General features: G+C 50.6%; 3 protein-coding genes across 7 annotated transcripts; 2 read left to right on the top strand and 1 right to left on the bottom strand.

Annotated features, from left to right (window-relative positions):
• Positions 1-6,057: 6,057 nt before the first annotated feature.
• On the bottom strand, positions 6,058-16,173 carry MPST (mercaptopyruvate sulfurtransferase). Of its 4 annotated transcripts, none has more exons than XM_054469741.2 (4): positions 15,940-16,040; positions 11,911-12,086; positions 11,028-11,646; positions 6,058-6,657 (listed from the first exon to the last, which is right to left on the bottom strand). In XM_054469741.2, the coding sequence occupies exons 3-4, from the start codon at positions 11,620-11,622 to the stop codon at positions 6,359-6,361; spliced, it is 894 nt and encodes a 297-aa protein (XP_054325716.2). In that variant the 5' UTR covers positions 11,623-11,646; positions 11,911-12,086; positions 15,940-16,040; the 3' UTR covers positions 6,058-6,358. The 4 variants fall into 4 exon arrangements, with proteins under 4 accessions (XP_054325716.2, XP_054325715.2, XP_054325714.2 ...); XM_054469744.2 differs by lacking the exons at positions 6,058-6,657; positions 11,911-12,086 and adding exons at positions 8,793-8,860; positions 9,674-9,679 and having other exon boundaries at positions 15,940-16,042; XM_054469740.2 differs by lacking the exon at positions 11,911-12,086 and having other exon boundaries at positions 16,038-16,173.
• A 33-nt stretch (positions 16,174-16,206) lies between these two features.
• On the top strand, positions 16,207-24,980 carry TST (thiosulfate sulfurtransferase). The gene is made up of 3 exons (XM_054469745.2): positions 16,207-16,414; positions 17,061-17,676; positions 24,519-24,980. The coding sequence occupies exons 2-3, from the start codon at positions 17,082-17,084 to the stop codon at positions 24,815-24,817; spliced, it is 894 nt and encodes a 297-aa protein (XP_054325720.1). The 5' UTR covers positions 16,207-16,414; positions 17,061-17,081; the 3' UTR covers positions 24,818-24,980.
• A 2,978-nt stretch (positions 24,981-27,958) lies between these two features.
• CIMIP4 (ciliary microtubule inner protein 4) lies at positions 27,959-46,669 on the top strand. 2 transcript variants are annotated; one of them, XM_054469737.1, is made up of 7 exons: positions 27,959-28,113; positions 28,270-28,370; positions 31,856-31,915; positions 35,545-35,975; positions 37,811-37,955; positions 46,197-46,307; positions 46,513-46,669. In XM_054469737.1, exons 3-7 carry the CDS (start codon positions 31,894-31,896, stop codon positions 46,608-46,610), a joined length of 807 nt encoding a protein of 268 aa, XP_054325712.1. In that variant the 5' UTR covers positions 27,959-28,113; positions 28,270-28,370; positions 31,856-31,893; the 3' UTR covers positions 46,611-46,669. The 2 variants fall into 2 exon arrangements, with proteins under 2 accessions (XP_054325712.1, XP_054325713.1); XM_054469738.2 differs by lacking the exons at positions 27,959-28,113; positions 28,270-28,370 and adding an exon at positions 33,869-33,948 and having other exon boundaries at positions 31,893-31,915; positions 46,513-46,661.
• The last annotated feature ends 16,481 nt before the right edge of the window (positions 46,670-63,150 follow it).

The raw sequence follows: 63,150 nt of genomic DNA, 5'->3' as shown, positions 1-63,150 counted from the left end.
AGCTGGGATTACAGGCACCCACCACCACGTCCAGCTAATGTTTTGTATTTTTAGTAAAGACGGGGTTTCACCATGTTGGCCAGGCTGTCACAAACTCCTGACCTCAATCACCTGACTTATGGAGGATAATAACACTTGTTTCTCCGAATGGTTAGAGTAAATGGAGGCAAAGCACTTAGCATCCTCTCTGGCACATGGAAACAGTAAACAGGAGGGGTTATTAACGTGTCTCTCAGCCCTGACAGTGTACTTGTGTAATGTTAAACATTCATTGGCCCCTGCAGAGACAAAGGGAAAGCTTCCCTTTCTCCTCGTGAAGGCTCGGTGAAAATCAACAGACAAAAGGAAGATTAATTGGAGAAAAGGCAAAATTTATTTCAACATGCAGAGCATGAGGGAATCACAGAAGTTACCCGATAACCCAGTGGGGTACAGGTGCATGCGCCCTTCTTCACGGGGGAAGGAGAGATGGGGGACACGTGGCAATTTGAAGGACAGTCAATGGTTTTTAGGGGGGAAATGAATGAGTCCAGTGTCCAGATGATAATTAATAATTTCTTTGGACATTGAAAGGGAAAGAGAGCAGATAATGGTTTGGGATGAAGTTTATCTGGGCTGTAGGTGTGGTGTTTAATGTTCAGTCTCATATCCTCTGGGATATGAGTTTTAACCTCTAGCTAATGATATTCCAGGGAAGGTAATTGTGTTCTCCTTTGGCAGGTCCTGTTTCTAGGTAGATAAAGAAACTTCAGAGAACAGCGTCATCCTGCACTTTGAGAGAGACAGAGGATTCAGACAAGGAGGCAGGGAGGTCAGATAGACCTTGTGGCTGCTTCATGTCAGAACGCCGTATTTTAGGGCAACGCTTTTTGAGCCCCAAAACCCCCGTTCATGTCAGTTGCCGTGCTGGTACCAGGACAAGAAACATGAACAAGATACGTTACCCCTCAAGGGTTTACAGCCCAGCCAAGGGAGGCAGGCGGGGCAGGTGCAGGACAGGAGAGCAGTAACTGTAACAATACAACATGGTGGTCAGGCACAGTGGCTCAGGCCTGTAATCCCAGCACTTTGAGAGGCCAAGGCAGGCAGATCACTTGAGGTCAGGAGTTCGAGACCAGCCTGACCAACATGGTGAAACCCCGTCTCTACTAAAAATACAAAAATCAGCCAGGTGTGGTGGTGCGCACATAATCCCAGCTACTCCAAAGGCTGAGGCACAAGAATCGCTTGAAACTGGGAGGTGGAGGTTGCAGTGAGCCGAGATCTTGTCGTCGCACTTCAGCCTGGGTGACAGAGTGAGACTCCATCTTAAAACAAACAACAAACAAACAAACAAGCCCGTAGATTTGGTGCTTATGAGGTCAGCTTCTGCTGTCAGTGCTATGTATGAATCAAATCACTTCATCCTCATAGCAATCCTATAAAGTGGATTATTGCCATGTCACAGATGAGGAAATCCAGGCCCCTCTGCCCACACTCACGGCCAGGGAGTTGGAGGTCAGGGTGCTCTGGAGGCTGCTCTTTGCACCGTCCCCTGCTGCAGCTCTCCCTGGAGCAAGAGGGCACAGTCCAGGGAATTCATAAAAGGGACTATGCGCGGGTGCGGAGGTGCCTCTCAGACCCAGAACCAGCACCCCAACCCATGGCGGTTCTCTGTGTTTCCACTTCTCAGATACTCCTCGCCACACTGTTGCCAGGATCCATGTCTGTCCCTCCCCATGGGGCGAATGCCCCTTCTCAGGGCTGGTCTTTATCCTCCATGCCCCCAGATCCTGCCACAGGGCTTGTCCCTAGGAAGTACCCTGGAATGAATGGAGGAGACGGGCTGAGTGTTGGGTGTGGGCTGAGTGGGGGACCTGGACAAAGGCAATGGGAGTAGAGGTGGAGGTCTGACCGGCTGTGGGTAAGTGGGACAGAGTCTCAGATCACTTGCTGCCAGGTCTGGGCCTGGGTGACCCACAGGTGGTGACCGTGCACGCTGAGACAGGGGACACAGGTGGAGGAGCAGGGTTGGGGCCTGGGAGGCCACGACTCAGGGATCTGAGTTCAGGAGGAATCGAGTTGCGGGAGGCCCTGACTCCAGAGTCACTGGCTCAGCACAGTCGTTGAAACCATCCAAATGGTGGCATTATCTAGAGAGTGGGCCCACCTCGAAGCAGGCCGAGGGAGACTCCAGAGAACACAGACAGGAAACCAGAAGGGCAGTCAGCTAGGATTCGGTATCGAGGACCTGAAGACCTCAACATCCTGACAGTTGAGGGGCAAGGAGCGCCTGCAGGTATCGCTGTGCAATCAAGGGATCAAACAAAGCCCCCGGAAGTGCAGGCAAGATCAGCCTACCACGTTCCACCCCTACTAGGTTAATAGGTAAAAAATTTAGGTGCTTAAAATAACACTTTCCGTTAACCTGAATATTTCAACATTTCATCTTCCCCCAAATGATTCATCCTCTATGAGTTAAGGATAATAAAGCTCCACTGTGCTTATATAGCTGAGGTTATTCCAGTAGGTGTGACATCTGACTTCATTTTGAGCCTTACCTGATGTGACATCACACCCACACTGGGCATGGCAGAACTGATTTTGCTCCCGTTTTTCAGATGAGAAGACTGAGGCCCCAACAGGAAGGCTCTGGAACGCAGACCTTCCGGGGCCTGGTGCAAAGCTGATTCCACAGCACCAGGACCAGATCACTGCATGGACCCATACTCAGCCCACTGTGTGGATGGGGGCTTTGATCTCTGGAGGCGATGACCCAGGAAGTGGAAAACATTCCAGGGCAGCTGGTTAGGCAAGGTTGGGAAACGCATTTCCAACTGTTCCTGACACAGAGGGGGCGCTGAGCAAATATTTGCCAAGTGGATAAAAATTTCATCATTCTTGTTGCTCAGTGTTGCAAGTTCCTGCCTCGAACACACAGGGTGGGTGCGGCGGGCCCTGGCAGAGGCCAGGATCCTGCAGTGAGTGGTTAATTATTCTAAGAGTTCAGGCTTGCAGGAGGCAGGACGGAGCTGGGGGGAGGGTGTGTGTCTAGTTCATTCCTAACAAACTCCTGCAAAGTTAAACTGAAGCTCTGTAGTCCTAGAAAGGTGCAGCCAGATCGCCCACCTCTAGGCAGGTCACTTCCGAGCCTGTCCAGACCCAAGGAGGACCTTCCCAGGAGAAAAAAGCCCGGGCTGGGATCAGCCTTGGTTTCCTTGCTGCAGGTTGGACTAGGGTAGCGGAAGGGTGCCTAACCCAAACCCATTGATTAAATTCCACTGCTCAAGGTTTCCCTGTGGAGCTGAGAAACACGTGGCCATCTTCCCTGAGCTTCTCACGCGTTTCTGTTCTCACCTTGATCCTGGAATCTGGAAAACCGTGGCAGGCAAGATCCGCTGGAGAAACTCCTCCCCTGGAGAATTCTAACTCCAGTTAGGTTCCTCCAGCAAACTAGCTGTGTGCCCTGAGGCAAATCACTGAACCTCTCTGAGTTTGTTTTCCCACCTGTAAAATTAGTCTGTTGTGAAATAGATCATTTCATAGCACCCCCTTCTCTCTAGAAATGTACTCTAAAAGACTAGCTTCTCCCTAGTTTGGAAGCTTTGAGAGGGCTGGGACACAATTCTATTTGTCACTCTCTCTCCTCCAATGCCAGAAGCACAGAAGGCACTTAACATGCTGAATAAGTAAAACTCCTTTAAAACTAATGGGAGGAAACACTTGGTGTTTACTCTGCACCAAGCAAAACAGTTTCTATGGATTATCTCATGTAATCCTCATACTGCTCAGGAAGGTACTCTTTTTTTTTTTTCTTTTGAGATACGATCTTGCTCTGTCTCCCAGCCTGGAGTGCAGTGGTGTAATCACAGCTCATTGCAGCCTTGACCTCCTGGGCTCAAGCGATCTTCCCACCTCAGCCTCCCAAGTAGCTGTGACTACAGGCACATGCCACTCTGCCCAGCTCATCTTTTTTCTTATTTTTGCATACAGATGAGGTCTCACTATGTTGTCCAGGCTGGTCTTGAACTCCTGAGTTCAAGTGATCCTCCCACCTATGCCTCCCAAAGTGTTGAGGTTACAGGCGTGAGCCACCGTGCCGGCCAGGAAGGTACTATTGTGCCCATTTTAAAGGTGAAGAAACGGGTCTGGGCTCTGCGGCTCATGCCTGTAATTCCGACACTTAGGGAGGCCGAGGCGGGCGGATCACGAGGTCAGGAGTGAGACCAGCCTGGGCAACATGATGAAACCCTGTCTCTACCAAAGACACAAAAATTAGCCAGGCGTGGTGGTGAGTGCCTGTAATCCCAGCTACTCGGGAGGCTGAGGTAGGAGAATCGCTTGAACCAGGGAGGTAGAGGTTTCAGGGAGCTGAGATCGTGCCATTGCACTCCAGCCTGGGCAACAGAGCAAACTCTATCTTGGGGTGGGGGTAAAAAAAAAAAAGAAACGGAAGCCCGCAGCGGCTGGGCAGCATGTCCAAGGTCAGGCAGCCTTGTGTGGAGTGGCTGGGACTGGAAGCTGGATCAGAACCTCACAAGTTTGCAGACAAACTTGTCTCCTCAAAGGGGCAGACCCATTCCAGGAAGGCAAAATAAAGCTTGTCTGAGACTGGTCAGAAAGGGGGGAGTGTCTAAACTGCTTCACTTCCACTTCTGGGAGAAGGTGCTTATGACGGGGAGTCGGGGAGCCCCTCCATGTTGGGGTTCCCTGTCTACACTGTTCCTGACTGCAGTGGTCAATTGTGTTATTTGCCCCTAGAGCAGTGGTTATTAACTGGGGGTGATTTTTGCCCCCCAGGGGACATCTGGCCACATCTGGAGACTTTCGGTTGTCATAACTGGGCAGTGTTACTGGCATCTAGTGGGCAAAGGCCAGAAACGCGGCCAAGCATCCCCCAACACACAGGACGGCCCCCATGACAAGGAATCATTCAGTGTAAATGTCAGCAGCGCTGAGGCTGAGAACCCCAAGTGCGGAAAACGGGGAGTCTGCAGTGAACTCTTGGAAAGGCTCTCATCTGAGTTCTCTTCTTCAGAAGTACACGATTCCCATGTTGTAAGGGAGGAAACTGAGGCTCTGAGAGGTTGGGAGTTACTTTAGAGCTCTTACTTGGAAAACCAAGATTCTACGCTGTGTCGATTTCTCCCATCCCTGCGGACTTGGGAAATGACTCAGCATCAGGGGGAAGTTGAGGGGATACAGTCAGGTGAAAAGAGGAGTAAACTGAGTCAAGGAATCTGGATTTGGCCCTGGCTCTTCATAAATTCACAGTGTGACCTTGATAAGTCACTGCCCCTCTCTGGTCTTGTTTCCAAAGGAAGGGTCAATAAGATAACTTCCAGCTCTCCCCAGTACCGCCTGGCGGGACACTGCCCCTGCGCTGCTGAGATGGTGCCTGGGGGTTGGAAAGATGGGGAGGGGTGATCCAGGTCGTGATGGGCAGGGGGGAGTTTGGGGCCTTCTCAGACACCTACGTCCACCTCTGCACAAAGGATAAATCCTGGGCAAGGAGGATGGAGCCCCTATCCTTGGGAAATGGGAGAGATGTTCTCCTTGAGCAGAAAGAATCAAACTCCCTGGGTCCACCCACTCCGGGAATTCCAGAGACCAGCCCCCAAGTGTGAGCTTCCAGAGTTTACAGCCAGGTTCTCCTCCAATTCAGCCCAGCTCAGCCCTTCCCTAGAACATCCCAGCTGGGCTGGGACATTCCTCCTTGGCATGGCATAGGCTCCTGTTAAGCTCTGGACCCATCTTCTGGAAAAGAGATGCACTATTTACCTGCTAGAAGGGCAGGTGGTGGGAGAGTAGCTTTGGGTGGGACCACAGACATGTCACAGGAAAATTCACCTTAAATAGCCCAGATGCCAGAAGGGAGAACACGCAGGATTATGGGATGAGGGACAGCTTGCTAGGGGCTAGCCCGGTCACAGAAGTGGGGAGCTCTGGGGCCCCAGCACTGCTTGGAAGGCAGAGACAGGATCTCCAAGACCCTCAGGCTCCCCAGAGTGACCTTTGCTGGGCATGACAGAACCCCTGGCTCCTTAGAAAACCGAGGCAGCCCCAGAGCTACAAAGATTTAGCACTTGGTTATTTTATTTCCTCAAAAATAAAACAGAAAGGAGGTGGGGTCCCAGCTCAGCACCAGGTGGGCAGCTCGGAGTTGTGGCCTCCCTCCTCCAGGGCCCGCCTCCGCCTTTCCTCCCGCCCCTACTGGCAGCCAACAAGTCAATGGAGTTCCTGGCCTTTGAGATGTCACCCCAAATGCCACCTGAGTTGAGCGAAGAAACACTCTCTTGGTGAAAGCAGAGACGGAGCTACCAGGCCAGGCATTACTGGTGGCCGGCATCACCCGAGCTCGCCTGTGTCCTGCCCAGCCTCAGTAGGTCTTCCCCCGGCCCTCTGAGATGACATCCTCTGGCCGGGCGCGCATGTACCACTCCACCCAGGAGCCATCGTAGATGGGCACGTCGGGCTTGCCGCAGAGGTAGGCCCCTAGTGCCACGTGGCAGGCCGTGACGCCAGAGCCACATGTGGCCACCAGTGGCTTAGACAGGTCCACTTTCTTCTCCTGGAACAGATGGCGGATCTCCTCAGGGCTCTTCTCCAGCCCCTCCTGGGTCAGGAAGTCTGTGAAGGGGATGTTCACGGTACCCGGGATGTGGCCAGGTTCAATGCCTACAGCAGGGGAGCAGGGAGGAGGGGACAAATAGAAGGATGCTATGAATGGTACCTCGTATTTGTGGCACTCGAGATATTGAGAGCATCCCATGCAAGCATGGTGCTAAATCCTTTATATCCACCATCTCATTTAATTCTCACAACCATAAAACTTGAGCACTGTTTAGAGGAGCCCCCATTTTATACACGGTGATGCCGAGGTTAAGTACCACCTAAGGCTAATGCATCTAGCAAATTGCTGACTGAACTTTGAACCTAAGAACTGGGCCCCAAGGTCTCCTGACTATGCACCCTAGGGACAGCAAAGCAATAAACAAGACCCCTGCTTAGCTAGAACGTGCAGTACCTGCAGGCAAGGAGTTTTAATCTGGCAGGGCAGACAGGCAACTGAATAATTACAAGCATAATGGGTGTTCCAAAAATGCCCTACTGGGTGGCCTGGGGCATGTAAAAAAAAAAAATAATGCCAGTAATAGCAATAGCTGATATTATTATTACTGAGACAGGGTCTCATTTTGTTGCCCAGGCTGAAGTGCAGTGGCATGATCATGGCTCATTGAAGCCTCAACCTCCTGGGCTCAAGCAATCCTCCTGCCTCAGCTTCCCCCCGAGGGGCTGGGACTACTAGAGGCACATGCCACCATGCACAGCTAATTTTCTTTTTTTTTTTTTTTTGAGATGGAGTTTTGCTCTTGTCATCCAGGCTGGAGTGCAGTGGCATGATCTTGGCTCACTGCAACCTCCACCTCCTGGGTTCAAGTGATTCTCCTGCCTCAGCCTCCCGAGTAGCTGGGATTACAGGCACCCACCACACCTGGCTAATTTATGTATTTTTAGTAGAGACGGGGTTTCACCATGTTGGCCAGGGTGGTCTCGAACTCCTGACCTCAGGTGATCCATCTGCCTTGGCCTCTCAAAGTGCTGGGATTACAGGCATGAACCGCTGAGCCTGGCCTAATTTGGTTTTTATAGACATGGGGTCTCACTATGTGGCTCAGGATGGTCTTGAGTTCCTGGCCTCAAGCAATCCTTCTGCCTCGGCCTCCCAAAGTGCTGGGAATATAGGAGTAGGCCACCTTGCCTGGCCAATAGCTGATGTTACTGAATGCTTACTTTGTGCCAGGCACTGTTTAGAGATGGTCAGCTATAGTTTCTCCTTTAATCCATCCCAAAATTCTCTGGGAAAGAAATGATTATCTTCTCTTTTGTACAGATGAAGAGAATGAAGTACAAAGACTAGCTTGTGCAAGCTAGCAGAGGACAGGGAGGAGTAAACCCAGGCAAGTGTATGCTTCCCACCATCACGCCACACTGGCTGGGGGCTCAGTGGGTGGAGGAAGTTTCTCTGAGAATGCCCGGAAGGATGAGTAGGATTCAGTCACATAAAGGGGTCTAGGTGGATGGAGGCCTAGAGCATCCCTGGCAGAGGGAATCTGAGAGGCGAGGGAACCATCTGTTGCTTGGAGGGGTTAAAGGTCATTGTCTCAAAGCCCAGACAGTGAGGAGCCAGAGGCCCAAAGGGGAAGCCGAAGGGGATGGGAACGCCTTAGCAGGCCTGGAGTAAGACTTGGGGGCTTTGACCTGACTGCAGGGGGAACTCAGGCTTCTGTGTTTACTTTTTTACTGTTACTTTTTTTTTTTTTATTGAGAAGGGGCTTGCCATCACATCCAGGATGGTCTTGAACTCCTGGGCTCAAGGGATCCTCCCACCTCAGCCTTCCAAAGTGTGAGGATTATAGGTAGGAGTTAACCTGTCCAACCTAGATTTCCATTTTTAAAAGATCATTTTGATTGTAGCAGAAAGAATGGGATGGGAAAGGCCCACACCTCTGCAGACTCCCAGGGTGTTTTTTGTTTTCACTGCCCCACCTCGAGGCAGGGGTTACTAACATTCCCATTTTCATGCAGGACTGGGATTTGCAACAAAATAAACCTTCACAACTAATGCTTGGGCCAGACACGGTGGCTCATGCCTGTAATCCCAGTACTTTGGGAGGCTGAGGGGGGGCAGATTACCTGAGGTTGGGAGTTCGAGACCAGCCTGACCAACATGGAGAAATCCCATCTCTACTAATAATACAAACATTAGCCAGGCATGGTGGCACATGCCTGTAATCCCAGCTACTCCGGAGGCTAAGGCAGGAGAATCACTTGAACCCAGGAGGTGGAGGTTGTGGTGAGCTGAGATCGCACCACTGCACTGCAGCCTGGGCAACAAGAGCGAAACTCCGTCTCAAAACAACAATAACAACAACAAAAACAAACAAAACTCCCCCTCAAAACCTAATGATTCAAATCTGAGCCATTCAGACTCTTGTCTAGCTTCTGCCTTGGTTTCCCTCCACAGTGGAGTGACACTCCCACGGGAGCTGCTGACCCATGTATCGGTATCTAGTATCAGACCCTGGCATAGAGATAGCACTCCCGAGTCTGTGGAGAGGCTGGAATGGGTCATGCATCCCACTTAACAGACACAGAAACCGGGCTTGGTCAGATATCACATAGAGACCAGCCCAGAGCAAGGAAGAAGAACAAACTCTCAACCCAGGGTGGTGACTGTAAAGGGAGGGCCATCCCTACACCTTGAACCCCACCAAGCAAGGCATGTTTCCCCTGCCTGCTGGACTGGTGTGGCACATCACAGGAGCACTTGACCAGGCCTCAGGCTGTGGAGTGGGAATGATGACAACAGTGATATTCATCACTGATCCAGCTGCACTGAGCTTAGTTTGTTTTGACAACAAGCCTGCTAGGCGTGTATCACCTCCCATTCTATAGATGAGCTAGTGCAACTGAAATAAGTGTCAGGCACAAGTGTGCGGCACACTTGTGCATGAAAACCCGGAGCTGAGTGCTTTACACACTTGCTCTCCTTGCCCCTACCATGCCTTTATGCTCTGTGTTACTGCTCCCATTCTACACAGGCAGAAGCTGCGATTCAGAGATTAGACGACCCGTCGTGTGTCACGAAGCCCATGTAAATGTGGCAGGGATCTGAACCCCAGTCTGGCACCACCAGCTAGCTCCCCTGTGTTGCTCATCCCCCTGGGGCTGAGATGGAGAACCCAACAGGATGAAGGTGGTGCTCTCATTAGGCTGAACCACATGAAACTGACACCTGTGTAGGTTCAAAAATGGTTGGATATCAGCGGTTTCCTATGGTTCCGGTAACATCAACATTGCTTTGCGGGATTCCATGCGACAGGGACCTTCTGTATTCACCAAACCTCTCGGGAACGTCGACTCTGTGCCAGGTACTGAGCTAATCTTCAGGACCATTAAGAGCAGGGACAGTCCTTGCCCTCAGGCCATCCAAAACAAGCGGCTCCAAACCAATCTGTAGCCATGGGAATGCTCTTCAGGGAGCTCCCTAGGGGCGGTGGTCAGTTTCTTGCACTCTTGAAGGCACAAGAGAAAGGACTGGGGAGTTCCTGGTTGCTCATGGCTGTTAAGTGCGCAGGCTGCCGACTCTGAATCCCGGCTGGGTTGTTTCTTGAGACCTTGGGCAGGGCTCCATTTCCTCCTCTGTGCGATGACAGTATCTACTTACACCGGATGTTTGAAAGACTCACACCAGTGTGACCACTGACCAGCCTGCTTTGTGGGGACCCCTCCTCGCATTATACAGAGCTTACCCACGGGCTTCTTGCCTGAGGAAATCCAGCCCAGAGGCAGAAGGCTCTGCCCTACCCACTTCTGTTTAATCCCCCTTCTACCCTCAGTTCTCCAAGCTTTGGCCCCTAGGAAACACTTTCCTTTTATGCGCCCCCGACTCTGCCTTCATTCCACCATCCTCAGGGGCATGGGTAGCCCTGATCAGGACCATCCCTCTGGGTTTTTCTCTCATACTGGGGCCTGCCCCCCAACATTCCACAGTGACCCCCCACACCTCTAGTGTTGGAGTGAGAGCCGTTTGGGAACCAGGGCTCCCAATGAGCTAGGGAGAGTCACTGCCCAAAGCACAGGAGGGGAAGGGCCAGTATTATTGCTCTGCTTAACAAACAAAGTCACCAGGGCAAGTGGAAGTCCAATCTCCTTCCCCACCTCATGCAGTGGCCTTTAAAGGCAAGGTCAGGCTGACGGGGGAGGGTCACCTGAGCCCAGGAGGCTGAGGCTGCAGTGAGCCATGATTGTGCCACCGCACTCCAGCCTGGGTGGTACTGCGAGATCCTGTGAAAAGAAGGCAACGGAAGGGAAAAAGGGGAAAGAAGGGAAGGAAAGGGAAGAAAAAAGGAAAAGAAAGAAAAAAGGAAAGGAAATGAAAGCAAGATAAATTACAAAAATAAAAGGAAGGTCAAGTCCAGGGCACTGCTCAGGGCGTAGAGGCAGCGCCCCCGACGACCTCCTGCCCCCTTCCCCCGCGTTACCGTCTCGGGGCTCGGGCTCGGTGCCGCGGAACCTGCCAGAGGCTCGGGAGTCCACCACCTGGAAGCGCCGGGATTCCAGGTTCTCCTTGATGTCCTCGTAGGTCTTGATGAAGGCCGGGTCGAGCTGAGCGCGGAACTCGGCGGGAGCAGGTTGGCTCTTGCCGGAGCTGAGCGGGAGGTTCTGGCGCATCCAGTGGCAAAGGCCGCCGTCAAGCAGTGACACGGAGCGGTGGCCGAAGGCTCGGAACATCCACCAGACGCGCGGGGCGGAGTAGAGGCCCTGGTCGCTGGCGTCGTAGATCACGACGTGGGTGGCCGCGCCCACGCCCAGGCGGCCTGCGTACTCCGCGAAATGCTGGGCGCTGGGCAGCATGTGGTCGTAGGGCGAGGTGCGGTCGCTGCACTGGTCGATGTCGAAGAAGGCGGCGCCCGGGATGTGGCGCTCCTCGAACTCGCGTCGCGCGTCGCGCCCCAGCTTCGGCAAGTACCAGGAGGCGTCCAGCAGCTGCAGGGGCTGCCCAGCGCGCGGGGCCCGCAGCGCCTCGGCCACCCATTGCGCTGACACCAGCGCGCGGAAGAGCTGTGGCAAAGCCATGGCGGCGACACTCGGGCTGCGGGCCTGGGCGACAGGGAGGATGTCAGGAGGGAAGCAGGGAGAGGCCGGTGTTGGGGCTGGGGCTGGGGCTGGATCATGGGTGAGGGCCGGAGGGGGAGGTGGGGCCCGTGCAGGGCAGAGTCCAGGGAACGCAGAAACCAGCGGTGGTGAACCTGGGCACAAAGGTGGGTGGCCAGGGGCCTCCCTCTGCCAGGCCTCATATAAACACAAGCTCCAAGTGACCCAATGACCATGACCTCCTGGAGAGCCCCAGGCCGCGCCCCTCACCTCCACTTGCTGGGCAGGAAGGTGGCTGGAGGTATCCTAGGGCAAGGCCCTGCTGGCTTCAAGGCACAAACAGGGACAAAGTCTTCACCCCTCCCTAAGATGCAGCTCGGCTTTATTTGCAACCAAGTCCCAGATGGAAGTCATTCATTCACTTATCAAGCATTTATATTGGCGACCTAATAGGAACAGTAGCTGGAATTTACTGAGTCCTTGCTGGGTACCACTGAATCCTAACAATATCCTAGAACAATGCCTGACACAGTAGACTCTCCAGTATGTGTTGAATGAGTGATCTTAAGAGGCTTGGTATATTATTGTCACCGTTTCAAGGAGGACACTCAGGCTCACAGAAGTGCACTAACCTGGCCTGGTGTGGTGGCTCAAGCCTGTAATCCCAGCACTTTGGAAGGCCGAGGCGGGTGGATCACCTGAGGTCAGGAGTTTGAGACCAGCCTGGCCAACATGGTGAAACCCTGTCTCTACTAAAAATACAAAAAATTAGCCGGGCTTAGTGGCGGGCACCTGTAATCCCAGCTACTCGGGAGGCTGAGGCAGGAGAACTGCTTGAACCCAGGAGGCGGAGGTTGCAGTGACCCGAGATCGTGCCATTGCAATCCAGCCTGGGGGACAAGAGCGAAACTCTGTCTCAAAAACAAAAAACAAACAAGAAAAAGTGCACTAACCTGACCCGGTGGTGCCAGGCTTCTCACTAGGCAGTCGGTCTGGCACCAGAATCCGGACTTCTCAGCCACACACTCTGTGCAGGCTCTGGGAGTCTGGCGAGGCCAGGTTTTGCCTGTCCAGCCTGGGCTCTCTCTGGCCCTTCTAGCAGCAGCAACAGTGACTTCGCACCTCCCTCCCTCTCCTCTCCATCTTTCCTGCATATCAGAGATAGTGCACCAGCTTGCCAGGCCAGCCCACAGCCTTCCTGGGTGTAGACTCCCCAAACACTTTATGCCCTTTGTGCTGGGAAGCCACCGTTGTGAAGGTGAGAGGGCCCCTTCTGCCAGGCAGAGGCTGAGCCCCCACCAGGGCCCATGGCTGGCTGCGTGGAGTATGGGCTGCAGGTCAGCTCTCACTTATCCCGTGTGAGGCCCAACCTTGACACCCATTGCATGCAATCCTGCCAGCGAAATGAAGGGGGCAGGTAGAGAACAACATCTGTGGACCGAGTGCCTCTGCGGGCCAGGTCACATGCTCAGCACCGCAGCCTTGGGCAGGTATTAGGATGCCTGCTTTATGAATGAGGCCACTGGCAATTAGAAGAGTAAGTGCCTTGCCCGTGGTCACAGGAGGCAGCCTCAGGATTTGCAGCCAGAATTTGACCCCTCAGGCTGGACTTCCCCTGCCCCAGGTGCCATGATGACCAGGGCCTAATGAGTTCTAGGGTGACATCCTGTACCCACCACCACAGTCTCGCCGCAGCTGGCTTTTAGGGACCTACTTCACCCACGCGGTCAGGCCTTGTGCCGGACACCGAGGCACTCTTGCCTTTGCCAAGCCCTGGGGGGAAAAGTCAGGCTGCAGGCAAGAGACAGTCAAATTGAGGACAGTTTAGAATTCAGTGTTGAGCACAGAGGGCCCCTATTTTTGCCTGGGGTGGCAGCAGAAGAGGTGGGAAGGCTTCCTGGAGTAGGAGGAAGTCCAGACTAATCTGACTTTTCCAGGGGCCCAGGAAGCCTCAGCACGGTCTTTAGGGTAGGGAGGCTGCCAAGGGGTGTTTGGCTAAGGGGCGATCCCCATTATCTGCGTTACAGCACAGCTAGGGGGCGCTGTGCTGGCAGATGCTGCAGGTTCCTTCCTGAGGAACCCTATTGTGGGAACCACAGCAGCCCCTGTGCACCCCCCAACACTGTCCCCCATTCTTGAGGATCCTTGTTTCCCTCACCCAATCATCCATTTACCGTAGAAAGAGCCCTGGTTTGGGAGCCAGAGAGCTCCCAAAATCAATGTAAACCCCACTCCATTGCTTAACTGGTTGTGTGATGGTGGGTGTGTAGGGTCTCTGGGTGGTTTCTGTTCCTTATAATGGAGCTTCCCACCCCCACCTCTTAGAGCCAAGGTTAAACAATAAATGTTGAGGGGCAACCACCACATCTGGCTGGTTTTAATAATCATTAAAAACGGTTTAGGTCGGGCGCAGTGGCTCACATCTGTAATCCCAGCACTTTGGGAGGCCAAGGCAGGCAGATAATGAGGTCAGGAGTTCGAGACCAGCCTGACCAACATGGTGAAACCTCATCTCTACTAAAAATACAAAAATTGGCTGGGCGTGGTGGCATGAGCCTGTAGTCCCAGCTACCCGGGAGGCTGAGGCAGGAGAATCACTTGAACCTGGGAGGCAGAGGTTGCAGTGAGCCGAGATCATGCCACTGCACTCCAGCCTGGGCAACAGAGTGAGACTCCATCTCAAAATAATAATAATAATAATAATATTGCATTATTTATTTCATTACTCTCATTGGTGGCCCTGGAACTGACAGCAGCAAATCTAAAATCTTAGAATTTCAGGGCTTGGTGGGACTTCAGAGATCTGAGGTCACCCTGCCCCAGTCTGCCTGCTTGATTGGCACTTCTCACAAAGGTCTGTGGGCCATAAAGGAGGGTGTGACGGCAGGCTGTGGGTGTCAGGGAGAGGTAGAAACCAGGTGCCTGTGTGATTCAGGAGCTGGGATCACTGTAGGTAGGGGTGCCCTGGGAGTGGAGGACCCCAGGACATAACCGCCTCAGGCTCATGTCAGAAGGGTACACAGCTGCACTGAGGCAAGCGTGAGCCACAGGCTGGATCCAGGGTACCCCCTGAGGAGCAGAGCTTGGGCGCTCCTCTAGGACCTCCCCAGCCTGGTCCCTCCTGCCCACCCCCTCCCCCAACCACCAGACACTAGGCTTTGAGGATTGCTGTGAGCATTTTAGAACAAAACCTTTTTTTTAAAAGGGGGATGAGGCCAGGGATGGTGGCTCATGCCTGTAATCTCAGCACTTTGGAAGGCTGAGATGGGCAGATCACTTGAGCCCAGGAGTTCAAGACCAGCCTGGACAGCATGGCGAAACCCCATCTCTACCAAAAATTTAAAAATTAGCCGGGAATGGTGGCACATGCCTGTGGTCCCATCTACTCGGGAGGCTAAGGTGGGAGGATGGCTTGAGCCTGGGAGGCGGAGGTTGCGGTGAGCTGAGATGGCGCCACTGCACTCCAGTCTGGGCCACAGAACCACAGCCTGTCTCAAAAAACAAAACAAAACCAAAGCTCGGGGTTGGGGAACAGGGAAAGCTTCCAGGCTAGCCTCTGCAAAAGCTAGGGAGGGGCAATGGCATCCCCCAGTTTGCAAGAGCCCATGGTGAGCTTTTCAGGAATTTTGCCAACTGGTTGTTAAACACAGCTATTATTAAAAATTGAATTACATCAACTTATGATTAAACGGGCTAAGTTAAAAACAGGCAATTTTTTAAAAAGCGTGAGGCTTCAGGGAAGAGCCAGGTAAACAAAGGCAGCTGTTACCACGTGGGCTTCAGACCAGGGATCAGGCCCGGCCTCAACTCTGGGTGTGTCCTCCAGCAACTCGCTCTGCCGCTCTCTCCTGTCTTAGTAAGTTTCTGGCCTACTCCTCAGGGTTATTGTGGGAACTAAGTTACACCACGGGAGTACCCAGCAAAGTGCCACACCAAGCAGGCCTTGACAATGTTAGTTCCTTTCACTCACTAACAAGTTATTGGCTAGTGTCTCTTCCTGGGGCCTCTGGGTCAGCGGGGTCTCGTCTCCCTGTCCTCCTCTCTCTCTCCCGCCTTCTTTGGTGGCACCAGGTCACCCACTTCCACCCAAGGCTCCCCACCCGCCACTCGCCACGACCCCACCCGGCAGGCCGCCCCAAGCGGACAGTCACCCTTAGTGCCAACGTAGCGGCGCGCCTTCTCTCCTAGACTAAGCCCCCTCTTCCGCCCAGGTCCCGCGCGGGAGCCCCGCGCCGCGCACCCCCAAAGAGCCACTCCCTCCCCCTCCAGAAAGGCAAGCCGCCACGCCGCGGCAGTTACCCGGGTCTCGGACTCCCGGCTTCGTGGCTCCGCCATGGCCCCCGCGGCGCGGCGCCCCCTCCCCGCGCCCGCAGCTGTCCCCTCCTCCCGCCACCAACCTGCAGCGGGCCAAAGGGAGGAGACTCCGGCACAGCCCACTGCCGCGGCCACTCGGAGCCGCTGCTGCCCGCGCCTTCCACCAGCCGGGCAGTGGGGGTACGCCCGCTCCGCCCAGCCCGGGCCCGCGCGGCCCCCGCGCCACCCGGCGTCCCCCCTCAGACCCCCGCGGGTCCCTGATGCCCCGCGCGCGAGGTTGGCGGGTGCCGGGCGCGAAGCGGCGGCGCGGGGGAGGCGCGGGATGGCGGCGGGCGGCGCAGGGTTCCCCCTCTGGCGGTGGCGCGATGGTGCGCGCCGCCTGGGGAGCTGAGGCCGGGGGTTTGAACTGGCCAACTTCTCCAGCGGGCCGGGGCGAGCGCCAGCGCGGCGTCCGGGGCGAGTGAGTGCGGGGCGGGGGCGGCGGCCGGGCGCCTGGGCCGCCGGCCGGGCCACCTGCTGTCCGGGGAAGGATAGCGTTGCGAGAGTGGGACGGGGTGCCCCGGGAACCCCTGAACCACCTAGGGCAGAGGGCAGCGAGCTGCGGGCCGGACTCGGGCACTCTGGAGACGGGCGAGCTCGGGCTGCCTGGGGAGGCCACAGGCGATAGCGTGTGCGCGGCCCGCGGAGCTTCCTCGCCGTACGCCCACCCCCTCTGCCTTGGAAGGAAAGGGGATTCTAAGCCCAAGATGCCATCGCCCCCCATCCCGGGCATGCTTTCATTGCTCTTTCCCGGCGGGATCGAGTACTGTAACTTCTAGGAGCCAGATCCCCGCCCCAGGAAGCGCCCCTATCTGGAGTCCTTGGAAACTCTTGCCCCACCCGCTTCTGCGCTGGGCCCCCGGGCCGGCTGGGAGGGGCGGGGCCGGCTTTCCAGAGGGAATCTGCAAACTTATCCCGCTGCACGCCCCAGCACCGCTGGCTTGCTGTAAACAAGGAACCCGGGGGAGTGCGGAGGGAGAAAGAGCTTCTCCCAGGCCTCACCCTACTGAACACACCGACTTCCTTCCTCACGCCTGTCTCTCTTTCCTGGTTCCCACCCGTGCCAGGTGACACGCAGAGCTGAAGCCATGGTTCATCAGGTGCTCTACCGGGCGCTGGTCTCCACCAAGTGGCTGGCGGAGTCCATCAGGACTGGCAAGCTGGGGCCGGGCCTGCGGGTGCTGGACGCGTCCTGGTACTCACCAGGCACCCGAGAGGCCCGCAAGGAGTACCTCGAGCGCCACGTACCCGGCGCCTCTTTCTTTGACATAGAAGAGTGCCGGGACACGGCGTCGCCCTACGAGATGATGCTGCCCAGCGAGGCTGGCTTCGCCGAGTATGTGGGCCGCCTGGGCATCAGCAACCACACGCACGTGGTGGTGTATGATGGTGACCACCTGGGCAGCTTCTATGCTCCCCGGGTCTGGTGGATGTTCCGTGTGTTTGGCCACCGCACCGTATCAGTGCTCAATGGTGGCTTCCGGAACTGGCTGAAGGAGGGCCACCCGGTGACATCCGAGCCCTCACGCCCAGAACCGGCCGTCTTCAAAGCCACACTGGACCGCTCCCTGCTCAAGACCTACGAGCAGGTGCTGGAGAACCTTGAATCTAAGAGGTTCCAGCTGGTGGATTCACGGTCTCAAGGGCGGTTCCTGGGCACCGAGCCGGAGCCGGATGCAGTAGGTAGGTGTCCCAGTGCTGGGTGGTCCCTGGGGAGTATTGCCCCATGGAAGGATAGAGAGTAAGGATGACTGGGACCCTCTCCAGGGTCCGTCCCATGCCTTCAATCCTCCCAGGTAGGCCTCAGTCTTTCCATCGATAAAACCAGAAGGTGGAGACAAACCTAAAGGCTTTTTCAGCTTGGATCCACAAGGACCCGAGAATGTGTCCTCATAGCCATGTGCTAAGAAGCCACCTAGCATCTGTGTGGAGTGACATCAGCAGAAGTCACTGGTGACATGTCCACCGCCTCCACTCCCAGGCACCAGCTGCCCCACATGTACTAGGATATACCTGAGGGTGTCATGCCCCTGAGCCAGCGTTTGCATTGCTGTACAGAAACCTCCCATGGACACACCCAGCTTCTCCAGGCCTCTCTCGTCCCGCAGAAACCTTTATAGACATCAACAGTGTCCCTCCCCCCAGGATCCCCCTCTCCGCAAATCTAGCTCTCCTGGGGCCCCTGACTGCTGTTTGCAAAGGCCGTCTGTTCCATAACCTTTCCAGGCAGCTGCAGCCTGTCGCAGAGCTGTAACAGCAGCTGCCATTTCATGCCAGACACTTGGCACCGCATTATCTCAGCGAACAAGGCTCAATGCCCCTGTTTTGGCAGCAGGGGGTGGGGGGACTGAGATGCCAGGACATTAAGTGGTGGAAGCCAGGATTCGAATCCAATGCTGCCTTGTTTCAAACCAGGCACCTGTATAAACCAGCACGCACCCCATGCTGCCCTACCCCTACTTCCCAGGGCCAGGAGGGAGTCCCCTCTGCTGGTTGCCCCAGGAAGGCGACTCAGAAGTTCCTCTCCTGTGGTAGGGAAGCCCAGGTGGATTGGATACTGCTTGAGGGCTGGGGGGAGCCTCAGAAGAGGAAATGCTGAGTTCTAGAACCTCCTAATCAGAGAGAACCTCGGAGGTCTTCCCTCTTCTAGAGGCAGGACTGGAGTCTCGCTGCCATCACTCCTGCTGAGTGCCCTCCAGTCCCTGCCTGGCCATCTCCAGGAGCAGGGCCCTCTCTTGTCTCTGGGCACCTCCTTGGTGGCTCTTTCCTCAGTCAGAGCTCCTTCTCTACAGAATCTAACTCGTGTGCAACATTTTGCCTGACTTGTTGAAAAACATCTCTTCCTGTCTGTACCTCCCACAGAGAGAATGCTGGGAAAACTGTTTTGCACACTCTTAGAGCTGGAGGGCCTGAACGGTGACCTCATCTGACAGAGGGGAGACTGAGGTGCACAGAGGCAGGGGCCAAGACCGCATAGCTAGTTAGTGACAGAGCCAGGACAGCAGGGTCTCTGCCCTTTCCAGCGCAGCTTTTTCTAGGCCCCATATTTTTCTTGCCTGCTTGCTCTCTGAAGGTCTGGAGTTGAAGATTCAAGTTCATTTGGCACCTCCCAGAGAATCCTGGCTGGGAACGCCTGCAGCCCTCTCCTGGCCTTGGTTCAAGATGCCTCTTCTCCTTGGGATTTAAGCTGTCATGGGGGAGGATCAGTGGAATTGGTTCTCTTGCTGCTTCCCAGCCTGCCCTGAAGCAACCTAAGAAATAAGTGGAAGGGACAGCTTGCAGGTGCCAGTTCCAATGTCCTCACCCATTTTACAGATGAGGCTCAGAGGAGGAGAATGGCCTGCAGTGGGTAATGCCTCCTGAAGGCCCGGGATGCTGAAGTTCCTCCTCTGTAATCCTGTTCACACCTCCTTCAGTTTCCCTCAGGAGCACCAGGGAACATGGATTCTCATTTCAGTTCAGCCACTCCTCCTTGGGGTGACCTCAGTCCAGTTGCTTGGCCTCTCTGGGTTTCCTTATCATAAAATGAGAAGAGTCATGCCAGCCCTACCCACAGAAGTATGCATTTGTTTAAATGTAGCAGTGGCGGCCGGGCGTGGTGGCTCACGCCTGTAATCCCAGCACCTTGGGAGACCGGTGGGGGGGGCGGGGGCCGATCACGAGGTCGGGAGTTCGAGACCAGCCTGACCAACATGGTGAAACCCCGTCTCTACTAAAAATAATTTTAAAAAATTAGCCAGGCGTGGTGGTGCACGCCTGTAATCCTAGCTACTTGGGAGGCTGAGGCAGGAGAATCGCTTGAACCCAGGAGGTGGAGGTTGCGGTGAGCCAAGATCCCACCACTGCACTCCAGCCTGGGCAACGGAGCAAGACTCTGTCTCAAAAAAAAAAAAAAAAAAAAAAGTAGCAGTGGCTGGAAAGGGATTTGGAGAAGGGTAAGGAACGATACAAATCCAGGAGGGTATGGCACTTCCCGCCCCAACCCCCTCCTCCAAAAGGCTTTGCTGGCCTCCCATACAAGATATTTTGGGGACACAAAGGCACATGAGGCTCTGCCAAGTTTATGGTTCCCAGCTTGGTGTGGGATCAGGGAGGCACCCGTAGGTTCAGCGGTCCAGATGACAGGGGCATGGGGGTGGCAGGCCTGGGGGTCAGGCATTGGCCCTGGTCATCTCTGGAAGGAATGACCCCAAATGGAGTGGGATGCAGAGCTTAGATATCTGGTGGCCACTTCCTTCTCAGGAAGTGAGAAGGCAAGCGCCTTCCTCTTTGGATGTAGTTTTGTGCCTCCACAAGCCCTTAGTCCTGGAGTCAGCCAGACCTGGGGTTCCATCCAGGTGTGATACTGATGTGTAGCCTCAGGCTAGTGCCTTCACCGCTGACTGTTCTTCATGAAAGGAGCGCTGCTCACCTGAGAAGGGGGCTGGAGGAAGTGAGAGAGGCAGAGTAGGAGTTTATCCAGCCCAGTTTCTTTATCGACTTAATTTTCTTTGCCTCCCTTCTTGGAGGGAGTGAGGGTGAAGAAGGGAGGAGGGTATCAACCCCCTAATGAGCACTTTTATTTACAGAACACTTTTTATAATAGTCTCTTCTGGACACCTACAGCAGCTCTGCAAGAGGAGGCAGGCAGGGTTAGGTAGGCTTCCCACTTTGTGGGTGGGGACAAGGAAAGGGCTTCTCTGTTAAGGCAAAGTGGCTGGGACTTGACCCCAGGTCGGCAGGCTTCAAGTTGGGGCTGTTTCCCAAGGCTACTGCTGTGGGTGGGGTGAGCTGTAAGCAAACCCAGAGGCTGAGGGAAAGGTCATGGCTCCATGGTGTGGCTCCCGGGCTGCTGTATGGGACTGAAAATCCACTCTACCTATCTCTCCCTCCCAGGGCTGGGAGCTTGGCTGAGGGAGGAGGGAAGGTGTGGGGCTGCCTCTTCCTGGCCAGGGTTAAGGGGTTGCCTTCTGGGGCTGCCTGCTCTGGATTCCTTAGTGAAAGGAGAAAGGGCCAGACAGCTTTTCTTGGCCTTAAAAATCCACACCTACCAGTGGCCTGAGGGATGTTAACTCAAGTAGTTGAGCACGAGAGGTCATCTCATCCATTCCCCAGCCTCGGTCTCCTTTTCCAGGGAGGCTCAGGGTGGTCAAAGAACACAGGCATTGGGGGCAGACGAATCAGACTTCACTTACCTTTGCTGTGTGTCCTGAGGCAAGTGACTTCACCTCTCTGAGCCTGGGTTCCCCAGCAATGCTGAGAGAATAATCTCCCCTGCTTTGTGAGGATTGAGGAGGATAAAGTTCTTGAGAGCACCTGCTGTCAAGTACCTGGTGCTGCAGGTTATGGGAATGGGGGCATGCCTGCTGGGGGCAGGGAGAGCCAGAAGCCTTCAGCTAGACTTGGGAAGAGAAACACGGGAGCCTCTGCTTTCTGGCCCAATGTGCCTTTCCACCAACTGGCTATTCTTTTTTTTTTTTTTTTTTTGTGACGGAGTCTCACTCTGTCACCCAGGCTGGAGTGTAGTGGTGCGATCTTGGCTCACTTTAAGCTCCGCCTTCCGGGTTCACGCCATTCTCCTGCCTCAGCCTCCCGAGTAGCTGGGACTACAGGCCCACCACCACACCTGGCTAAATTTTTTTTTTTTTTTGCATTTTTAGTAGAGACGGGGTTTCACCGTGTTAGCCAGGATGGTCTCGATCTCCTGACTTCGTGATCCGCCTACCTCGGCCTCCCAAAGTACTGGGATTACAGGCGTGAGCCACTGCGTCCAGCCAAACTGGCTGTTCTTGAAAGTTCTCTGGCCCAGGTTCATCTCAGCCCTTCCCACAGTTCATTTAAATGCCCCAGACAGGCCCTGAGCTCCCCTCGCTTCACCCCGTCCAGCTGGCCCAGTGCGGGAGGCCCGCTCTACAGAAACTCCCTGACTTCATCTTTACTCAGAAGGGGTGCCCTTTATGTAATCAGAAGAACACAGTAGGGCTGTGTCATCAGGGATGGGGACAACAAAACAAAACAGGATTCAACCCGTTGTGCTTTCAAATGCACTTCAATCCAGCCCACTATGGAAACATTTTAAAGCTGGGTTTCTTGGGAAAGAATGCCCTCGATGCCAGCTGATCCATTGTTCCTCGTTGGTAGGGTGGGCACACATCTTAGATTCAAGTTTCCAGGCAAAGCAGGTGAAACACAACAGGAAGAAATTGCTGTAATTTTATACATTATATGCAATCAAACTTTCTTTTTTAATTCATTATTATTATATTTTTGAGATAGAGTCTTGCTCTATCACCCAGGCTGGAGTGGCATGATCACAGCTCACTGCAGCCTCCTGGGCTCAAGTGATCCTCCTACCTCAGCCTCTCAAGTAGCTGGGACTACAGGTGCATGCCACCACGCCTGGCTCATTTTTTTTTTTTTCTATAGATATGGGGCCTTGCTATGTTACCCAACTCCTGGGCTCAAGCAATCCTTCCATCTGGGCCTCCCAAAGTGCTGGGATTACAGATATGAGCCACCATGCCTGGCCTTTCTACTTGATTTTCAGGCTATTCAAATGAAGCAGTGGGAGTGGAGAAGGAAGAAAGAAATCTGTAACTGGTGACAGTTGATTGTAAACACCACTGCCAATCAAACTCGACTTGTACTAATAGATTTTGGAATCCTCTTTGGCCCCAGGGTGAAAGGATCGGGACATAGCTGGTGTGATGATGTACCGAATCGTGTGCCTGCCAGGGTCACTGGGTGCTTTTAGCTGCAGTAGTTAGACTTCCCCACACACCTGTCCGGTGGGTGAGGTTTACTTTTTTTTTTTTTTTTTTTTTTTGAGACGGAGTCTCACTCTTGCTGCCTAGGCTGCAGTGCAATGGGGTGATCTCGGCTCACTACAACCTCCGCCTCACAGGTTCAAGCGTTTCTCCTCCCTCAGCCTCCCGAGTAGCTGGGATTACAGGTGCATGCCACCATACCTGGCTAATTTTTTATATCTTTAGTAGAGACGGGGTTTCACCATGTTGACCAGGCTGGTCTTGAACTGACCTCGTGATCCACCCACCTTGGCCTCCCAAAGTGCTGGGACTACAGGCGTGAGCCACCGCATCCGACCTAGGTGGGGTTTTGTCCCCGTTCTGCAGGAGGGAGACTGAGGCTCGGAGGTTCAGGGCCTGCTTGGCTGTACCCAACCCCAGTATGTGCCTTGGCCACACTAGTCAGATCCTTCCCCTCCCACTCCTGCCACCCTGTTCCTGCCCTGTCCCATAATCCAGGTTGAATGGGGGTGGGGATTTGGGGAGCAAGGAGGGCTCAAAGAGATGGAGATATGTGTGTGTCAGGCCAGAGTGCAGATTGGGCACTGGGAGTGGGGCCAACCATAGAGCCCCCACCCCTGCCAGGGTGTGGGCTGCTCGAGGAAGACAGGAGTGGCCTGGGGCATGTGTGAGATTGGCCTGTGGCCTCACCCTGTGGGTGGCACCAGCTCTGGCCATGGCCTTCCCCTTTGCCCCAATTCCTGGCTCTTCTGAAGTCAGATTTGGCCGAGGGCCCTCACTGGGTACTGAGACAGTTCCAGAAAGGACCCTAGAGCCAGCCTAGTCCCTCCACTCTGCTTCCATCCAAGTTCTTAGAGGGGACCAAAAAGGCCCACACTGTCCCTATTCTCCCCCTACACCCTCCGTAGGTGGTGAAGTGCCTGGGGGCGCAGCATGGCAGGGTGGGTGGGCCAGGCTCCAAAGCCAGCGCTTTCCTTGTGCCACCCGCTCCGTACAGCAGCCAATACCCAGTGGATACTCTCATTTCCATTTTTCCTATGGAGAAACTGAGGCTCAGAGAGCTGACATAACTTGCTCCAGGGGGATTTGACCTTACGTCTGACACCAGGTCACTTGCTCTTTCTGCAACTGTGTGCTTAACAGAAAACCAGAGGCCCCGATGTAATCCTGGGTCTGCCTTCGTCTTTCTGTGTGGCCTTAGGTGAGCCGTGTTGTTTTGCCAAGCCTCAGCGGATTCATCTGTAAAATGGGGTGACATATCTGATTAGTTATGTGGTTATCTGTTTAGCATCTGTCTTTCTTGTTAGACTGGAATCTCCCAGAGGGCCTTGCTATGTCTCTACCTTTCACCCGCTGTGTTCTCAGCACATAGCATTTGCAATAAGTTGTCCCATTTGCTCTTCTCAACATGGCTGTGAGTTATGTATGTACCACTGAGCCCATTTTACAGATGAGAAAACTGAGGTTCAGAGAAGTGAAATGATTTGCCCAAGGTAAAGGTTAGTGGAGCTGAGACTCATGCCGCTGTCCTCTCAAGCAAGTGTGCTTTTGGGCATCTCTACTTCAAGACAGGTGTTAGGGGAGGAGTTGCAGGCATCTTAAGTCATGAGAAATGATAGTAGGTGGGGCTGGGAATAAATTGAGCTCCAAGCAGAGCAAAGAAGTTATTTTTATTTGCAAAGCTATCTATCCTTCCAGCTACAGCTGATGGAATCCTCCAGGCTCCATTAGTCCCCACCCCTCATACATCCCCTAACCTGTGTCCTCTGCCCTGCCCAGGACTGGACTCGGGCCATATCCGTGGCGCCGTCAACATGCCTTTCATGGACTTCCTGACTGAGGATGGCTTCGAGAAGGGCCCCGAAGAGCTCCGTGCTCTGTTCCAGACCAAGAAGGTGGATCTCTCGCAGCCTCTCATTGCCACGTGCCGCAAGGGAGTCACCGCCTGCCATGTGGCCTTGGCTGCCTACCTCTGCGGCAAGCCTGATGTGGCCGTGTACGATGGCTCCTGGTCCGAGTGGTTTCGCCGGGCCCCCCCAGAGAGCCGTGTGTCCCAGGGAAAGTCTGAGAAGGCCTGAGCCGTGACCTCTCCTGCTTACTGTAACTGCAGCCGGTTTAGTGACCCCATGACTTGCAGCCGGTTCTTACCTCTTAGGTGAAGGAGATTGACATGTTTTTAGAATTGCTGTGCAAGGCTCACCCTCTCTCTGTCAACACTGGAATAAACTTTGCCTTTTCTGAGTAGTGTGTTTGCCTGCCTCTCTCTGGGTTCCATCCTTGCCCCCAAACTTCCACGTCTTTCAAACTCCGGAGACTCCACCAAGGCCAGAGACCACCATAGCCCCTCTGGCTGGGGAAGCCATACCGAGGACACCACTTTCACCCAGTTTTGGCAGAAACAGCCTCCTGCTGTCCCATGCCAGGTGGACTCTGTCCCAGAGCACGCTGGGTCCTACCAGGAAGGCAGGTGGGAAGGGAACCAGAAAGCCAGAGAGCTGAAGTCCCGGCTGCTGTAGCCCCAGCCTCCTGGGTAGGGGCGGGGGGACGGCTGGCTTTCCCAGTATGTCCATAGAGGTGTCACACAGCCCCAGGGCCTCTCAGAAGAGGCCATGCTCAGGAGCAGGTGAAAGGAAGGTGGCCTCTGTCTCGAGCACCTTTCCTGGCTCAGAGTAAGACCCCCTGGGGAGCAGTGGCGGGAGGGGCTGGAGAAAGAGCTTTGGCCCTGGGAGAAGGTCCAGGTTCTGGCAGGTGAATCAGGAAGCCACGGCAGAAGAAAGCAACCTGGTAGCTTGGCCCCATGTGGCTGCATTTCGAGTTTCCCAGAAACAGCCTCTCTTAGACCTCCTTTGGGGTTGCAAGAAGAATTCCGGGCCCTACCTACTGGGGACTCCTGGTTCCCCACTATCCAGCCTTCCCAGTGAAGACAGGATCCTGGAGGGCCGGAGACCAAGTCTGTCCTTGGCTTGGCATTGGGGCAAATAGGTGCTCAGGAGATGCTGAGGAGGTTGGTTTTGGGGCTGGCAGATTGGGTGATGGGGCTGAATGCTGAGGCCGGTGGGATCTGTAGTGGAGAGACTGGTAGTCTGGAGGGCTGACCCCTCTCACTTCCATGCCACTAACAAAACAGTCCTCTTCCCATCTCATATGTGGTTCAGATCCTGCTGTGGGAAGAAGAAGCAACTATACACAGTATGTCAGATGGCGATAAGGTGCAATGGTAGAAAAGGTTGGAAAAGAGGCGTAGGGAGTGTGGGGTGGGTTGGGATGCTTTTTAAGAAAAGGTGGTCTGGGAAGGCGAGCAGAGTCTTGAAGGAGGTGAAGAGGCAAGCCATGTAGGCATGTGGGGGAAGGAAGTTGCAGGAGAGGAGAGGGAACAGCCCGTGCAAAGGCCCCGAGGAGGGCCTGTGCTTGGTGTGCCCAAAATACAGCAGAGCCTCGCATGGCAGGGACCCAGGGGGCACTTGAGAAAGTGAGAGGAGCAGAAGTCAGAGAAGAATGGTGGCCACGTTGGGTAGGGCCTTGCAGATAAATGGGAGGATGTCAGCTTTTACTGTGGTTGAGCTGGAAGGTTTTGATTAGAGGGGTGACATATGATCGAACATAGGTCTTAATAGGATTGCTGGGCTGTTGAGTGAGAAGACTGTCAGAGGATACGGTGGACTCCAGGGTGGTCCCCATATTATCTGCCCCATCACGTTCATGCCCTGAGTCGCCCTCTCCCTTTCACTGAGGGTGGGACCCGTGACTTACTTTTAACCGACAGCCTACGGCAAAGGTGATGGATGCCACTTCTGTGATTATGGTACACAGTATTGTAATGCCCCATCTTGCAAGGGGACCCCCTCTTTGCTGGCTTTGATGAAGTCAGTGTCATGTTGGGGGGCCCACAGAACAAGGAACTGGGGATAGCCTCTGGCTGACAGCCAGAGAGCCTGAGACCCTCAGTCTAACAGACTGCAAGGAACTGTATCCTCCCACAGCCACATGAGCTTGGAAGCATATTCTTCCCCAGTGGAACCTCAGATGAGACTGCAGCCCTGGCCAATACTTGGATTGTAGCCTGCTAAGACCCCAACGCAGAGAACTCAGCTAAGCCATGAGTAGACGCCCGACCCAAAGAAACTGTGAGATAACAGTTGTATGTTAAGCTTCGAAGTTTATGGCAAGATTGTCATGCAGCAATAGATAATACTTAGGCAAGAGATGGGGGTGGCTTGGACCAGGGAGTGGGGGGAGTTGTGGAGGTGGATGAAGGCATCCAAGTCTAGTGTACTCTGAAGGACTTGCTGATGGGTTGCTTGTGGAAGTAGCTTAGAGTTTTGTGATGTCTCTCTCTGTGCAAGGCAATGTGCTACATTTTGCAAAAAATTGTTTTATTCACCCATCACCCTTATCTTTAGTGTTGGGTGATATCTGTTTCACATATGAAGGAAGTTCAGCTAAAGGACTTGGCTAGTCTCTTATCTAATAAGTGACAGGCCCAGATTCTGGGGACTCCAAGTTTAACCACAGCACTCTCTGTTTCCTGGGGAAATCCTGAAAGGCTGGGCTTGCAGGAGGCATTCACTATACCTACTCTTTGTCCAGGCTGAGCAACAGCCAGGCAGGAATGGGCCAGTGCTGGCACCAATGACTTCTGCCTCCTTTTTCTCTGCAGAAAAGAAGTCACTTAATTTTGTTGATCTCCTTCTGTAGCCCTTGTTATTCAGGAATAGGAGAGGGGACTCTCGCTGTTCCATTCTTGCTTGAGTTTTCCTCCCAGGTCCCTGATTCCTGGGAATCCAAATCAGACAGCTCCAGATGCATCTTTCTCCTTTCCCATTGACCTTGATCTACATTTATGCTGTTACACACATTCATGCCTTTAATATTTTCATCCCTTCGAAACTGTTAAGCTCCTACGCATCCTTCAAGATCCAACTCAAATGGCTCTTTCATAAGTCCTTCCTCTTTTTTCCTACACAGAACTACTTCTTCTCTCTACTTAGTGCTTTGAACTCCCAAGAACGTCTTTTGCACTTGGTAGCATCTGAGCCCCCTGTGCCTGGCACACCTGGCAAGTAGTGGGGGCTCAACTGACATTCTCCAGTGGATGAGAGAGTGAACAATACATGAAGCCCCTCCTGCCTCCTCAGTCCTGGCTTTCTCCTGGCCTCTTTTCCCTAGGGGTGGGCCCATCAGCCCTCTGAGGTAACAGAGCCCTGTGTATAGTGATCACCATGGCAACTCCAATGAACATCTGGGGGAGGCCACTTCCCAGCAACCATCCATTGGTCTTCACCAGTAGTTCTGCAGCGGGGTTCTGCACTCCTGGGCTTCAGCACACATCAGTGTGGTTCATGTGTTTCCCGTTGTTATCAAAGAGATTGGAGAGGTGAGGCAGAGACTTATGAAGGGCCAGGGTTCTTCCAGGACATGGGGTTTCATCTTCCTTTTCCCCATTCAGAGTTGCTTGTGAGTGAAGACTGCCTAGACTGGAACTACCTTCCCGCCCTCTTTGACCAAAGTCTCTTGGGTTCTCTCTCTCCAGGTCAGAAACTGGAAGTGAGTCCACACTTCTATTGTAGCCCATCCAGACTGCTGTGGATTGGCAGTGCACTGGGACATACAGAGCTGCTGTGGGCACGTCAGGTGGGTGGCTGGGGATGGGGGATGGGGATAGGAGGAGAAAGACAACTTGAAGGAGATAACTTGAACTTCACCTAGCTTGAAAACGTGCAATTTAATTTTAGCCCCACCTGGTGAAGTCCTGTGTCTTTTTGGAGCCTCATTTTCTCCATCTGTGAAAGAAGATAAGTTAGTAGTGTCTCTGAACACTTTACTGGGTATTTGTGAAGACCAGACTAATTTACCAGATGTGAGAATGCTTGACATGGACTTGTGTTAGTTATCTCTTGCTGCATAACAAATCACCCCAAAACTTAGTGGGCTTAAGACAACATTTACTATCTCGCAGTTTCTGTGAGTTGGGAATACCGGTGGAGTGTTGGTGATTTTTCTGTCCCAGGGTCTCTCAATCAGGGTCTCTCAATTGCAGCACAGGCTGCAATCAAGGTGTTGCTTGGGTCTCTAGTCTCATCTCAAAGCTCGACCAGAGAAGGAACCCATTCACATGGCAGGATCCAGCTCCTCTGGAGTTCCTTGCCCTGTGGACCTCTCCATAGGGCAGCTCACAACAGGGAAACTGGCTTCCGTCAGAGAAGATGAGCTGAGGAGAGCTGCAGAGAGTGTGTGAATAAGACAGAAGTCGTAGTCTCTTATAAGTTCATCATGGATGCGACATCCCTCATTTTTGCCAGATTCATCACTATGTCCAGTCCACACTAAAGGAGAGAGAATTATACCAAGAAACGGATCATTGGGAGCCATGTCAACTGCCTACCACTGTCTGCCCTCTGGCCCCCAATAATGTACATCCCTTCCACATGCAAAATACATTCATCCTCTCCTAAGATCTTTAAAATTCTCATCCTATTAAAGCATCAGTTTAAAAGCTAGAATCTGGTCATATAAATCAGCTTCAGGTGTGGCTGAGGCTTCTCCAGTGTTGTTCCTTAAGTACAGCTTCTCAAATTCAATTATTCTCCATCATAGATCTGTGAAACTAAGTAATTTGCCCTGAGCACACCTAACATACAATGATGTGATAGGCATAGGATAAGAGCTAGTGACATTCCTATTCAAAATTGAGGAAAATGGAGACATGGAGTCAATGGTCCATAGCAGTTTTGAAATCCAGCCACACAAATGTTGGACGTTCCTTGATTAGGTTTCAAGGCCGGGAATAATTCTCCATGGCTCTCAGCTCTGCCTTCTAGACTCTTGCTTCCACTCTCTGACTTGCCTTTTTTATTTTTATTTTTTGTTCAATGGTATCTTTTCATTTTGTACTGCTTCTATCCCTTTTACCCCAAGCTGCCAACATTTTGCTGATGTTATTTTCTCAACGGTAAAACTTACAGGGGTTCACTCCGTTGAACAAAAGTCACACCCCTTTTTAACTGGGGCTCCTGTTGAGGATCCTTAAGCTTCCTAGAGGTCCTATGGTTCTGTTAAGAGGATATATCAGGCATCTCTTTAATCTCTTTAAAGCACCCTTTGTGTGACAGAGTAATACCCTGATCCTTTGATCTTTCTGAAGTTTTAACAAGAAGTCGCACAGTCACACTCTTGGGCACACTTTCCAGTATTCTGAAGCCATTTCTTAATTTTAGCATCTTTTGGGATCTGGAGAGGATGAAACTTCAGAACCATTAAGTACTGGCATCTTTTTGTTTAACAGTCCCTTCTTCATTTCATCACCTTCCTCTCACATTTCACTACAAGCAGCAAGAAGAAACTAAGAGGAAACTACAATCTTTTCTTTGGAACTCTTTAGCTAAATCACTCAGTTCATTAGTCACATAACTGCAGATGACAGTGTCACTGTTTCTGCCACTACATAACAAGGGTCTTTCTTCCACTATTTCTAGTAATGTATTCCTCACTTCCATTTGGGCCCTCACTGGCAGCATCTTCCAACTCCAGATTTTTCCTGAAAAAAAAAAAAAACTGTTTAAGGTGATTTAGGCTTTTTCTATCATGCTTCTCAAATTCCTTATAGACTCTGACCACTGCTTGGTTCCAAATTCAGTCCCAAAATTTTAAGTATTTGTTATAGCAACACCCCACTCTTAGTACCAAAATATGTATTAGCTATGTATTGCTGCATAACAAGTGACCATAAAGCTTAGAAGCTTGACACTGCATGTTTAAAACAGTACAAATTTATGATCTCAGAATTTATAGGAGTCAGGATCCTGACTTGGCTGGGTCCTCTGGCCCAGGTATCCCACAGGCTGTAATGAAAGTGTCATCCAGGCTGTGTTCTCATATCAAGGCTCAATTGGGGAAGGATCCACTTTCAAGTTCATTCAGGTGTCAGGATTCATTCAGTTCTTCAAAGACTGTTGAACTCAGGGCTTCTATTCCTTATGAGCTTTTGGCCAGAAGTCACCCTCAGTTTCTTGCTTCATGGGCTGCTCTATAGGGCAGCTCAAAACATGGCATTTGCTGTCATCAGAATGAGCAAACCAAGGAGAGCCAGGGAAAGAGAGCAAACAAAACTGAAGTCACAGGCCAGGTGTGGTGGCTCACACCTGTAATCCCAGCACTTTGGGAGGCCAAGGCGGGTGGATCACTTGAGGCCAGGAGTTAGAGATCAGCCTGGTCAACATGGCGAAACCCCATCTCTACTAAAAATACAAAAATTAGCCAGGTGTGGTAGCACAACACCTGTAATCCCAGCTACTTGGGAGGCTGAGATGGGAGAATCACTTGAACTTGGGAGGCGGAGGTTGCAGTGAGCTGAGATTGCACCACTGCACTCCAGCCTGGGTAACAGAGTAAGTAAGACCCTGTCTCAAAAAAAAAAAAAAAGAAAAAAAAGAAAAGACAGGAAGAAAGAAAAAAGAAAAAGATCACACGAGAAAATGGAACACAAACATGAAAGCTGCAGCAGCTTTTGAAGCCACCCCTCTGATTTGACCCAAAGGCCTTAGAGAGAAGACGTAGTTTACACCAGAGCAAAGTATGAGTTCCTGCTCTTGTCTCTTCTTCGTGGTGGCTAAGCTGCCTCCCTTCCCTGACCATGAATGAGCAGTCAGCAAATGGATACAATCCTATTTGCAGGAAGACAGATGGTTGCCAGGCTGGGGGCTGGGGCAATGGGCTTCACAGCCAGGGGCCTGCTAGGGTCTCCTAGGGTGGTGGTGATAGGGGAGAAGAGGAGGAGGAGATGAAAAGATTATGAAGGAGTAGAAGGAGCCCAGGGTCCCAAGGCTGCTTGAGAAAGGTCTTTGAGGACTGGTGGGGTGGGGTGGGGGTGGCCAGGGCTTTTCAGAGAGGGCAGAGGCTGCAGAAGTCCAGGAGGAAGCCCGTGTGCCAGGGGTGATGAGTGAATGGGGCAGAGGCTCCATGGGTCTGGGCAGTGCCAGAGGGCACCAGGAGCAGCTTAGGAACCTCTGATCGGGGCGGGCAGACAGCCACAGGCCTTCCTGTTCAGCTCCCAGCTCATCCTTGTTCACAGAGACTCTGTGTGTCATCTGAGACGATGAAACGTGGCGCTTTGTTTACAGGACTAAGCTTGGAATTGCCTGTCCCACAGCAAGAGGCTATGGAGCTGGGCCACCGAGCAGGTAGGACGGGCAGACCAGGGATGTGCTGAATGCACATCCAGGCTTCTGGAGGGAATCCCTGGGGCAGCAGGGCACCGGCCCTTTCTCCTCCCCTTCCGTCTTGTGTTGGCCTCCAGACCCACCATCGGCCCGGGCTTCATAGGGGGCATTCTGTTGGAAGACAGAAGGAAAAAGGAGGGAATGGACTTACTGAGCTCTCCCATCCTGCCATGTGTAGGGATTATCACTCCGATATGGTCTCCATCCTGAGGGGGTGACTCAGGTGCTCTAAGTCTTGTGTATACCAGAAGGGAAGTGCTGTGGGGGAACATGGTGAGGGGCTTAGCCTCAGTGAATGGGAGGTATATACGGGGTTACATGTGATCCAAGACCAGGGGTAGTGTAGCCCAAGGAGTGGAGGGGAGTGTTCCAGGCAGGAGGGACAGCTCAGGCAAAGGCCTGGTAGGGAAAGAGGTCTGGCACTTTTGTGGAGTTCTGAGAGCAGGGACTCTGCCCTGAGGACAAGAGGAAAGATTTCAATACAGGCGTGACTGAGTCAGGCCTGCTCTGAGAACGGTCCCCAGGGGTGAGTGGAGGGTGGCTGGGGCTGGCAGGTGGGATGGGGAGAAAAGAGTCCAGTGAGTTGGGGCAGCGATCCTGCTAAAATCTTCCTCCAATGACCTGAATGCCCAGGGGCCTTGTTAAACACTCAGATTCAGGGCCTTTCTGATGCAGCAGCTCTGAAAGGGGCCCAGGAATCAGTATTTTTAATGAGAGCCTAGGGAATCCTGATACATGGCCACATTTAGATAAACTCTGTGGACTGATCATTTGATCTTCATAATAGCAAATGAAGCAGGGTTTACTCTGTCCATTTTACAGCTGAATGAATGGAGTAGAGGAAAGGTGTAGTTGCAATGAGATTCTTGAAACGGCAGATGCAGGTCTTAATTCATTCATGCAGCATCCATTCATTCATTCAACAGATATTCAACCCTGAGAGGAAAAGGGTTGGCTTTTTCAGCTCCCTGTTGTGTCCCTGTCAGCTGGCACAGCACCTGACATGCAGTTGGTTTTTGCTCAGTTGAGGTGTTGGTGAATATGCTAGCTCTCCGGGCCAGGGATACAAGACACATTTCGGCCATAAGCATGCCCGTAACCCTAAAGGGCAGGCTGAGCATGAGCCGGCAATGGCGACAGCACTTGCTGATAGAGGAGGCAGTGCAGGACTGGCTGTCCTAAGCCCGAATCCAGGAGGAGCCCATTCCTGCGATGGGCCCTCAGGCTCTTCAGGAGCAGGGTGAGGGGGGCTGAGGTTGATCAGGTGGGTGGTCTTCCCAGTCTCTGCCTCCGCTCTTTTGAGGAGGGTCATCATGCCCATCCTGACAGTCCAGCTGTCCCCAGATGTGCCCCTCTGCTTGGCTGCCTGCTGGTTGGGGCAGAGCCCAGTACAGGAAGAAGGAAGTCTGGTCTGGGGGAATAGGTTTTCCCTCTGCCTGTCGTGTAGGTGACAAAGAGCCATGACAAAGGCACCGAGAGGAAGGAAGGCGAGGAGAAAGTGGGCAGGGAAGCAGAGAAACCTCAGCTTCCTGTCTCCCACTGCCCTGGGGAAGGGTCTGCAGTCCCCTGAGGAGTAGGCGAGAAGGGCCCTCCCCTAGCTCCACATTTGTGACAGCAGAGCAGGGACCCGTGGGTGTGAAATAAAAACCCCAGTGGCTGCCAAAGCCTGATGTTTGCAGCATCCTTCTCTGAGAAACTAAACTGGATCGATCTGAATGTCCCCCTGTGGGGTGGTGGTGGAGCCCTGCAGGGCTCCGAAGGGAAGTTAGGGCTGTCTCCGCTACCTTGAGTAGATCCCCAAGGCAGGGTGGTGCATTGAACAGCAAGTTACAAAGCAACACACGACTCTGGTCTCATTCATACACAAAAGCGAAACAAAGCTATGTATCTTTTTTCTTTTTTTTTTTTTTTGAGGTGGAGTCTCGCTCTGCTGCCCAGGCTGGAGTGCAGTGGCGTGATCTCAGCTTAATGCAACCTCCGCCTCCCAGGTTCAGGTGATTCTCGTGCTTCAGCCTCCCCAGTAGCTGGGATTACAGGTGCACGCCACCACACCCAGCCAATTTTTGTATTTTTAGTAGAGGCAGGGTTTCACCATGTTGGCCAGGCCGATCTCTAACTCCTAACCTCAAGTGATCTGACCACTCTGGCCTCCCAAAGTGCTGGCGTGAGCTACCATGTACAGGCGTGTCATTAATGACCCTTGCAGGTGTGAGGCCCTTAATGACCACTTACAGGCATGAGCCACTATCATGTGCGTCCATGTGAAGAGACCACCAAATAGGCGTTGTGTGAGCAATAAAGCTTTTTAATCTCCTGGGTGCAGGCGGGCTGTGTCCGAAAAGAGAGTCAGCAAAGGGTGGTTGGATTATCATTAGTTCTTATAGGATTGGGATAGGCGGTGGAGTTAGGAGCAATTTTTTTGCAGGCAGGGGGTGGATCTTACAAAGTACATTCTCAAGGGCAGGGAGAATATTACAAAGTACCTTCTCAAGGGTGGGGAGGGCATATCGTACAAAGTACATTCACAAGGGTAGGGGACTATCACAAAGTACATTATCGCAAGGGTGGGGAGGGTGTATAGTCACAAAGTCAATTGATCAGTTAGGGTGGGGCGGGAACAAATCACAATGGTAGAACGTCATCAGTTAAGGCAGGAACTAGCTATTTTAACTTCTTTTGTGGATCCTCAGTTGCTTCAGGCCATCTGGATATATACGCGCAAGTCACAGGCGATATGATGGCTTAGCTTGGGTTCAGAGGTCTGACAGCCACCACACCCAGCCCCTATGTATCTTTTAAGAGGACTGGAGGACTCGTCTTGAGGTTTTGGAGGGAAGACCACCAAACACATTTACAGCTGTAATCTGGGGTGGAGGATGGGGCCAGGCTGTGAGGAGACACTGAAGGCTGAGAGCAAGAGACCCAGAGGAGCGGAGGCTGTGGGCAGGGACGTGGGAGACAGGGAGAGGTGGGGAGGAGAGAGCCTGGGAGGTGGCTGGGATGGCGCCACTTCTCAGCCCTGGCGAAGGGAGGAGGTAGGTAGTGGGGAGCAGCCTTGCATTGGAAGCAAAGTCTGGGAGTCCCATCCAACTCCAGTACCTCCCAGGCACGTGGCTTAGCCCCAGGAACGCCTCTGCCAGTGCCGCTGCTGCCAGATTCTCACTGCGGAGAGTGAGGGGGAGGTTTCAAGATGGAAAAGTGGGGAAAGGAACTATCCAAATGGAGCCAGGGACACGAAAGCACAGACAGGCCAAGCCCCTTGCTTGTGGTCACACAGCTAGGCCTCAAGGCGGGACAGGCTTGGGCGGCAGCCCTTGTTGCCCCAGGCAATGTGGACTAACCCTGCCTGTGGGAGGCAGGGCGGGCTGACCTCTCTTCTCCCTTTGTGTCTCCTAATTTCCCACCCATGCCTCTGGTTCCTGCGCTTTCTCTCTGTCCATCTCCCCTTCTCTGCTTGTGGAGCTCTGGGCCTCTTTGTCTGCGGGTTCCCCTTCCTCACCCCCATCTCTGCCCCTTTCCCCACCCTCTACTTTCTGCCCTTGTCTCCGTGTCTGTCTCCCTCCCCCTCTGTTTCTCTTTGTCCTGCTCAGGTACAACCACTTTGACCAGGGCCCATCCGAATGACAAGGAGGGCCAGCAGGACTTGGACCCCTGGAAAGCGGCCTACAGTTCCTTGGACACCTCCAAGTTCAAGAACCAGGGTCTGTCATCCCCACAGCCCCTGCCCCAGGGAGCCAGCGCTCAAGGCAGCTCCCTAGGGCAATGCCACTTGAAGGAGATTCCCCCTCCACCCCCGACTGCTGCCGGCAGGGGTTCTCTGGGGATGGACCCACAGTCCAGGTCCCTGAAGAACGGGGGCTCTCGATCCTCCTTGATGGATCAGGGGACGGATGACGGTCCCAGCTCGGGGGCCCAGGACCAGAGGAGCACGCCCACGAACCAGAAGGGCAGCATCATTCCTAACAACATTCGCCACAAGTTTGGGAGCAACGTGGTGGACCAGCTGGTCTCCGAGGAGCAGGTGTCACAGCAGGGGCCAGGAGGGTGATGCAGAGTCTTATAATGAGGACATAAGATAAACTCGCTCTTGAGTACAGAGTCCCTATAATAATACCACTAGAAAGCAGTATCTCCTGAGCACCTGCTGTGTGCCAGCCACTGTGCACTGTTTAAACTTCACGTATAACAAGTTGTTACATCTTCCCAGCAACCCATGAGGAAGGTACTATTATTGTCCTCATTTTATAGATAAGGAGCCCAAGGCTTAGAGGGGTTAAGTCAGTCAACCAAATTCACCCAACTGTGCGAGATGAGGGTGCAAACTGGGTCAGCAGATTCTGGAACTCTGGTCCTTAATGACTTTGCAGTTAAAAGCCTTTTGTGTGAATTGGATGTTTTCCATTTGAACAAGTCTCCCAAAGAAGACCACATTTAGTGGATGGATAGCATTTATTGGGAATCAGAAGACTTGGGTTTGAATCCTGGACCTGCTCCTAAATGCTAGGTGACTTTGGATAAGTTACTTACCCTCTCTGGGCTTCAGTCTCCACATCTGTAAAGCGAGGCAGTTGGACTAGATCAGGCTGACAAATACATGGTGTATGTATCACAACCCTCCCAGCCTGCATTCATGGCAGACATTGCTAGTCAATGCCAGCACTCTTTTCCACCCAATATAGCATTCCAGGCAGTCACTACGAATCAACTGAAACTTAAGATAAAATTCATCTACCATTTCTGGTCAAATGCTGTGTTCTTTCTGCCCTGGCATTCTGAGACATATTTTCAAAGCCACCATCTCAACCCTCATAGCAACTGCATTGTGTGGAAAGTCAGGCAGGAGTTATTGTTTCCTTTTTAACAGATGGTATAACCAAGTCCCAAGGAGGGGCTACGATCTGCTTGGGTCACAAAAGCTGGGGGTCAGGCTTCTCCTAGGCTCCCCTTCCACTCTGTCATCTTAAAGTGCAGTGACCCCACCACCAGCAAGTCTGGAAGGTCACAATCTTGATATGTTCTGCCCCACTTAGAGGAACTTGTCCCAATTTGAGGTTGACTCTGTGGTCACTACCTCTCACCGCCCTGCCCAGCCTTGGGAGAAGTCCTTTCTTTCTTCAGCCACCATTGTCCCTGGCTGGAATCAAGAAATCTGTGTTTTCTGCCCACCTGTAACTTATGTCACAAGTGTCATTGAGCCAGCAAGTGTCACAGCTGGAAGCCACTTCAAAGACCATCCAGTTCCACCCTGCCTTCACATTTTACATGTAGGGAAACTGAGGCCTAGAGCGGAGAAGAGGCTTGCTGAAGTCAACAGCTGATATATTGCAGAATTGGAACTCAAACCTAGGTGTCCTGCCCCTGGGCCTGGGCTCAGCTTCTCTGCGTGTCAGTTTCCCTACTGGTATGAAGAAGGAGTTGGCCTCATTGAAAGTTAAGCACCCACCCAGAGCTGCCCTGTGTGATGCCTCAGTCGTAGGAGGCAAGCCAGGGCTCTGTGGCCTGCCAGCCATGTGAACTGGGTGATCTCTGGCCTCCTGAGGCCCACTTTCCTCATTTATAAAATGGTGGGAAGAGTGGCACCCTATATTGCATTTAGCAGGTGCTCAATGCTTGGAAGAGGTTTTATGATCGTTAACCTGATGTCCCCCACCCACAGCAGTGTGGGTGATGAGAGGGGTTAGGGCTGGGGCCTTTGTATACTCCAGCTCCCCAGCCCTGTGAATAGGTTGAGGGCTGCAGGCTAAAGGTGGGATCGGGGTGGGGAGGGCAGGGTCAAGGGAGGAGGAGTTGGAGGGAGATATGGGGCTTGACACTGCTTTTCCATCCCCTGTCTGTTGTCCCTGCCTCCCTGCTCAGGCTCAAAGGGCTATTGATGAAATCTTCGAGGGCCAGAAGAGGGCAAGCTCATGGCCCAGCAGGACCCAGAATCGTGTGGAAATGTCCTCCGTCTTCTCAGACTACTATGATCTTGGCTACAACATGCGGTCAAACTTGTTTCGAGGTCAAGTCAAAGGGCAAGGGTGGGGCCGTGAACACCCATGGTCTCCCAGGCATTGGGCAGGGAAGGCGTTTGGGGTTTCCACTCCATATGAGGTCTAGGACCCCAGGGCACATCTTCAAGGACACTTATTTCATGCCCGTGTGTCCTCTATGTCAGCTTGCGAGTGCTGGGAACATCCAGTCCCCTGTCCTTGATGTGTGGATGATTTGTCCCAGTTGGCAGTCAGGCACCTCTGGTCCCTCCCCGGCCCTCCACTCCCCTCCCCTGCCCTCCCCTTCCTTCCCTTTCCCTTCCCTTCCCTTCTTGTGTTTTTTGAAGTCTCACTCTGTTGCCCAGGCTGGGGTGCAGTGGCACAATCTTGGCTCACTGAAATCTCCGCCTCACAGGCTCAAGAAAACACCCCTCCCACCTCAGCCACTCCCCTGCCCCCATAAGTAGCTGGGACCACAGATGCGCGCCACCACACCTGGTGAATTATTTTCTTTTCTTTTCTTTTTTTTTTTTTTTTTTTTTTTGTATTTTTGGTAGAGACAAGGTTTCACCATTTTGCCCAGGCTGGTCTCAAACTCCTGGGCTCAAGTGATTCACCCACCTTGGCCTCCCAAAGTGCTGGGATTACAGGAGTGAGTCACTGCGCCCTGCCCACCTCTTGTTCTTAATCTGCCAGTAGGAGGCCCAGGACCCAGTAGAAGGCCCAGGACTGCTGCTCCCCACACCCCTAGCCCCATCCCAGGCACCTTTGGCCACAGTGACAATATCAAGTTTGTTTGGTTCAAAGCTCAGCTCAGCCACTCACTAGCTGGGTATGACCTTAGGTGGCATCCTCAACCTCTCCATCCGCTGCCTTCTCGGTACAGTGGGGATGATAATGAGAGTATGGCCCTTGCTGGGTCACTGGCAGGACTTTATGAAGTGCCACATGAAGGTGCTTGGCCGAGGCAAATGGTGAGCACTCAGTAGCTGTCAGGCTATCATTTTTCTTCTCCAGAGCCCGGAGGTGGCGCCACCTGGGGAGAAAGGAAGGGTGGGTTGGAGGCTCTGACATTTACAGAGGGTTTCCACTGGATCAGTGTAGTCCTGTTTGGTTGGGGTGGGGAGACTGCTATTAGCTCCATTTCACGGGCAGATTTAAGATCATTTGCCTTAGAACTCTCAGTAGTCTGCATTGTGTCTAGGACTCAAAGTCAGGTGTTCCTTCTGCCTTCAAAGCCTCATAGTCTTTTCTTGACCACTAAGTCACCTCCCTAGCTATGATCCTGTTCCCAGGGTCTTCTGGATAGCTCAGATGCCTGTCACAGCACGCAGGGGCTTCTCTCTGCCCCACATTCTGGTTTGGCCTCATTGCGAAATGAGGCTTTTTCTGGTACGGCTCCTTCCTCTCTCCTCACTCCAGGCCCTCTCCAGTGCTCCCAGGGCCTGACAAATCTCTTCCACCTGGCTCGGATCCCTGTCACCCGAGGAACCAGATACCCACTGGAAGCCTTTCTGGATTTTTCTCTGAGCTTGGAGAAGGGATGGTGCTGGGGGAGGAAAGCGAGAATACAGTTCTGCTTGTTCTCTGTTCCTGGCCTTCCAGATCCTGCTTTCCAGTTCTCTCTTTAACAACTATCGGTCACCAAATAGCTGTTCCATACAACTTTGTATGATAATGTCTACATAAATGTAAAAGAATCTATTTTTAAAAATGTCTGTGTCCCATCATCCCGCCTGGGAAGTAGAACTGTGCCAAGGGTGTGCTGGAGCTCATAGCAGCTTGCACCAGCTCACAAGAGGCAATTGTCTCCCTGAACTGACTGGCACATAAATGCTGTCTTAAAATTGGCCATGCTAGTAGTATTTACACTCTGGAAATTGGCAAACACTATGAATCAGGGCTTCACCCTACCACACAGTGCTGTCAGTGTGCCCATCCATCTGTCTCTCTCTGTCTCCACCCACCCGGGGTTAGCCTTTACATTTGCTGTTTGAGGTTGGTGAGGCTGGTATGGCTGCACAGGAGTGAGGCAGAAGACATCAGAGGAAACAGGCTGGGTCGTGAAACCTGCTGGAAGGTCTTTACTCGGAGTGAGATGAGAAACCAAGCCAGGATTTTAAGCAGGAGAATGGCCCTGTTTGGCTCAGGTTAAAGGCTCACTCCAGTTGCTATGGGGAGAATGGACGTAGGGAGCTGGGGCAGAAACAGGGAAACCTGTAGGAGGCAGCTGCAAAACTCCAGATGGGACAGATGATGGTGGCTTGGTGTTGGAAGCTGGGCTAGTGCACTGCACTATTTTGGAAGGCACCATTGTGCAATATAGCAGCTCAGGGAGGTAATGGTGAAGGTAGCTTGATGTAGTAGGCTTCTGGATATTTGTATAAGGCAGAGAGAAGAGAATATGCTAATGAATAGATTTTGCGGTGAGAGACAGGAATTAAGGTTGACTTCAATGTTTTGACCTGAACAACTGGAAGGACGAGATGGCTATTTACTGAATTAGAGAAGCTGCCAGGGGGAGCAGGTTGAGGGACTCCTATCCTACGCTAAATCATAGATCATCTTTTATACAATCTTCAAAAATATTTAGTTTTGCTTTTCACATTTAAGTCTTTAATCCACCTGGAGTTGATTTTTGTTTTTAGTATGAAGCAGGGATTCATTTTCAAGAACTGTAGACGGCTTTTGTGAGTTTTAGCCATTTAAGAAAGCAGTAAAACTGAGGCTTGAGGAAACTTTAGGCAGCTTGCCCAGCTGTATAAAGAGTGAGATGACGAGCTCAGGCATTCCTTGGGCATATATGTGCCCAGCCCTCAAGATAATGGAACGACAACACCAGAAATCTTTCCCCAGTAGGGATTCATTTTCAATTCCTTCTTTATGTGGATTACTGACTGCCTCAGTACCTTTTATTGAATAGGCTCATCTTTCCTCCCGGTGACCTACAGTGGTACCTCTGTTATCCATCAGGTTTCGACACATGCATAGATCAGTTTCCACTCTTTATTCTGTCCATTGGTCTAATATTACATTTTTAATCACCAAGGTATTATAAGTAGCCTGATATCTGGTCAGGCAATACTCTCACTACCAACCGTCCACCACCATCACCAGTTAATGTCTTGGGTTTCTAGGCCCTTTACTCTTCCATACAAATGTTATTAATATACAGAAATTTCCATGAAAAACCCTGTTGGGATTTTGATTGGAAATACATTGAATCTACAGCTCAACTTAAGGGCTGTTGTCAGCTTTATAATGAATTTTCTAATATATGAATATGGTGTATACCTCCATTAATTTAAATCTTCCTTCGATATCTCTCAGTAACATTTTGTGATTTTTTTTTTCTATAAACATCATGCAGGTGTTTTTGTTAGACTTACTCAGGAGAATCTCTTTTTTGGCTGCTTGTTGAAAATGATATCTTTTTAAAATTATATTTTCTAACTTTGCTGCTGATAACATATACACAAATGCAATTTTTGTTTTTGTATATTAATCTCATATCCAGAAGCTTTATGCAGCTCACCAATTAATTCCAATAATTATTTATAGATTCTTTAGGGGTGCTTTTGAATAGTAATAATGGCTACATTTATGCATAGTATTTAACATATGCCAGGTACTGCTCTGAGTACTTTATATATATATTTTATTCTCCACATGAATCCCATGTGGTAAATGCTACAATTCCCATTTTTTCCAGATAAAAAATAATTGAGTCATGGAAAAGTTAAATAACTTAATTAAGGCCACACAGGTAGGAACGGTCAGAGTTGGGATTTAAACCCTGCCAGTCAGAGGCTAGAGTTTAAATTCTTAAACACTAGGCTTTTCTCACCTTTATATCAGCATCTGGCTGACCTGTCTAGGACAATGGTGTATATAAGCAGGAAAAACAGGCATGCTTATCTCCTTCTTGAGTCTAACATTGCACCATTAAATATAATATAGTCAGTCCGTTTTCACACTGCTGAGAAAGACATACCTGAGACTGGGTAATTTATAAAGAAAAAGAGGTTTAATAGGCTCAGAGTTCCATGTAGCTGGGGAGGCCTCACATCATGGTGGAAGGTGAAAGGCACGTCTTATATGGTGGCCGACAAGAGAGAATGGGAAGCAAGTGAAAGAATTTTCCCCTTATAAAACCATCAGATCTCATGAAATTTATTCACTATCACGGAAACAGCATGGGGGAAAATGCAGCTGGCTCTGGGTCTTAGTCTGGCTTTGGGTGTCTTGAGAGTTTAGTGAACTCCATGTGGGGAAAGAATTGGCATGGCCGTGAGTCCTGGGTGTATAGGCTTCCCACAGACAGGGCTGCGGGGGGACCATGTGGGATGGCCTGCAGGAATATAGCCAGGGTGAGTGGCCCTTTGTGTATTTTCTGCCTCCCAACTCACCGTGGCTCCAGCTTCAGAAGGAGGTCAGAGCAGAACACCCCTGTGGGCTAACATGAAGGTCCTCATCTGCTCCATGCAGCAGGACACCCCTGTGGGCTAACATGAAGGTCCTCATCTGCTCCATGCAGCAGGGCTGGCAGGGGAGAGTAGAGGGTCAGCCCATGGTAAGGACAAGCCAAGTGCAAATCAAAACCTTGGCTGGGCTCACCTGGACATTGTGTCTTTGAGTCACAGAGCAGGCAGAGTGGTAGCTTATGTCCTGTCTTTTTCCCTCTGTGTCCAGGTATCCAGGGATCCCTGAACCAGCTTACCAAGGATTTTCTTTTTTTTCACTTCTTTCCATTGTTGGAATTCCGATTTCCTCTATTTGGTGTCTTCCTCTTTCTTGTTTTGCTCTCTTGTCTTTGGGGTGGATTCCATCTCCCAGCTTGTGTCACTGTCATTGGAGAACACAGCCCTGTAATGATTTCAATTCTTTGAAATTGTTCAGATTCGCTTTAGAGCCCAGTAGATGGTGATTTTTGTAGATGATCTGTGTGTGCTTAAAAATAATCTCTCCAGGGGCCGAGCGCGGTGGCTCACGCCTGTAATCCCAGCACTTTGGGAGGCTGAGACAGGCGGATCACGAGGTCAGGAGATCAAGACCGTCCTGGCCAACAGAGTGAAGCCCTGTCTCTACTAAAAATACAAAAATTAGCTGGGCGTGGTGACACGTGCCTGTATTCCCAGCTACTTGGGAGGCTGAGGCAGGAGAATTGCTTGAACAAGGGAGTCGGAGGTTGCAGTGAGCCAAGGTTGTGCCACTGCACACCAGCCTGGTGACAGAGCAAGACTCCGTCTCAAAAAAAAAAAAATTCTCGGGAGGTGGAGGCAGGCAGATCACAAGGTCAAGAGATCGAGATCATCCTGGCCAATATGGTGAAACCCCGTCTCTACTAAAAATACAAAAATTAGCTGGGCATGATGGCGCATGTCTCTACTGAAAATACAAAAATTAGCTAGGCATGATGGCGCATGCCTGTAATGGCTTCTCGGGAGGCTGAGGCAGAAGAATCGCTTGAACCCGGGAGGCGGAGGCTGTAGTGAGCCGAGATCGTGCCGCTGCACTCCAGCCTGGCGACAGAGCAAGACTCCCTCTCAAAATAATGATAATAATAATAATAATCTCTCGGGTAAGGGATTCTGCATTTGTCTATAGAACAGGCTTGTTAATGATTTCCGCACAAATCTTCTAATCCCTATTAATATTCTTTGCTTGATCTATTAGTTACTAAAATATATGTCTTTAAATCTCCCCCTATAATAGCAGCTTTGTCCATTTGTCCTGTGGTTCTGTCAATTTTGCCTTATCTATTTTGAGATTATTTCAATGTAGCAAGTTCAGAATCATTACATTACCTTAATGAATTGCAGTTGTTTTTGTTTTTCATCGTGGCTTTGCCCTACAGTCTATTTCGCCTGATATAGTTAGACCAGACTGCTTTTGGTTAGTGTTTGCCTGGGTATATCTTTTTCTATTCTTCCATGTTTATCCTCTCTTTGTGTCCCTTTAAATGTGCTTTCAATGATATATACCTGGAAAACATTTTCTGTAGTGTCATCATCTGGTTTTTAACGAATGGGTTTAATTCATTCTTATTGATTCTTGTTACTGATATAGACTATTTGGGTTTATTTCCATGATCTTATTTTGCGTTTTCTATTTGTGCTGCTTTTTCTTTTCTTTTCTTTTCTTTTCTTTTTTTTGAGATGGAGTCTCACTCTGTTGCCCAGGCTAGAGTGCAGTGGCGCGCTCTCAGCTCACTGCAAGCTCCGCCTCCTGGGTTCACGCCATTCTCCTGCCTCAGCCTCCCAAGTAGCTGAGACTACAGGCGCCCGCCACCACGCCCGGCTAATTTTTTTTTGTATTTTTAGTAGAGACGGGGTTTCACCATGTTAGCCAGGATGGTGTGCTGCTTTTTCTTTGTGGCTTCTTTTTCTCTCTCTTTTTGGATTTGCATCAGCTTTCTTATTTTTCTCAATCTGATATTTGTTCTTTTCTACTCCTCTTATTCTTTGAGTGGTTACCTTTGACATTTTTATATGCGTAATTAACAAATTATAAAGTTAATCTAGGCATTTGTGTTTTCCTGAACACTAAGGGCCTTAGAAGCCTTTAAATTTGACTGGGTGCAGTGGCTCACACCTGTAATCCCAGCACTTTGGGAGGCCGAGATGGGTGGATCACAAGGTCGAGAGATCCAGACCATCCTGGCTAACATGGTGAAACCCCGTCTCTACTAAAAATACAAAAATTAGCTGGGTGTGGTGGCACGTGCCTGTAATCCCAGCTACTCAGGAGGCTGAGGCAGGAGAGTAGATTGAACCTGGGAGGTGGAGGTTGCAGTGAGCCGAGATTGAGCCACAGCACTCCAGCCTGGAGACAGAGCGAGACTCTGTCTCAAAAAAAAAACCAAAACTTTAATTAACTTTAATTACTCTCCCGACCTCCACCCCAGCTTACATGTTCTTATTTTATAGAATTTATATATGTATATATATACAGGATTTATATATATGTATATATAGAATTTATATATATATTCTCGGCATCCCAAAGTGCTGGGATTACAGGCGTGAGCCACCGCGCCCAGGCCACATCTTTTTTTCTTTGTATTGCATCCTAATATTAATTTCTTTAGGTATATCTTCCAGTTTACCATTTTCTCTCAGCTTTATTTGATCTGCTATTTTACCTGTTAATTGAATTTCTTTTTAAACTTTTATGATGGCAATTTTCAAGCTTATGGAAAAGAAGAGAACTTAGTTTATAAATAGATGTTGCATATACCACTCAGCCTGAACAATGATTAATACATAGCCGATCTTGTCTCATCTTTTCTCCCACCCATCCACTCCCACCCAAGGTTATTTCAAAGCCAGTCCCAGGCATCTTATTGCCACGGAGTTTAATTTTTTTTCAATTATTATGTGTTCATTTCTGAAATTCCGTTTGCTTCTCTTACTAATCTATCTGCTCTTTCTGGATGGTTTCTTACTCTTTGCTTATATTTTTATTCTCTCTTATGGTTTCAATCATTAAATATAGTTTTTGTTTGTTTGTTTGTTTGAGACAGAGTCTCTCTCTGTTGCCCAGGCTGGAGTGCAGTGGCACGATCTCGGCTCACTGCAACCTCCACCTCCCGGGTTCAAGCAATTCTCCTGCCTCAGCCTCCTGAGTAGCTGGGATTACAGGAGTCTGCCACCACGCCCAACTAATTTTTGTTTTAGTAGAGACGGGGTTTCACCATGTTGGTCAGGCTGGTCTCAAACCCCTGACCTCGTGAACCACCCGCCTTGGCCTCCCAAAGTGCTGGGATTACAGGCATGAGCCACTGCGCCCGGCCTAAATATACTTATTTTGTATTCTGTATCTGATCATTCAAATCTTTGCTAATTTGGGAGATTTTGTCCTTTGGTGTTTCTGCTGACTCTTGATCATTGCAACGTATCCGCTTGTGCATGTTTGAATTTTGAAAACAGAAATGAGTTTTCTTAAGTTACAGGTATTAGTTGCCACTTGCTAGATGTCTTGATGAATGTCCAATAATTTTGTCTTTCCAACCATGAAAAAAAATCTCATTTCTTGGTATAGTTGAAGACACTGAAGCTCAGAGAGGTTAAAAATTTCTCTGAGGCTGTACTACCCATAAATAATGGAGTCTGGGTTTGAACCCAAACGACTTTACTTTGAAACCCCTCCCACTCTCCTTCCGTTCCACAATTTACTATCCGTAGAGGAAACTGACACCCAATATAAACCAGGGAGTACCTGACTGACACTGAATTGGGCACTTGGGGTTTCTTCATGGTATTCTACAGGGGCTGCTGAGGAGACAAAAAGCCTCATGAAGGCTTCCTACACACCAGAGGTCATTGAGAAATCAGTGAGGGACTTAGAACACTGGCATGGCAGGAAGACGGATGATCTGGGTAAGTGAGGAGCTGCGGGTGATGGGAGGCAGGGACTGTCCTCCACCGGCAGGGTGTGTCGGCTCTAAGGGTCAGAGAGAAACCAGAGCAGGAGACAGAGCCAGGGGTGGACTTGGAAGAGGTACGAGTCATCCCTGGGATCTGGGCAACTCCAGAGACTGCTGGATGATCTAATCTGTGCTGTCTCTTCTCCTGCTCTCTGTAGGACGGTGGCACCAGAAAAATGCTATGAACCTGAACTTGCAGAAAGCACTGGAAGAGAAATATGCAGAAAACAGTAAATCTAAGAGCTCAAAGTACTAGATTTGACGCAGTAGAGGTGTCTTCTACTCAAATAAAGTGCTAACAATAAGGAAAGGCTCAGGTCTGAGTCCTTCTCCTGTGCTTGGTGACTTTCTTCACACTGGAGTGGAGGCTGATGTGTGGTGTTGGAGAGACCAACTGGGGGAAGATAGAAGCCCTGGGATCCCAAACTATTCCCTAGTCCTCCCTCCTGCACATGCATGCACACACACGTACCTACACCCATTATCCCAGGAAGGGACATGAGAGCTGGGCATGACTCTGTCTCAAGCCCAGGGTGCCTGGCTTCTCCCACATGCCCTATGTGAGGGGGTCCTATAGTGGACACTGCTGGATGTTACCCTACATGCTCTTCCTAGAAGATGCCAATTATTCCCAGACATCCATTCCTCCCCCACGAGACACGGACGTCAGAGGAACTGGCCACACATATTTCCTCCAATCTAGTGGCGGGTTTGATTGGTCACATGGTGATTCTTAACCCCTACCCCAATCCCACCTCTTGCACGTGATTGGTTCAGTCATTCACATGTGACTCAATTTGGGCCAATAAGATGCAAGGAAATGTGTGGATGTGTGCAGCCTTCTGGGAAATTCTTTTCTCCACTGGGAATGCTGGGAGAGCATCCATCTTTCCTGATGTAATGAATGAGGAACCATGCAGCCCAGACCACTCCTGCCAGACACCTGTGACCAGAGGAACTGCAGACCATGCAGCACATTCTGGGTCCTCCATGGCTTCGCGGAGCTGCTCCATCAACTTGGCCAGAAGCCGCTGGCCTCTGGACTTCATGTAATATGAGCCTGAGGACCTCCTGATTGTTTAAGCAGCCAAAAGCATCCTCAGCCCATAAGATCCTTGGGACTTGGAGCCCCAGGGAAGAGTCCCCAGATAATGGGTTCTAGGTCAGGCAGTTCTGTTTTGCAGTTGATCCTGAAGCTTTTCACCTGATGAGCCTCTAAGCCCGCTGCACACTCCACCCCCAGATCACTGACTTGCACCCTCAGACCGTGCTCTACCCATGGGTTATTTATTATTTGCTGTGTTCCAAAACACCACCAAAACTTGTGGGCTTAAAACGACATGATCCTTAATTTGCTCATGATTGAGCAATTTAGGCAGGGCTCAGGAGGTACAGCTCATTTCTGTTCTGTATAACATCTGCGGTGAAGACGTCTGCTCCTCTCCCACGCCTAGTGCCTCAGCTGGGATGAGAACCACAGTGGGGGGCTGGCTGATCATCACTCTCTCTCGTGGGGCCTCTCTTCGTGGCTCACTTGAGCTTCTTTTGGAACGGGAACTGGGTTTCAAGAAGGAGCCATCTCAGGGGACAAGATTCAATGTGCAATTGTTTATCAAGCCTTGCACTGGCTTGTCAATGTCCCTGTGTCCAAAGAGACATATGGCCAAGCCCAGACTTTGTGAGAGGGGAATACATAAGAGTATTACTGTATGCAGGAATGGTTCATTGGCGACCTCAAAATAATAGTTTGTCCTGGTGGTCATCTTGCTTTTGAAAGATCAAAAGCGAGAGGAAGAATCAAAATCACTACCAGGAGAAGAGGAGACATGTTCCCACTTCTCCCTCAGCTGCCCCTCCTCCCACAGAAGGGAATGACTTATTTACTTTTTTTCTTTGTTTTTTTTTTTTTTTTTTTTTTTGAGATGGAATCTGGCTCTGTTGTCCAGGCTGGAGTGCCGTGGTGTGATCTTGGCTCACTGTAACCTCCGCCTTCTGGGTTTAAGCTATTCTCCTGCCTCAGCCTCCTGAGTAGCTGGGATTACAGGCGTGTGCCACCATGCCCAGCTAATTTTTGTATTTTTAGTAGAGACGAGGTTTCGCTGTGTTGGCCAGGCTGGTCTCGAATTCCTGACCTCAAGTGATCCACCCGCCTTGGCCTCCCAAAGTGCTGGGATTACAGGCGTGAGCCACTGTGCCCATCCGGGAATGACTTAAAGGTAGGATTGGATCGGAATGCAATACGGGGAAGTGAATCTGACTTGATTTAATATTTGTCAAGTACCTAATTATGTGCAAAGTGCAGAGTTCAGTTCAACTTCTTTACTGGGTACTTAGTTTCTGCAAGACACTGTTCTGAGCACTGGAAACACTAGACTTTGTCTTTATTAACTACTATGTGCCCATCACATGTGACACCTGAAAAAATGAGCCACCCAAAGTCTTGTGGCTAAAGCAGACTCTGTGCTGTTCTGACATAGAAATGATAACGTGGCAAATGATTATGTGCCACATGGTTTATATACGCAACTGTATTTCATCCTTATACCAGTCCTCAAAAATGTTATCATTCCCTTTATGAAGGTGAGGAAACTGAGGCTTGGAGAGGCCAAGGAAATTGTACAAGATTATATGCATAGGAAGCTGGGGTGCAAACCCAGGAATTTCTACCCAAAGCCACTTCTACTCTATCAGTCAATTGTACTGCAGTGTACGTAGTATGACAGTGCAGTGCCTAACAGGGCTGAGTGTTTGTGGTGCCTGTTGACTGAGAACAACAAACACTCAGCCCTATTAGGCACGGTGAAAACAGCAATATGAATGCAATACAATATGCAACATGCATATGCAACATGCAATATGCAACACGCCATATGCAACATGCAATATGCAACACGCCATATGCAACATGCAATATGCAACACGCCATATGCAACACGCCATATGCAACATGCAATATGCAACACGCATATGCAACGTGCAATATGCAACACGCAATATGCAACACGCAATATGCAACACGCATATGCAACACGCAATATGCAACACGCAATATGCAACACGCAATATGCAACATGCAATATGCAGCACGCAATATGCAACATGCATATGCAACACGCAATATGCAACATGCAGTATGCAACACGCAATATGCAACATGCAGTATGCAACATGCATATGCAACATGCAGTATGCAACATGCAATATGCAACATGCAGTATGCAACATGCATATGCAACATGCAGTATGCAACATGCATATGCAATATGCAATATGCATATGCAACATGCATATGCAATATGCAACATGCATATGCAATATGCAGTATGAATGCAATACAGTCCAGACCTCAGAGCTTTGCAGTCTGCAGGAGATTGATGTGGAAGAAGCTGGCTTAGAGACTTATCTACCCATGATATACCCCTGCCGAGCCCTGATCACTGAGCTGGACGTGCAAAAATAAATAAGACATGGTGCCTGTCCTCAAAGAGTTCAGAATATGGTGGGGAGACAGATACATCGGTACACAGATGCTCAGAAGTCTTACACAGGCGTGAGATGTTCACGTGGAGCCAGCAGAAGCACAAAGGAGAACGTGGTTAGCTCTGCCTGGGATGGAGTGGGGTGCCGGTCATACTGTAGGCTTCATATAGAGGAGATGGCTCTTGAGATGAATCATGGAACATGAGTAAGGATGTTCAGGTGGACTGGAAGAGGCACAACATTCCAGACAGAGGGCATGGTATGCATGAAACTGCATCATGATGTATTTGGCAAGCTGCAGGTAGCTCGTTAAGCTTGGAAGGTAGGGCTCCAAGGAGGAGCACAGAGGTGAGGTAGGAAACAGACAGTCTATGCCTGGACAGGGCTGTCCTCTGTGAGGACCTTACATTTGAGACTCCAACCTTCCTTCTAGGAATTTACAGTCTGGCTGGGACATAAAGAGTTAATGACTAAAGAAGCCACACAGAAGAGTTGAAAAGATGCTCATTATCCCCAATAATCAGAGATGCAAATGAAAACAATCCATCAGGTTGGCGAAAATTAAAACGCAAGTGTAGATGAGAATGAGGGAAATGGAAACTTTCGTACACTTGATGAATTATGAGCCAAGAGCAGTGGGTGAGTATTTAGCAAAATTGAAATTATATCCTACAACCTACAATTTCCATTTCTACATAGCCTAGAGAAACCCTTGAACATGTATATAAGGAGTGCGTGCAAAGATCTCCATTGCAGCGTAGTTTACAATAGGAAAACAACCTGGCAAGTATTAAAAGATCTTGTTCTTGGCTGGGTGCAGTGGCTCATGCTTGTGATTCCAGCACTTTGGGAAGCTGAGGTGGGCAAATCATTTGTGGTCAGGGGTTTGAGAATAGCCTGGCCAACATGGTGAAACCGTGTCTCCACTAAAAATTCAAAAAAATTAGCTGGACATGGTGGCGGGTGCCTGTAGTCCCAGCTACTTGGAGGCTGAGGCAGGAGAATCACTTGAACCCAGGAGGTGGAGGTTGCAGTGAGCCAAGATCATGCCACTGCACTCCAGCCTGGGCGACTGAGGGAGACTCCATCTCAAAAAAAAAAAAAAAAAAAAAAAAAAAAAAAAGTAAAACAACCTAAATGCTTTTTAGCTGGACAATGGACAAATGAGATGATCTATGGCAGTGGAAAGAAATGAACCACATCTGCATGTATCAGCATGGGAAGATCTCACAATACATCATGGCGGGTGAAAATGACAATCTGCAGAACAACCCCTACAGCAGGAAATGTACTGTTGATGTAGCCTTCAAAAGGGACACACAAAACCAGTCCATTGCTTATGGGTATGAGTATGGAAGGTGAATGGGAAGAATGCCACAGAAATCCAACTTTACATTACATTTAATTTAGTACTTTTCAGAAGCAGCTTTACAAGAGAGAGCTGCCAAAATGCTTTCTGATGAGATAACTAAGATGCTAGCAAGAGTGTCTGAGAAACACGGTGTTGGTGAGCTGATCTAAAGTTAAATGAGCAATTTCAATGTTGACATAAGGGAACAAATGTCTCATGTTTTATGACTTTGTCTCAGTTAAAGATTCATCCTCAGAAAGAGGAGCCCTTTTTAATTAAACATTGAATATTCTAGAGAGAGAAAAACTGTAATCTTGGCAAAGTAAATAAAATATACATAGATTTTTTTTAACTTAAAGAAGGTCTTTTATTTCACTGGCGTGGTTCCCAATAGCATTCCTTGTTCTTCATGTTCCTGAGGTCCCTAGATAGTGGAATTCACAATGATTCTTAAATTTCAAGGAGGCACAGAGGCCAGGTAGTAAGTAAGCATTAATTCATGTAGTGAAAAAAATTGGTCACACTTCAATTCATGCAGGGCCTCATTTGCCCACTGTGACTGAAAACCATCTTCATAATTTCAGTAATATCCGTGTACCACTCAAGGGAACACCAATAAAATCAATTTAGGATGCTTTAACCCAGGATACAGTAGATGAGCCTGCCATGGCTATAATCCCAGTCCAGATCGCCCCCTGGTGGCAGTATGTCCAAATTGCAGGCCCAGAGATTCGGAATCATAAGCCCACAATGTACATGCTGTGGAGGGACAGAGAGACCATTTAGCTACATCTTTCTAACCGTGCTTTCCTACTCCCACTCCAGTTCTATGTTATAGATGAGGAAACTGAGGCCAAATTGAACACATTTATGCTTAAATTGCAAGACAGGAGTTTACGTTGCCTGCTTTGCAAATCCAAACTCTCAATGATGTCAGAGTGGTAGGCTGATCTTTTTCCCATTCTCCCTCCCAGAATCATGGGCTCTGTAATAAACAGGAACTAGAAGGAGCCACAGCAGAGGAAAATTCAAATGCAGGTTTGCTGTAGAAAGGCAACAAGAGACTCTAGCTAGGCTCGTGTTCTTGGGAAGACCACCTCGCTTGTCAGAGCCAATTCTCATTTCTAGAGTACTAATAGAGGGACAGTTCCATCTCTTTCAGAGGCTATTGTGAAGATTACCTGAGAAAATGCATGCCATGTATCTGGCACAGAGCCAGTTATAGACATGCAATAAACACTTACGCTTTTCCTTCCTCCAGGCCCAGTTTCCTAAATATGTTTAAAAGAACTCTGTGGCATGTTAACAGATATTCTATGAAAAATTATCCCATTGTCAAATAAATCAGGTTATGCTAGTTTACATAACACTAAACAGATTGCTTTTGCGCAAGACTTCTCAGAACTTTGAACACGCTAAAATTGATTGCGTCACTCCAAATTATTATACATAGTTTTCACTGTTCCTCACTTCGCCTGGAACAGAGAAAGCTATGTACATCAGTTACAACGGCTGTGATTATGACAATGATTTTATTAAAATTGCAGGTTCAGAAGCCTGGGAGGTCAGCTGAGGAAGAGGAATCCTGTGGGGGGTGGTTAGATGGACTGATGTGTTAATCCAGATACCCATTACCAATGCTCATGGAGAAATGTGCCTGCCAAAGGCCTGGCCACTTCCTTCCTCTGGCCCGCATTGCAGGCATCGCACTTGGGAAGCAGATAATCAGAGAAGGGAGTAAGCCTACTCTCAGGACAAGGGGTTGAGTTTCTTTCATTGCTGGCATTGTATGAATCAGTCTGAGTGAGGGCATCTTAGCCTCCCTGTGCTGCTGGCTTCCCTGGTTTATGACAAGCAAGAGGGGTTAGGTGACCTGTCCAGGGCAGTGACAGGAGCCAGGCCTGGGCCCCTCCTATCCAAATCCCTTTTCAGTGGGCCGGTATATATATATATCTTTGAGACGGAGTCTCACTCTGTCACTCAGGCTGGAGTGCAGTGGTGCGATCTCGGCTCACTGCAAACTTTGCCTCCTGTGTTCAAGCGATTCTCCTGCCTCAGCCTCCTGAGTAGCTGGGATTAGAGGTGCGTGCCACCATGCCTGGCTAGTTTTTGTATTTTTAGGAGAGATGGGGTTTCACCATGTTGCCCAGGCTAGTCTTGAACTCCTGAGTTCAGGCAATCTGCCTACCTCGGCATGCCAAAGTGCTGGATTACAGGTGTGAGCTACTGTGCCTGGCCCCAGCAGGCCAGTATTTACTGAGCACCTACTATATGCTGAGTGTTTGGCACCGTGTGGGAGACAGAGATGAGTAGTCCTTGGCTCAGAGGGATGATAATATGGACATAGATGAGCTTAATACAAGGTGGTGAAGGGTCAGGACAGAGAGGGTACAGCCTGGGGGATGGAAGTCAACCACCTGGGGCTTCCAGGGTGGGAATTTAGAAGCTGGGGAGCACTGCCCCAGGCCCCAGGTGATTTGGGATCAATGTTACTAGAGCATTGGAGCAGGTCAGCGTCCCATGCAGACTTCCTAGGGTAAAACATTCCAGGTCTTCAGGGGGAAGGGAATTGGTCACTGTGGGCCCTTTGGAGGTCAGAAGTAAATAGTTCAGCTGCTCATTTGCTCCCCAAATGGTTCCCACAGCACATACCCTCTGGCTGTCCCTAAACAAGGAAGCCCATTCTTTTGTGCAATCATTTCCGGGTGATTATAGCTTTCTTCCAGTCATCTTAACCTGTGACCCCCTACTAAGGGATTTTCCCTAGATTTTGTTTTATATAATATTTATTTATTTAATTTTTAAAAGATTTTTGTTGTTGTTGAGACAAAGTCTCACTCCGTCACCCAGGCTGGAGATCTCGGCTCACTGCAACCCTCCCGGGTTCAAGTAATTCTTGTGCCTCAGCCTTCTGAGTAGCTGGGACTACAGGTGTGCATCACTATACCTGGCTAGTTTTTGTATTTTTAGTAGAGACGGCGTTTTTACCATGTTGGCCAGGCTGGTCTCAAACTCCTGACCTCAAGTGATCCACCCATCTCAGCCTCCCAAAGTGCTGGGATTACAAATGTGAGCCACTGTGCCTGGCCTTTATGTAATATTTAGTTAGGTCTGTTTACATTACTCCCCAGCCTTCTTGCAATGTCCAACACAGATAAGTTGATTCACCAAGGAGAGACCACATTTTCTCAGACTTAAGGGACTTGAACCACAGGGTGACCCCATTAAGAATAATAGCTAGCACTGAGAAAGCACTGTATATACATGAACTCACTTAGTCACCACAACACCCCTGCCAGGTGGGTACCTTTATTGCCCTCATTGTCTCATAGATCCAGAAATTGAGGCACAGAGAATTCTAGTGACTTGCCCAAGGTCATACAGCTAGTGTGTTGGAGCTGGGGTTTGAATCCAGGTGGTTTAACTTGGAGGTCCTCACCTTTAACCTCACCTAGGTTACGTTGCTCAGGGGAAGTACAAACTATGGTGGGCAAGGTTGAGGTCTAGAATACGTATGTTAAAAGTCCAGAGGAGAGGCCGGGTGCGGTGGCTCATGCCTGTAATTCTAGCACTTTGGGAGTCCGAGGGGGGCGGATCACTTGAGGTCAAGAGTTTGAGACCAGCCTGGCCAATATAATGAAACCCCGACTCTACTAAAAATACAAAAATTAGCTGGGTGTGGTGGTGGGTGCCTGTAATCCCAGCTACTTGAGAGGCTGAGGCACGAGAATCACTTGAACCCAGGAGGCGGAGGTTGCAGGGAGCCGAGATCACACCACTGCACTCCAGCTTGGGTGATAGAGCAAGACTCAGTCTCAAACAAACAAACAAACAAAGAGTCCAGAGGAGGAAGTTTACATGGAGATTTTCGTATTTGCTGCTCATCATTAAATTCTTTGTAATAATGAAGCGCGAGAGATATTTTAAACCTGGGTGAAGGAGAAGGAAAAGCTGCAGATGTATTTGGTAGGATTTGGGGAAAAGCCAGGCAACGTCTTCAAACAAAGTAACCCGAGATAATTACAGGCCGACTTCAGGTCCACAGTCCAAGAAGCCCTGCTTGGACTGTGGACCTGAAGTCTTTATAACACTGTGCTCCCTCCCTGAGGAAGAACAAGAGGAAAAAGGCTGGGAGGTCTTTAGAGGCCCCTCTCTGCACCTTCCTGTTTAACAAATGGGGAAACTGAGGCATGCATGGACAATAAAGTGAACTGTCAAGGTCCCACAGCGTGTGACAGGAGGACACAGAATTGAGCTCAGGTGTCTCGGCTTCCTTTGGGGCACTCTTTCAGTGACCTCTCTGCCCTGGCTAATTCAATGCAGGGTGGCCAGAACCAGGACTCAGCTCCGGATGCCAACTCAGCTGCCAAACAGCTGTGAGACCCCGGGCAAGAGGCCTCCTCTGAGCCTCAGTTTCCTCATTTGTAAACTGGGGATAGTCAGAGAACCTACCTCATGGGGCGGTTGTGAGGGTCTAGGGGCTCCTGGGATGAAGCACCTGCCATAGTACCTGGCATGGAAGAGGGGCTGGGTAAGTGCGATTTAGCCTTAGTATATTTTCTACATACCCCAGCCACTCAGAAATGGTTAGAAACAAAGAAAGGACAAAGGAGGAACTGTTTCAGTTTAGACACAGGAAAGCTGAGAGGGGAGATGAAGGATATCTGTAGGGACAGAAATTAGACCCTAGGGTGGAGTCTGGGCTGGGCTTTGCCTGCAGGGGGCAGATAAGCATATTACACATTGCCCAGCTGAGAATAAAAACCAAAGCCTCTCCAGAACAGTCCCTGGGGACCAAGCCACATGGCTGGGGAAGAGCCTCAGAGTTTGGGTTCCCTAAAAGCAGATCCTGGAACAAGGATTCCCATGCAAGGGTTTACTTGGGAATCCTCATAAGGAGATGCGGGGAGGGGAGTGGGGAAGAGAGAGAAAGAAGGAAGCCTATCAAATGTACACAACTGGCAGGGTGCTGTGGCTGACACCTGTAATCCCAGCACTTTGGGAGGCCGAGGCGGGCAGATCACCTGAGGTCAGGAGTTTGTGACCAGCCTGGCCAACATGGTGAAACCCTGTCTCTACTAAAAATTCAAAAATTAGCCAGGCGTGGTGGTGGGCGCCTGTAATCCCAGCTACTCGGGAGGCTGAGGTAGGAGAATCGCTTGAACTTGGGAGGCAGAGGTTGCAGTGAGCCGAGATCATGCCACTGTGCTCTAGCCTGGGAGACAGAGAGAGACTCCATCTCAAAAAAAAAAAAAAAAAAAAAAAAAAAAAGTACACGATGAAGGCAATTACCCCTGGAACCTAATTCCCCCCAGGAACTCTAGGAAGCATGTAGAATCTGTAGAACCTCAGACCTATCAGGGAGTTGGGGGAGAGCTGCCCCCATGGCAGGGGAGGGCTGCACCTCCTTGGCACTTGCAGCCTTGGGACAGGCTCTGCTCCAGCAGCGTTGGCAGTAGCGTGTGTCCCTGTCATAGGAGGCCAGTGCGGGCGTTGGTGGCAGGAGTCAGGGGGAGCACCCTGAATGGTCCAGGTGGCAGAGTGGGTGTCAAAGGGAAACACAACCGATGTGAGTGCAGGCAGTGGAAGTGGAGGCAGATTTGGTTCAGCAGGGGAAAGAGCTGAGCTCTGTTCCAGCTTGTGCAGAGGTGGCTGGGCAGACATTTGAAAGAAAGAACGTGGGAGCTGGGAAGACAGCGGGCACTCAACTGAACAGCAATGAGGGCTGGGCAGGGTCGGTGCCATCCCGCCAGTTGTGTCTGTGTCTGCAAGCTGGCAATGATCTCAGCTGGGATTCAGTTCACCCACAGAGACAGGGAGACAGAGGCCCTGTCCTTCCTGAGGATTCCATTTCAAAGGAACAACTTTCAGGCTGCTCCTGAGCTGTAGAAGATGCACACACATCTCAAGGGGACCGGGGAGGGGTTCATCATTGTAAGCTGTTCTTAAGTTAATTTTCTAAGAAAGAGAGGCCGGGGCTGGTATAATTTGGGTATGTATTTGTTGCCTCCCGAATCTCATGTTAAAATGTGATCCCCAATGTTGGAAGTGGGGACTGGTGGGAGGGGTTTGGGTCATGGGGTGGGTCCCTCGTGGCTTGGTGCTGTTCCTGCAGTAGGAGTAAGTACTTGTGGGATCTGGTTGGGCAACTGTGTGGCCTCTCCCCCCTCACTCTCTTGCTCCTGTTTTCATCATGTGACAGACACATCTGCTCCCGCTTCGCCTTCTGCCATGAGTTAAAGTTCCCTGAGGCAGCTGGGTACGGTGGCTCATGACTGTAATCCCAGCACTTTGGGAGGCCGAGGCAGATGAATCAAGAGGTCCAGAGATCGAGACCATCCTGGCCAACATGGTGAAACCCTGTCTCTACTAAAATACAAAAAAATTAGCCAGGCGTGGTGGCATGTGCCTGCAGTCCCAGCATCTCGGGAGGCTGAGGCAGGGGAATCGCTTGAACCTGGGAGGTGGAGGTTGCAGTGAGCCGAGATCCTACCACTGCACTCCAGCCTAGCGATAGAGCAAGACTGCACCTCAAAAAAAAAAAAAAAAAAAAAAAAAAAAAGATTCCCTGAGGCTTCCCTAGAAGCAGATGCCAGCATGCTGCTTCCTGTATGGCCTGCAGAACTGTGAGCCAATGAAACCTTTTTTCTTACGAATTAACGGCCAAATACAGGGACCTATTGTCAGGTATTGGCTAGAACAAAAACAGTCAATTCTCCAGGTAATGTTGAGCTTTCTCAAGCAGCATTATTTATCTATTTATTTATTCATATATTTTTTTTTAGAGACAAGGTCTCATTCTCTCACCCAGGCTGGAGTAGTTGTGCAATCATAGCTCACTGCAGCCTCCAACTCCTGGGCTGAAGTGATCCTCACACCTCAGCCTCCTGAGTAGTTGGGACTACAAGTGTACGCCATCATGCCTGGGCTTTTTTTTTTTTTTTTTCCGACAGAGTTTCGCCCTTGTCGCCCAGGCTGGAGTGCAGTGGCGCGATCTTGGCTCACTGCAACCTCCGCCTCCCAGGTTCAAGTGATTCTCCTGCCTCAGCCTCCCAAGTAGCTGGGATTACAACCCACCACCATGCCTGGCTAATTTTTTGTATTTTTAGTAGAGACAGGGTTTCACCATGTTGGGCAAGCTGGTCTCTAACTCCTGACCTCAGGTGATCCGCCCACCTCAGCCTCCCGAAGTGCTGGGATTACAGGTGTGAGGGCCATTTTTTTTTTAAGGTACAGATGGGGTCTTGCTATGTTGCTCAGGCTGGTCTCAAACTCTTGGGCTCAAGTGATCCTCCCTCCTGAGCCTCCCAAAGTGTTGGGATTACAGGCAGGAGCCACTGCACCCAGCCTCAGGTGACATTTTAATGGGGAGAGGATGGTGGTGCTGGAGTCATCCAAGGGACACGTCCTGATGCTGTTAGGAACCAGCTAGAGTTTGGTCTTCTCTTAGCGCTGAGGTTAGGAGACAGTTTTTCTGTGCCAAGAGCTCTGCAGTTCAGTGGGTGGGACCTGACAGCTCCTCTTATAGGAAGACACGCTCTTGCTATTCTTTTTTTTTTTTTTTTTGAGACAGAGTCTTGTTCTGTCACCAGGCTGGAGTGCAATGGCATGATCTCGGCTCACTGCAACCTTCACCTCTTGGGTTCAAGCGATTCTTCTGCCTCAGCCTCCCGAGTAGCTGGGACTACAGGCACCCGCCACCATATCTGGCTAATTTTTGTATTTTTAATAGAGAGGTGACTTCACCATGTTGGCCAGGATGGTCTCGATCTCCTGACCTCGTGATCTGCTTGCCTCGGCCTCCCCCAAAGTGCTGGGATTACAGGCGTGAGCCACCGCGCCCAGCCCCTCTTGCTATTCTTCAGCAGCCTTGGAGTGAGAAACCTGAGGCCCCTGTCCTTCCCTGGAACAGAGAAACCTGCTGTCTCACATGCATATATGCACACACACACACAAACACACCATACATGAACTTACACACAGACATCTAAGGCCGGGTGTGGTGGCTCACACCTGTAATCCCAGCACTTTGGGAGGCTGAGATGGGTGGATTGCCTGAGGTCAGGGGTTCAAGACCAGCCTGGCCAACATAGTGAAACCCCGTCTCTACTAAAAATACAAAAATTAGCCGGGCATGGTGGCAGGTGCCTGTAATCCCAGCTACTCCGGAGGCTGAGGCAGGAGAATCGCTTGAACCTGGGGGGTGGAGGTTGCAGTGAGCCAAAATTGAACCACTGCACTCCAGCCTTGGTGAAAAAGCGAAACTCCGTCTAGGAAAAAAAAAAAAAAAACCCAGACATCTAAGCACATTTGTACAAGCAGGTGCACACCAACATGATGCATACACACAAATACACATATTTGTAGACGTACACCCCTAGGCACAGCATACGAAAACATTGCTAACTTAAGCTCAAATACAAGCATGCCAGTCGGCTTCATAGGCATGCAGCCTACAACCTGTGCAGTCCCAGAGGGCTCATTCTCAGAGGGCGCTGCACTTGATTTAATGCTCTACTGTTACAATTTTGAGATTCTTAATAATTTTTGAACAAGGGGCCCCCACATTTTCATTTTGCACTGGGCCCTGCATGTACAGATGCACACACAGATGTTCTCTATCTCATTCTGTGTTGCCCTCGCCCGTATCTTGCTTTCACATTGGAAGTTCCCACAAAGCTCCATCCTCAACTCTGAAATTCAAGGGCTTAAAATGAAAAGGGAAAACTGCAGCTGGGAGCGGCTGCCCCTGAGGAAGAGGGGTTGAAGTAATGTCTGCCGCTGACCTCTAGGTGGCAGCACAAGCCGAGCCAAGCCTCAGCAGCAGATGGGAAGGAAGGAGGCGGGGCTGGGAGGAGATGGGTGTCACCGCGTCACTGGTGCAATCCTTCTACAAACGGCACAGAGATTTCCCAAAGCACGAGATTCTCCGAGGGATTGTCTCACTAACCCATTCTTCTACCAATTCAGTTTTAATAGTTTTCTTTCTTTTTTTAATTTTCTGATTACAAATGCAACATTTTTTATTATAGAGAATGGCGTCTAAAGGAAAGTAAAAATCATCCATAACTAGACATTTTTTGGTTCTTTTTATTTACTTATTTTAGAGTCAGGGTCTCACTCGGTCACCCAGGCCGAGTGCAATGGCGAGATCTTAGCTCAATGCTGCCTCGAACTCCTGGGCTCAAGCAATCCTCCCGGGGACTACAGGTGTGCGCCACCAGGCCTGCCTAATTTTTTTTTTTTTTCTATTTCATCCCGCGGCTAACAACGCCTGACTTCCTGGGAACGCAGCCCAGTAGGTCTCAGCCTCATTTTGCCCAGCCCCTGTTCAAAATGGAGTCACTCTGGTTTGAATGCCTGTAACAGTTCCAGCTCCTCCTTGAACCTCTTTTCCAGCACCTCTGTCAGCCTGGCTTACTTAGTGCTCCTCTGGCCAGCTCTGCTCTGCTATGGGGGCCGCTCTTGGAGGAGGTGTGCGTAACCCATGGGGGCACCTACACTGCACAGCGCCCCCATGAGGGAGATGCACCGGCTCAGCGGCTCCCCATATGCCTCGGGTCCTGCCCTCCTCCGGGGCACACCCCACAGCCTTGGCCTGCTGGGGTGTTCTCACCCAGTCGTCTGCCCTCTTGGATGGGCTCTGCGTGGCCACTAACACCTCACTCCCTACCTTGGGGTCTACCTGCATTTTGGAAGCTCCCTCATCCTGTGGTCTCATGGGGTGGAAATGTGGCAGCCCCACTAGCCTCCATCCCCCGTGGTCTCCCTCCAACCCTCTCCTCCCTATCAGAGGTCAGAAGGCAGAGAGCACAGCAAGGTCCTGCAGGCACGATGGGTTGTTCTCACTGGGGAACAAAATGTGAGTCTCCCCTTAGTGAAGGCCCCCAGCCTCTACCATTGCTCCTCTGGGAGGTATCCTCACCTGGCTTGGGGCAGAGGTGCGCACCCCAGCTCCTTCTTCATGGTAAGGGGGAAGGAAAAGCCACAGTTTTTCTTACCTGGCCAAGCACTCACCTCTCTGACACTTCTTCCCTCTCTCTCTAGCCCAGGTCTCCCTGGCCCAGAGGAGGGCCAGAGTGTGTTAGTGAGGATGTGGCGTTGCAGAACCCTGAGAGGGCATCTGACCCCCATTGTTTATGGTTCTCTGCAGATGTGGGCTCCTTGATGCCTCTTTGTCTGAATTTGGAATCTTGAAAATCCCCCTCATCATACTGTTACACTAACCAGATGCCCACTGATGGGAGCTTCAGATATTTCCAGCTTGGGACTATTACAAACCACACCCACGGAACATCCTTGTACACATCTTTTCATGCTCATGTCAGAATTGTCACAGCTCAGTGGATTCTTTTTGCCCGCTGCCCCGGAAGAAACCAACGAGAACGGGAGGTGTTGCCACCTAGAAAGAGTTTAATAATCACGGGGCCTGCCAAGTGAGGGGAACAGGGAGAAATTTTTCAAACCCATTTCCCTTGAGAATTCAGAGGCTAGGGTTTTTTAAGGGTACTTTGGTGGGCAGGGGGTTGGGGAACTGGAACCGTTGATTGACCGGAGATGAAATCACAGGGCATCTAAATCTGGCCGGGCACGATGGCTCACGCCTGTAATCCCAGCACTTTGGCGGCAGAGGTGGGCGGATCACTTGAGGTCAGGAGTTCAAGACCAGCCTGGCCAACAAGGTAAAACCCCGTCTCTACCGAAAATACAAAAATTAGCTAGGCGTGGTGGTGCGTGCCTGTAATCCCAGCTACTCAGGAGGCTGAGGCAGGAGAATCCCTTGAACCTAAGGGGCAGAGGTTGTAGTGAGCTGAGATTGTACCACCGCACTCCAGCCCGGGTGGAGAAGACTCCGTCTCAATAAATAAATAAATAAATCTGCCTTCACGCAGCTGAATCAGTTCCTGGGAGTTGGGGTGGGTTGTGGTGGGGGTGGGCGGTCTCAGGACCAAGTGGTAGCTCTTGGTCTATCAAAATGCTAAATCTGAAAAATATCTCAAAGACCAATTTTTTTAGATTTCACAATAGTGATGTCATCTATAGGAGTAGTTGGGGGAATTATAAATCCTGCCACTTAACCCCCAGTTAAGTGACTCTGGACAGTAAGCAACTTATAGAAAAACAAGCTTAGCACTGGCCGGTCACTGTTTAACTCTGCCTATTCCTTAGCAAAGTTCAATACTCTACCTCAGTTCTACCCTTGTCTTATGAATGCAGCTTCAATCTTTGGACAAGGAGCAGAGTGGTGGGGGAATCAGTTTTCCTTGCCTGTAAGTTTAGCTATAAACTAAATTCCTCTCATAGTTTCTTGACTTCTGCACTAAAATAAGCAAAAAAGCAATTTAGCCTGTGAGGTTAGAAGCAAGACGGAGTCAGCCACATTAGTTTTCTCTCATTCATTACTTGTAATTATTATTATTTATTTATTAATTTTTTTTAGATGGAGTCTTGCTCTGTCAACAGGCTAGAGTGCAGTGGTGCGATCTGGGCTCACTGCAACCTCTGTCTCACAGGTTCAAGAAATTCTCCTGCCTCAGCCTCTCTAGTAGCTGGGACTACAGGCATGCACCACCACGCCCAGCTAATTTTTGTATTTATTTATTTTTTTGAGACAGAGTTTCGCTCTTGTTGCCCAGGTTGGAGTGCAATGGCGCCATCTCGGCTCACTGGAACCTCCGCCTCCCAGGTTCAAGCAATTCTCTGCCTCAGCCCCCCGAGTTGCTGGGATTACAGGCGCCTGCCACCACGCCCTGCTAATTTTTGTATTTTCAGTAGAGACGGGGTTTCACCATCTTGGCCAGACTGGTCTTCAACTCCTGACCTTGTGATCCACCCACCTCAGCCTCCCAAAGTGCTGGGATCACAGGTGTGAGCCATTCTGCAAAGGCAGTTTCAGTATTTCCGTGGGCTAGGTTTCTGAGAGTAATACGGTATATTTAGTTAAAATGTTATTGTGTAAGTTAAC

Source organism: Pongo pygmaeus, chromosome 23 (assembly GCF_028885625.2).
Source record: "Pongo pygmaeus isolate AG05252 chromosome 23, NHGRI_mPonPyg2-v2.0_pri, whole genome shotgun sequence".
Lineage (NCBI taxonomy): Eukaryota > Metazoa > Chordata > Mammalia > Primates > Hominidae > Pongo > Pongo pygmaeus.
The sequence above is the reverse complement of the archived record's forward strand: the minus strand, read 5'-3'. Positions and strand labels throughout refer to the sequence as shown.

Bases quoted from the DNA above. Each gene is read 5' to 3' on its own strand.
- MPST (XM_054469739.2), bottom strand. From the start codon at position 15,975: ATGGCGGAGCCACGAAGCCGGGAGTCCGAGACCCGG. The intron at 11,647-15,939 runs GTAACTGCCGCG...CCTGTCGCCCAG, and splicing joins GCCGGGAGTCCGAGACCCGG to GCCCGCAGCCCGAGTGTCGC. The intron at 6,658-11,027 runs GTAACGCGGGGG...CCCCTGCTGTAG, and splicing joins CGAGCCCGAGCCCCGAGACG to GCATTGAACCTGGCCACATC.
- TST (XM_054469745.2), top strand. From the start codon at position 17,082: ATGGTTCATCAGGTGCTCTACCGGGCGCTGGTCTCCACCAAGTGGCTG. The intron at 17,677-24,518 runs GTAGGTGTCCCA...TGCCCTGCCCAG, and splicing joins GCCGGAGCCGGATGCAGTAG to GACTGGACTCGGGCCATATC.
- CIMIP4 (XM_054469737.1), top strand. From the start codon at position 31,894: ATGGAGCTGGGCCACCGAGCAG. The intron at 37,956-46,196 runs GTCAAGTCAAAG...GGTATTCTACAG, and splicing joins GCGGTCAAACTTGTTTCGAG to GGGCTGCTGAGGAGACAAAA. The intron at 46,308-46,512 runs GTAAGTGAGGAG...TGCTCTCTGTAG, and splicing joins CAGGAAGACGGATGATCTGG to GACGGTGGCACCAGAAAAAT.